This window comes from Microcaecilia unicolor, chromosome 11 (genome assembly GCF_901765095.1).
Source record: "Microcaecilia unicolor chromosome 11, aMicUni1.1, whole genome shotgun sequence".
Taxonomy (NCBI): Eukaryota; Metazoa; Chordata; class Amphibia; order Gymnophiona; family Siphonopidae; genus Microcaecilia; species Microcaecilia unicolor.
The window spans coordinates 168244940-168317028 of NC_044041.1; the positions used below are offsets into that span (position 1 = coordinate 168244940).

General features: G+C 46.9%; 1 protein-coding gene across 3 annotated transcripts; it reads left to right on the top strand.

Moving 5' to 3' along the window:
- Positions 1–5130: 5130 nt before the first annotated feature.
- On the top strand, positions 5131–49351 carry SERTAD1 (SERTA domain containing 1). 3 transcript variants are annotated; one of them, XM_030218918.1, is made up of 2 exons: positions 5131–5201; positions 46826–49351. In XM_030218918.1, exon 2 carries the CDS (start codon positions 46830–46832, stop codon positions 47616–47618), a length of 789 nt encoding a protein of 262 aa, XP_030074778.1. In that variant the 5' UTR covers positions 5131–5201; positions 46826–46829; the 3' UTR covers positions 47619–49351. The 3 variants fall into 3 exon arrangements, with proteins under 3 accessions (XP_030074778.1, XP_030074777.1, XP_030074779.1); XM_030218917.1 differs by lacking the exon at positions 5131–5201 and adding an exon at positions 30616–30714; XM_030218919.1 differs by lacking the exon at positions 5131–5201 and adding an exon at positions 30767–30840.
- The last annotated feature ends 22738 nt before the right edge of the window (positions 49352–72089 follow it).

The following is a 72089-nucleotide window of genomic DNA, read 5'->3' on the forward strand; positions in this document are numbered from 1 at the left end:
TTTCTTGACAAACTGGACCCCGACTCAGAAGAGATCCCGGCAGACCGCTCCTGGACAAACTTTACCCCCCTCAACACTAAGGAAATTTCCACAGCATTATCCAAACTTTCCAAGTCTCACTGCCACCTGGACCCATGCCCCAATTATCTAATGAAAAATGCCCCAGCTTGATTCATTACGGACCTCACCACCCACCTAAATTTCCTACTTCAACAAGGCTCCTTCCCCTCCAAACACGGCAACATTCTACTCACACCAATACCAAAAAAAACCCAAAAAACAGCAAAAGACATCACTAACTACCGACCTGTGGCCTCCATCCCTCTTCTAACCAAACTAATGGAAAATAGCGTGACCTCCCAACTCAACGAATTCATACAAAAATTCTCCATACTACATGAGTCACAATCAGGTTTTCGACCTGCACACAGCACTGAAACAGTACCACTCACCCTAATATCCAAATTCAAACAAGAAATTTCATTTGGCAACAACATACTTCTTCTGCAGTTCGACATGGTAAACCACGATATTCTTACAAAACTACTGGACAAACTAGGGATCGGCAGAAACATCATTAAATGGATAACAAGTTTCATCACCACCAGATCCTATCAAGTCAAATCAACCTCATCTGTATCATCTGTGTGGTCCTCACAATACGGAGTCCCCCAAGGATCACCTTTATCCCCGATCCTCTTCAATCTTATGATGATCCCTCTGGCTAAACCCCTATCCAAAGCTGGTCTAAATCCCTTCATCTATGCAGATGACGTCACCATATTTATCCCTTTCCAATCCAACCTTGCAGAAATATCTGAAAAAATAATCACTGGCATGAACATCTTAGCCTCCTGGGCCAATGCCTTCAAAATGAAATTGAATAAAGAAAAAACTCAATGCTTAATCCTCTCATCAAGACACTCCACTCTACTCCCAACCACCCTGATCACCCCTGACGTCACAATCCCAATATCCGACAATCTAAAAATCCTAGGAGTAACGTTAGACAACCACCTAATGCTAGAAACTCATGCAAAAGCCATGACAAAGAAGATGTTCAACATGATGTGGGTACTGAAAAGAATAAAACCATTCCTCCCCAAAAAAACTTTCTGCAATCTGGTACAATCCACAGTACTCACCCACGCTGACTACTACAACAGCATCTTCATTGGCTGTAAAGCCCAAATCCTGAAAAAACTCCAGACTGCCCAAAACACGGCAGCCAGACTCATTTTTGGTAAATCACGATTTGAAAGTGCAACACCACTCCGTAAAAACTCCACTGGCTCCCTATCAAAGAACGAATAAACTTCAAAGTCCACACATTGATCCACAAGATCCTCCACGGAGAATCTCCAAATTACATGACCAACCTAATCGACCTTCCAGCCAGGAACAGGTCCAAATTTTCTCGAACATATCTCAATCTTCATCTTCCCAATTGCAAAGGTCTCAAATACAAAACCTACTACGCATCCAACTTCTCCGTATGCATCCAACTCTGGAACGCCATACCAAGATACAAATGAACATCTACCCTTCCGAAAGCTGCTGAAAACATACCTCTTCAAACAAGCCTATCCAAACGACCCAACTTAGAGGCAGATGCACTAAACGTTTTTCATCGTTAAATGAGCCCTCGGGGAAGAATTTCCGATCCTTTCCATGCACTTAAGCCTATTTTCCGACGACAGTAGCAGCTAACGAAAACGGAATGGAGATGAGCAATTAGTGTGAAAACCCCATTGAAACGACATGCACTAACCTTTTCCGATTGCCTTTACGCAGGAAAAAGGCAGGAAAACTAACGAGAGGTCTGGACCTCTTGTTAGGACAGCTCTGTGCCAGGAAAAAGTGTTAAGTGAAAAAATAAACAAACTTTGAGCCAATCCCAGCGCATTAGCAGAGCTAAAAGCGCTGTGATTGGTCCAAAGGACCTCAGAAAACACATAAAAAAATAAAACTAAAAAAAGGATCGGGAGGGGGCAAGGGCGCTCATCAGGAGCGTCCTGTACGGACGGCCTTGCCCCCCCCCCCGCCGCTGCTCCCCACTTTCCGCCGCTCCCCCCACCCTGAAAAAGCAAAATTGTAGCAGCCCCTGCCCCCCTCCCTTCCTCACTACTCTCAGCTCCGCCTCCCGACATCCTCCGTCTGTGCCCCGCCCCCTTTGGGGGTCGTCGCCGCCATTCCCCTTCTCCATCGGGCCCCCCTCCCTCTTACCGGGCCCGTGCAGCGCCTCTCTCCTCTGTCCGAAGGCGCTGCACGGGCAAGAAGAACGCTGAATCAGCTGATGCCTGCCTTCGCGATGGCGCGTCTTTCTCCTCCTGGGCCCCTGACGTCAGACAGGGGCGGGCCCAGGAGGAGAAAGACGCTCTATCGCGAAGGCAGGCATCAGCTGATTCAGCGTTCTTCTTGCCCGTGCAGCGCCTTCGGACAGAGGAGAGAGGCGCTGCACGGGCCCGGTAAGAGGGAGGGGGGCCCGATGGAGAAGGGGAATGGCGGCGACGACCCCCCAAAGGGGGCGGGGCACAGACGGAGGATGTCGGGAGGCGGAGCTGAGAGTAGTGAGGAAGGGAGGGGGGCAGGGGCTGCTACAATTTTGCTTTTTCGGGGTGGGGGGAGCGGCGGAAAGTGGGGAGCAGCGGCGGGGGGGGGGGGGGGGGGCAAGGCCGTCCGTACAGGACGCTCCTGATGAGCGCCCTTGCCCCCTCCCGATCCTTTTTTTAGTTTTATTTTTTTATGTGTCAATTCAATTTGCCATGTGCTTGTGATTTGACTGTTTGTGGCATGCGCAGAGCAGCTAACATAACGCTTGGCTGCTCTGCGCATGATTTGGGGGCCGATTAACGATGTGTATTGTGATTCTTTGATACATTGTACGTTTCAATACCGATTCCAGCATGTGTGACTTTTTTTTTTGGTGCATTTTTCGTTATTTTAAAATCGTTAGGGACTTTAACGATTTAGATTTTTTTACGTTTGGTTGCTGCATCTGCCTCTTAATTTACAAACCTAATCCACACCACTAACATTAACCATACCTCAATCCTTCCCCCCACATCTCTTCCTCTTGTCCTTCTCTATACAATTGTGTTATCTCTGTGATACTTTGTACCCATACATTGTGTTATCTCTGTGATAATTTGTAACCACACATTGTGTTATCTCTGTGATAATTTGTAACCACACATTGTGTTATCTCTATGACGCTTTATACCCATACATTGTATTATCCCTGTGATACTTTCTACCCATACATTGTAAGCCGCACTGAACCTGCTATCGAGCGGGAAAGAGTGGGGTATAAATGCTACAAATAAAAAATAAAATAAATAAAAATAATAAATAAATAATGAACCTCATGCTTAAACCAGGATACTTGGGGTATGACATCATTCTCAGATTTACAGCCTAGCAGCAGAATATTATCTCCATTTTTTTTACTTTCAGGAGTCCACTTTGCTGGTTTTAGTCTTCTTAACCTTTTCATTAGTTTCTGTGATTTACCTCCTTCTGCCTTAAGTCTGTAAACAAGTTCACAATGGGCACCTTTTTAGTGCAGTCTGATCTGATGCAAGGGTATTAAGGACCCTAGGCATGCCTTGCATCTCCTTAACTTTTAGGCCTCTACACCCCTCCCACTTGAGAATATGATAATTAAACTGAACAATCATCAGGGGTGGACTGACCATTGGGACAATAGGGCAGTGCCCAAAGGCCCAGAGCAGTAGGCCCACCCTCCCCTAGCTTCCATCTAATTTAATCGCTTTTGATAGGTGGCTAGGGGCCCATGACCCTTATTGCCCGGGGGCCCAGACCACTGTCAGTCCACCCCTGACAATCGTGATAACTCCAACACTACCCCTCCCAGAAAAATCCTGTAGAAATGCATTATTAGATATCACCTTTTCAATATTAAACTTTGTTTTATATTTGTATACACATAATGAGGGAGATTTCAAAAAGACATTTACCTAGGTTCATGGGCTATTTGAAACGTACCCACCCTCCCTGCAGGAAGCAGTACACATGGATGGTCCTTTGAGCTTGTGTGGCCACGGGATGCAGTGTTCAATGAGAAGGCAATTTACTGCTGTGCTAACTGTCAACAAAGCAACCCAATCCACCCCCCCCCCTTCCACACACTTCTACCCCACTGAAAATTAAGCTTCCCTGGTGTATAGTGGCACCCTTCCTGCCCTCCCTGAATTAAACAAAAATGGTCACTGGTGTCTTCATCAAGACCCCCCAGACCCCTGTACCTCAAAAGAGGCAGGAGCAATACCCATTTGCTCCTGCTTCCGGGCCGGAAATCAAATATACTGGGATGCACCATGCATGAGGCAGGGCACTGCCATTTTGGAGAAAGCGCCGGAAGTTCCAGCGCTTTCTCCAAAATGGCAGTGCCCTGCCTCATGCATGGTGCATCCCAGTATATTTGTGTCTGTCATAATAAAATGAGTACAGGAAACAGAACAGAGCAGTCCCATGGCCCAGGCACAGGAGGTGCTGTGCTCACCTACCCAGAGGATCCTTGGTTTCATAGGCAGCAGAATGGCTCTTGGGACAGTGCCCAATAGAGCAGCAACCTTGGGGCAACCTCAGATTGATTTATTTGTACCCCACTGAACAGGGGCCTGCCTAGTTTAAGTGCCAGATACCGTCCACGGTCCAGAAGGTGGTTTGACTGATCTGGAAGTCAAAAGGGATCAGAATGAAACTGCTCCCTTTTCTCCACTACCTTCCCGAAAAAAATACACAACAAACCAAAAACATACACAGGAAAATTTAGGAATGAAGCTTAAACAGATAACATATCGAGAAACGAGCACGCTGACTTTGGAAGTAGTATGTTGTTTGGTGACATAGAATAGCATAATGTGTTTATTGGAACTTGCTTCCGGTAAGCGCAGTCTGTAGTTTCCTTGCTACAGTTGCCGTTCTACTTGCCTGTTTGACAGGTCAGAAGAACAAGGTGTGCTAAAGTACACTTTGGGATTGAGAGAAAGAAGAAAGTGGACAAGGGTCTTTTCCTTTCAGTTTCATTTTCTTTTGCCCTGGAGGTTGAGGGAGGGACTAGCTGCAGATCACATGCTTCTCTGTCCTTCCTTCTTCTCAGCTCTCCTTTGGGCGAAGAAATAATGAAGACTCCTCTTCCAATCGCTGATTCTGAACTGTGAGTCTTTTCTATATAGGTAAGTTCTTGCGCTCTTTAATCGGGTTTCTCCTCCTCTTCCTTTACACCTCAGCAGCTCTTTCCTCGGTGTTTCAATGTAGGGTGATCAAACGAATTGATACCCAGCCCGGAGGTATTTCTACGTTCTCCCTTCCCGAGCTCTTGATTTTGTCTCGGTTTAGTCTCTTTGTGGTCCGGGAAGACAAAACTTTTTTGTTGTTTTTCCGGCAGTTGTAAGAAACCTTATGACGTTTCTTTAAGGAACTGAGTGGGTTTTAGGAATCTTGTCGGTTTTAAATGCTCTCCTGCTGTTTTTTTTTTATTGTGTTCTGCTCCTTTCAATTGAATTCCCGGTTTGTAATCATGGGTGCCAAACACAATACAAATTACCCTTCCCTGACCACAACACAGGCTTGCTGGTTATTGGAGGTGCTCAGCACCCACGGCGGGCCCTGGCTCCTATATATTTATTTTTTTTTTAATTTCTTTACAGAAATTTGGAAATTAAATATTATTAGGTAATACATATTACCGAAAAATCTTAAAGGAAAATATTTTATAACTTTGTCCACAAATCTTTGAGTCAAGATCTAAGAAATTTAACATAGGTAACATAATTTAATATTAAACAGCGGAAGGGTGAAGCGTGTTACCACAGCCAAATATTAACAGCATTCTCTTGGTTACGGGTTTGCCTCCAGAGGCGAAACACTCCTTTCTTTTGATTCAATAAAATCTAACAACTTCGTAGAGTTAAAGAAGAGGTAATTAACCGAATTAAAGGTAATACAACACCTACAAGGAAATTTCAAAATAAAGGTTCCCCCTAACTTTAAAACTCTAGGTTTATAAATCAAAAATTCTTTTCTTTTCTTCTGAGTGGCACGAGCCATATCAGGGAAAACTTGTATCCTATGTCCCAGAAATAAATCATTTATATGTCTAAAATATGATCGCAGAATATTATTGCGATCAGGTTCAAGCACGAATGTTACCAATAATGTTGTTCTTTCAGTGATGAATTCAAGTGAGGTTTCCAGGAACTCAGTTAAGTTCAATTCAGCAGAAGGAGCTGCTTGAGATTTATCTTTAGGTAATCCAGGTCTTCCCGTGATGTACTGGGTTCTCGTTATAGGCGGATATGCCTCCTCCGGAATCCCCAGTACCTCCTTAAAATATCTTTTAAGCATATCCACTGCATTTATCAGAGGAGATTTCGGGAAATTTAAAAATCTTAAATTGTTCCTTCGTCCACAGTTTTCAAGGTATTCAAGCTTTCTGTCCTGGATATCTTATTGGTAACAGTGAGAGATAGCACATCACAAATTAAATCCGGAAAATCACATTGTGGAAAGTATATGAATTTATTTGCATTCTGCAGAGGGAAATAAGTATTTGATCCCCCACCAACCAGTAAGAGATCTGGCCCCTACAGACCAGGTAGATGCTCCAAATCAACTCGTTACCTGCATGACAGACAGCTGTCGGCAATGGTCACCTGTATGAAAGACACCTGTCCACAGACTCAGTGAATCAGTCAGACTCTAACCTCTACAAAATGGCCAAGAGCAAGGAGCTGTCTAAGGATGTCAGGGACAAGATCATACACCTGCACAAGGCTGGAATGGGCTACAAAACCATCAGTAAGACGCTGGGCGAGAAGGAGACAACTGTTGGTGCCATAGTAAGAAAATGGAAGAAGTACAAAATGACTGTCAATCGACAAAGATCTGGGGCTCCACGCAAAATCTCACCTCGTGGGGTATCCTTGATCATGAGGAAGGTTAGAAATCAGCCTACAACTACAAGGGGGGAACTTGTCAATGATCTCAAGGCAGCTGGGACCACTGTCACCACGAAACCATTGGTAACACATTACGACATAACGGATTGCAATCCTGCAGTGCCCGCAAGGTCCCCCTGCTCCGGAAGGCACATGTGACGGCCCGTCTGAAGTTTGCCAGTGAACACCTGGATGATGCCGAGAGTGATTGGGAGAAGGTGCTGTGGTCAGATGAGACAAAAATTGAGCTCTTTGGCATGAACTCAACTCGCCGTGTTTGGAGGAAGAGAAATGCTGCCTATGACCCAAAGAACACCGTCCCCACTGTCAAGCATGGAGGTGGAAATGTTATGTTTTGGGGGTGTTTCTCTGCTAAGGGCACAGGACTACTTCACCGCATCAATGGGAGAATGGATGGGGCCATGTACCGTACAATTCTGAGTGACAACCTCCTTCCCTCCGCCAGGGCCTTAAAAATGGGTCGTGGCTGGGTCTTCCAGCACGACAATGACCCAAAACATACAGCCAAGGCAACAAAGGAGTGGCTCAGGAAGAAGCACATTAGGGTCATGGAGTGGCCTAGCCAGTCACCAGACCTTAATCCCATTGAAAACTTATGGAGGGAGCTGAAGCTGCGAGTTGCCAAGCGACAGCCCAGAACTCTTAATGATTTAGAGATGATCTGCAAAGAGGAGTGGACCAAAATTCCTCCTGACATGTGTGCAAACCTCATCATCAACTACAGAAGACGTCTGACCGCTGTGCTTGCCAACAAGGGTTTTGCCACCAAGTATTAGGTCTTGTTTGCCAGAGGGATTAAATACTTATTTCCCTCTGCAGAATGCAAATAAATTCATATACTTTCCACAATGTGATTTTCCGGATTTAATTTGTGATGTGCTATCTCTCACTGTTACCAATAACCTACCCTTCAATTATGGGCTGCTCATGTCTTTGTCAGTGGGCAAACTTACAAAATCAGCAAGGGATCAAATACTTATTTCCACCACTGTATATGAATGGAATAGCTTGTTAGTACTTTTCTATCCACAAATGGTGTTCCTTTCCTTTTTCTCAGTTTTTAGTGTTTTTACTATTATTGTAAACCGCTTCAATTTGTGCGCAACGTAAGCGGTATAATTAATAAATGATAAACAAAATGATAAGAATTTCCTGTGAGGAAGAAAGACTTGGACCTGAGCGTTTGGGATTAGGAAAGTGTGTTGGATAAGTAACTTAAGATGCCTTATCGTATGTTCTGTGAACAAGGATATATATTTTATATTTGATCCAAATCTGGCACCTCCTTGCTCAATAAGAACACAAGAATAGCCATACTGGGGCAGACCGATGTGAACAGGATACTGAGTCAGATGGATCAACAATGGCCAATCCAGGTCACAAATACTTGGCAGAAACCCAAAGAGTAGAAACATTCCATGCCACCAATCCCAGGGTGAGCAGTGGCTTTCCCCACGCTCAAGGCAAACACCCTTCACTCACGGAAAATTAGTGGTACTGTGTCGGGGGCAGTTACTCCAAATGGATTAGTTTTGCACATACCATGCTCCACCAGCCGAAAACTCCTAACAACTATCCCTCCTGCATACCTTGTAAATAGTAGATCTTCGCCTGCGGCGAGCAGCAACTGATACATACTGCTCACACCGGCCCCACAGCCTTCCTTCTGATGTATTCCCAACTGTGCAGAAACAGGAAGTTGCATCAGAGGGAAGGCTGTGGTGCCAACATGAGCAGTGTGTATTAGTTGCTGCTCGCTGCAGTTGAAAGTCTGCTATTTAAAAGGTTAGGGGGATGTCTGAGAGACCATATGGCATAAAGGCGAGAGAGGGAGAGGGCAAAGCACTTGTGGGATAGGGCAGAGTTCTTCTGCCCACCCATCTTGGGCCCGGGCCCACCCAAAATTAGGTGTCTGGCTACACCCCTGAAATGAACCTCACTGCATTCCATGAGGGGCAGGTTCTGATTTGGGTCAGAAGTCCAATGGAGTAGAGTGTATACCACTTTCTACTTCCAAGAATGCAGTCCAGTAAACAGGGTGACTCATTTGTTTTGGGAGAGTGAAACAGGGCAGTGTTTTTCAAACCGTTAGTATACCCCACCCCCACCTCTATCCCAGCCAAGCTAGTTTTCAAGATACCTGCAGGAGAGAGATTTACCTGCACTGCATCCATTGTGGGTATATTTATCTCATGCATATTCATTGTAGTTATTCTTGATTGACTTGAGAAAGAGGTGTACGTATGTGTGTGTGTGTGTTTGGGGGGGGGGGGGGGTTCTGGGCCTCAGCCCCTAATTGTTTGGGATTATGTAGAAACTAGTAAAAAAGCCCCATTTCTGATGCAAATGAAACAGGGGCTAGCAAGGTTTTCTTCTGTGTGCATGTGGGAGTGTGTGTGTCCTTGCCCTCTGCCCTCTCTCCCTTCCCCTGTGCTGTCTGTCCCCTCTGCTCTCTGTCCCCTACCCTCTCGGAGTCGAATCCTTCAGTGTTAAGTTTCCTGCTGTGCTGTGTTTGTGTTACAGAGATAATGAGGGCTTCTGCCGTCTCTCCCCTCCCCTCTCTGAGTCCTTCACTGTTACAGAGAGAGCGATTTGATTTCGTGCTTTGCTGTGTTTTCCTTCACTGTTTGTGTTACAGAGAGAGTGAGGGCGGGGCAGACACTCAATGGGGAAACCGGATATCTCTCCCCCTTCACACTTCCGGCTGGAGGCTTCATTTAGAACGTTGGTGGTGCCTTTTATATATAGAGATAAGTCATCAAAACAATTTAATAGAACTGATTTGCAATCTTCAACAAAGAGCTAATAGGTTTTATTGCTATTACTATTTAGCTTATTAGGGTCTTGACATACCACCCTTCAGTAAAATCAGAACAGTGTACAATAAAAACAAAAGAAAAGAAAAGAACTAAAAAAAACCCCATAAGGCTAGGGATAGCAAAGAGTGGAAAGTAGAGATTTGTCGGTTCCAGAGCAGGCAGCTAGGCAACATCACACAGAGAGAAAGACCTGAGAAAATAGGTCATTTTTGAGAAGGGCTGGAAAACAGGAGTGAGATTGCTCACCATGAAGGCCATTAGGAAGGGCATTCCAAAAAGTGGGGGGCAGCACAGAAAAAAGCCGAGTGTCAAGTACTCTCAAGATCGAAGCAGTGAACGGGGGGGGGGGGGGGGGGGGGGGGGGAGAGACTTAAGTGAAAGGTTAGGGCTGAGTGTAGGGACCTAGATATGGTGTAAGGGGAAATAAGAGGAGACAGGTAGGATAGGTTCCCGGTATAAAGCACTTTATGATCGAAGGTAAGGATATTAAAGTGTATTAAAAAAAAAAGGGATAGGGAGCTAGTGATGGTGGACCAGAAGAGGTGAGACATGATCAGATTGGTTCTAGATCAGTTCCCACCTCCCTATTCCCACCTAGGACAATTCCCACCCTTCACAGTAATGAAGCATCACAATCTGAAATTTATCTCCTTCTCTTTCTCCTTCCAGATTGTTTGGGGGGGGGCAGTGCCCCCTTACACCCCCCCAAACATTACTTTCAGTCCCAATGTTCACTCTGCACTACTGGGGTCTAGAATACAGCTCCCCTCCCCCAAAATGTTTAGACAGACCTTCCGGCATTCTGACGGTCAGCGCCTGAAAGAGCTGCGATGCCACAGTCCAAATATTCACATTGCACTACTCCCCCCCCCCCCCCCCGGCATATTATTTTGTATTCTAGATTGTTTCCCCCCCCCATCCCAGAAAATTACCCTTGCCAACTTGATTCAACTCCGTCTGATCCGGCCTGTCAGCGTCTGAAAGAGCCAAGATGTGTCACACGCAAATACTTATAGGAGTTCAGACGTGAAAAAAAAAGCCCAATACAACATGCAAAAGGAAAAAAGAAGAAATATCGGTAACAAAAGGGTACGGAGGGTGGGAGATGACTGGGGAGAAAAGTCTTAGGAGGGAATTGTCCCAGGGGGAATTGATGGGTGGGAACTGTCTTGGTGGCAGCTCGCCGGATACCATAAGATCAAGGAGTGTGAGAAACCTCTTGAAGTCTTTTGGGGGCAACTTTAAGGAGCTCAGAATAAACTATGTTACAGTAATCGAGATGCGAAAATTCCAAAGAGTAAAGTGGCACAGAAGACCTCATCAGGTATGGCCTAAAAGAGCGCATAAGACAGAGTAATTGAAAACACGCCTTCGCCACAGAGGAAATATGCGGACTGAACGATAGTTGAGAATAAGGGACAACTAATATTTAAATTGTAAACCACTCTGGTCTTTGTGAACAGTGGTATATCAAGTGATGTAAACTATTAAACTATTTGAAAGATTGTACAAGCTGGATAGGCGTATTGTGGAGGGACAGGGTGATGGAGAGAGGGGGTGAGAGAGGGGGTGAGTGACCAGTAATCCAGAAAGTTTATCATTTCTAAAGTGCTTCTAGATGTACACAGAGTGGAGTTTACAGTCTACTCAAGACAAACATGTAGCAAACAAGATTCTCTCAGCCTCTAACTCTCACCTTCAGTCTCTGATGTCTCTGTCTATCACTTGCAGCTTTTGATCTCTCAGTCTCTCTCACCCACAGTCTCTGATCTCTCTCAGCCTCTGACTCTCACTTGCAGTCTCTGATCTCTCTCAGCCTCTGACTCTCACTTGCAGCTTCTGATCTCTCTCAGCCTCTGACTCTCACCTGCAGCCTTTGATCTCTCTCAGCCTCTGACTCTAACCCGCAGCCTCTGATCTATCTCAGCCTCTGACTGTCACCCGCAGCCTCTGATCTCTCTCAGCCCCTGACTCTCACCGGCAGTCTCTGATCTCTCTCAGCCTCTGACTCTCACCGGCAGCCTCTGATCTCTCTCAGCTTCTGACTCTCACCGGCAGTCTCTGATCTCTCTCAGCCTCTGACTCTCACCTGCAGCCTCTGACTCTCACCTGCAGCCTCTGATCTCTCTCAACCTATACAAACACAGCAATTGCCCAATGATGACTACAACCCTTAAACCTTTAACAATATTATCCCCTTACCCCATCCCTATCCTCCCTTCCATTCCACCCCTTTGCCTAAACAGCAGTACATTCTTGACAATAAAGAGAAATGGCCAATAGGAGAAAATGAGCTGCTTATACCAGGTTCTGCTATCAGCTTGCTCTATGTCTCCGCCTGTCCTCACTCCCTCCCTTAGCATCATGTAAGTAATCGTGAGACCACAACTTGAGTTCCCTATTATCAGTACTTATAATATACCTAGTGATACTCCACCGCAATCTCCTCCCCCCTCCCGTACCCCTTTAACACTACCTCCCCCCTCCATCCCCTCCATTCATTCCACAGTCATCCCAATTCATTCAACACCTGGCTTCTAACTTTAGGAGCTATAACATTTAAATATGCCTTCCATGTTTTAATAAATTGTTGCCTCCGTTTTGGTGTATATCGAGCACCTTTTGCCTCCCAAAGCATAAGCACATGCAGTTTATTCCTCCAATACCAGTATGAGGGCGGTATGTCCATCAGCCAGTGATTCAATATGCATTTTTCCCCAGAATGCAGGATTTACTTAGGAACAACTTCTCTTCCCTCGTCCTTACCACCCACACCAGTGATGAGCTAAACATTATCCGTTCAAATGTGAGCTGTATCCTATAACCCAAAATCCCCGAAACAAACCGGGCGAGACCTGTCCAGAACCTTGTTACCTTTAGATTGTAAGCTCTCTTGAGCAGGGACTGTCCTTCCCCATGTTTAAACTTGTACAGCACTGCGTAACCCTGGCAGCGCTATAGAAATGCTAAGTAGTAGTAGACACTGCCACATCCCATGTGCTAATGAGGGCATGCCCACGCCACACTTTCGGCATCTATCTGCCCCCTCCACCCCTGCATGCCATGCTTGCTTGCCCGAGAAATATGCCCTATGTATTGATGGAAAATGGCACTCCTGCAGTTCTGCACTATGCACTACCCCTGTTAGCCCTTTCTGCTATTGGATCTCTCATTCTTTGACTGTCACACACAGCCTCAGCTTCTGATGCTCTCAGATAGAACCTGCTGGGTCATTGCAGGTGACTGCCTTTGAACTGTTTTAGCTTGACACCATCTCTTGTGTGTAGCACTGCACGTGGTGATGAGTCACTGGGGAGAAAATGCAGGGGCAGTACATCCTCCTGCTCACTCAAAAGAAAAGCTAGCAGAAAAGAGAAGTCAGGAACGGGACAGTTGCTGCATCCCCTGCTGAGTCTGCATTGCCATTGGTCTGTTGGGAATTATGGACTGACTGGAGCCACCCCCCACCCCCAGGAGCCTGTCCCACTGCCTAAAGCCTGAGGTTTAATTCTTCATAGACCTATCCCAGGGGTGGGAAACTTTTATATTTAGAGGACCACACGAATGACCGTACTATCCCTAGCGGGCTGCACACAGAAAAGTAACAAATGCATCAATAAAACTCAATATGATGACTGAATGAACGTAAAATAACCAGAATGGTCTGTTACCATATACTTCTGTCTTTACAAACAGTTGCTAACACTGTCAAACAAGTCTTGTCCCGTTGTTGTATCCTTAAGTGGTTCCACTGACAACAAAACATTGGTCAGTGACGTCTGTTTAGGTCGGATTCTCTGCATACTTCAATTGGTCTGGAGGGCTACATAAAATTCAGTGGTGGGCTGCAGGTTGCCCACCCCTGGCCTAATCTCTCAGGGGAAGAACTAGGAGAGGGCAGCATTACTTAGCAAAGCCATGAAAGGGGCAGGGAAAGAAAGAGACTGATGTGGAGAGAAAAACAAAGGTTGATTGATAGAGCTGGTCTGGAGGGGGGTGGGGAGAGAAAGAAAGGCTGGTGAGGATGGGCTGTGGGGGAGAGAGAGGCTATGGGAGGGGAGAGTGGTGGGCAAAAGAGAGAGAAAGATGAGAATACCCTGGACGGGAGATGATGGGGGAAGGTAGAGACTGGTGGGGATGGGCTGTGGAGATAGTTGAGGGCAAGAGAGGGAGGGGGAGTGGTGAGCAACAGAGAGAGAGAGGTGGCCAAGAGAAAGAGATACTGGTAAAGATGGGCTGGGGCAGGAAAGAAAGAATTGTTGTGGGGGTTTCGTTTTTGGCACATTCCTCCCTCTGCTACCAATCCTGTACCTTTTATTTTAAAGAAAATTTGCCCTTATGCGGACTCTGATTTTCCTCAGATTTCTCTCTCAGACTTGTGACCCAGACTGACCGCTGTTGGAGACAGGATACTGGGCTTAATGGACCTTGGTTTGACTCAGTATAATTTAATTTACATTCTTATACTCTTATAAGGCATGTGCCCAGTCAGTAAGACAAGAAACTGGGAGCCATAGTCAGATCGGAAAAACAGCCCCTTAGGACCTAGACATACACTGTCTGCTGAGTTTAGCAGGGGCAGGCAGTTGAGTGGCCCCTATTGGCTAGTTCAGCCCCAGCACCCTCTGGCTGTGGAGTAGGAGCAATAGAAAAATATGTGGCAGCTCTCTGAAGAGGTTTCTTTTAGGGATATCACATATTAACTGCTTAAATGATTAAATGGTAAGTAAAGGCTTACTGATTATCCATTCAAATGTTGGTATCTGCCGGGCTGGCCTGCGTCAGAATCTGCTCAGGTCAGCACATAGCTGACTCTGTGTTCACCTTTCCCAGCATGCTTCATTGCTTTTCATGTTTGGGCAGGGTGGGCCACTAGTGGCCAGCTCAAGGCTCAACAAAAGCACATTGAGGTGTGGAACAGAGGGATGGTGAGCGTGTGTGGACATGATAGGAACAGCCCCCTGCCATATCATGTAAGCAGTTAACTTTTAAACAATATTTAGATCTTTAGTATTCTTCAGAAGGGTTCCCTTCTCAATTAAAAAGCCTCTGCAAATATGGAAAATCTGTCTCTTTTTTTTTTTTCTCTTGGAAGCTGAAAAATGAACTTTACACTATGGGGTTGATATTCGGCAGTGAGTGTTTTTTTTTTTTCTTAGCTGCCACCGGTGCTATTCCCGGATATTCAGTGCCGGGCTATGTCTGGGCACTGGATTGAATATCCAGGTCTATGCACCTGGCTGTCTCTTAATGCAGTTTAAATGCGATATTCAGCGTTAACCACATAAGCAACACTGCCTAAAGATAGGACTGACTTTTATACAGTCCGATTTCACCACTAAACTTAGAAGGTTGTGTTCTGAGTATCTGCATTTAACCATGTAAGTGCCAACTCTGCTCCTGGACCACCCACAAAATAGCCGGCTTTGAATTTAGCGGTTTGTGGTGATATTCAAAGGCACTAGCTGGTGAAGTGTTGCTTAATATCAGTGGATATTTATTTATTTATTTTATTGCATTTGTATCCCACATTTTCCCACCTTTTTGCAGGCTCAATGTGGTTTACAATACATCATGAATAATGGAATTATATGAGAAAAGACATTTAGTATTATAGAAGGATCTTGGTTAATATTATAATGATAAACATGATAGTAGTATAACAAGCAGATATTATAAGACAGTTCTGGATGTATGTGTAGGAGTTCACATTTGTTGATCTTTGTGGTATACCTTGTTAAAGAGATGGGTCTTCAGTAGTTTGCGGAAGTTAGTTAATTCATCAATCGTTTTTAAGTTGTGCGGCAGTGCGTTCCAGAATTGTGTGCTCAAGTAGGAGAAGGTTGACGCATGCGTTAGTTTGTATTTTAGACCTTTACAGTTGGGGAAGTGAAGATTGAGGAATGTGCGTGATGATCTTTTGGCGTTCCTGGGTGGTAAGTCTATCAGGTCTGACATGTAGGCTGGGGCATCTCCGTGAATGATTTTGTGAACTAGGGTACATATTTTGAACATGATGCGTTCTTTAAGTGGGAGCCAGTGTAGCTTTTCTCGTAGGGGTTTAGCACTTTCGTATTTTGTTTTACCGAATTTGAGTCTAGCTGCAGTGTTCTGGGCTATCTGAAGTTTCTTGATTATTTGCTCTTTGCAGCCAGCATAGAGTGTGTTGCAATATTCTAGATGGCTGAGTACCATTGATTGTACCAGGTTACGGAAGACGTTTCTTGGGAAGAAAGATCTTACTCTTTTTAATTTCCACATTGAGAGGAGCATCTTCTTGGTTGTGTTTTTTGTGTGACTCTCAAGTGTTAGGTGTCGATCAATGGTAACTCCAAGAATTCTTAGGGTGTCCGAAATTGGAAGATTCAGTTTTGGTGTGTTAATGGTGGTGAATTTGTTCGTGTTATGTTGAGAGGTGAGTATTAGGTATTGGGTTTTTCTGCATTGAGTTTTAATAACCCCAAACAAGCAATTTTATCCAGTCAGGAGCCATTTATGCTGGTTAAATCACTTTGAATATCAAGCCCTACATGTTTAATGAGAGGGGTTTCAGTGCTCATTGTTTAACTGTTACTTAAAAAAAAATACAGACATGGAAAGCAACTACTTGCCTTGGGATTTGTAGTGTGGAATGTTGCCACAATTTGGGTTTCTGCCAGTTATTTGTGACCTGGCTTGGGCACTGTTTGGGAAAACAGGATACTGGGCTAGATGGACCATTGGTCTGACCCAGTATGGCTACTCTTATGTTATGTTATGATCTAGTGTCTCAGCACAAAGTGCTGCACCTTGCTATATCAAATAACTTCCACTGCTGTGGACAGTTTTCATGGACTCTGAGTAGAGCATGACGCAGGGACAAAGTTTGTCCCCGACCCTTCAAGCTCTGTCTGATCCCATCTGCACAAGCCTCAATTTTTAAATCATTTTATTAAAGTATAAAAAGAAACAATATTCCATACAACTGTTGTTTTATAAAATGACAAACAATAAAGAACAAGGATAAAAAAAACCCCTGTCTTCTCTCCCCCTTCACAAATACCCCCTCCACTATCGGGAAACTGAACAAGCCAAATTACTACAGAATGCTACATAGAAGATTCATGCTAACAGAATACCTCAGTCACATACACGCACAGAATACAAATGCCAAATACATAATAGCTGACCAAAAATGATAAACATATATTAATACAAAACCACAAGATGCCACACCAAAGAAATAGAAAGAGATGCATTTCCTCCTATACCGTGCAAAATATAAAGATCACACATGCAAGGGATGGTGTTAGGGGAATGCAACTAGGACAACTGCCCACCCCCTGGCCAGAGAAAGCCCTAAGCCTGCTAGTAGGGGGCTTTGTAGGTCCCCTCCCAAATTTCTTCCCTGGGTCCCAGCAATGTCTAATGCCAGCTCTGGTAGGATACACATTTCAAATCTGATATATTCTAATCACAACATAGAAAATATATTGTTTTCTACCTTTTCTTGTCTGATCATTTTATTTTTCAAATCATGTTGGTCCCAGGCTCTGTTTTTTTTTTTTTTTGTTTCCCTCTGTCTTCTCTTAACTCACTTGCCAGGATCTCCTGCACATTTGACATTTTCTTCTTTCTCCGTGCTTACCATCCATGTTCCGTCTCTGTGTACCTAACTTTCCCCATGTTCTGCATCTCCCTTCTCTGTGTCCTCAATATTTCCCCATCCAGCATCTCCCTTGTGTTCATGTCCCCATATTCATCATCACCACTCTGTATCCCTATCCCCTCCCCCTGTGTTCAGCATCACTCCGATGTGTCTCTGTGCCCCCCAAGTCCAGCATCTCCCTTTGTGTACGTGCAGGACGTCAGAGACGAGTCAGACTGAGAAAGAAGAAAACAAACTAACGAAGGACGACGGCTTCGGCTGGCGGGGGTTGAGGTCCCCCACCAGCAAAGGTAGGCGATAGCAGGTTGGCGGCTGGAGGGGGGGTTGTGAGGGCCGTCGGTAGGGGGGTCCAGGGCCAAATCTACGGGGACCCTGGCCCCCGTGGCCCCATTACAGATACGCCTCTGGTCTTATCCGTCTTCAGCCGTCTCGTTTCCAAACTGAAGAGCCCTAACTTCTTTAGTGTTTCCTCATATGAGAGGAGTTCCATCCCCTTTATCATTTTGGTCACTCTTCTTTGAGCTTGGACATGGGGGAAGCCACTGCTTGCTCTGGGAATGGTAGCATGGAATGTTGCTACTATTTGGGATTCAGCCAATTACTTGACACCTGGATTGGCCACTGCTGGAAGCAGGATACTTGGCTAGGTGGACCATTGGTCTGCCCTAATATGACTATTCCTATGTTCTTATGCTGTCTTTCCTCCCCAAAACTGGCCTGGACTGAGCAGGATGTTAGGAAGAGGGATACAAAAGGGATAAAATCCCTAGATAAATGGTTTGTCTCGGGGACAATTTCTCCAAGAGGGTTAGTTTTGCCCATACGATGATAGGAATGAACCTCACTCCTAATTGTGAATGGAGGTTCATGATAGTTTTGTCCGTTCTGATTGAACAGGAAGGCCTGAAAGTGAAGGAGGAAAAACAACTTGGTTATTAAAAAGGGAAGATGATTTCCACTTTGCTTGCTAACTTTGCATTTCAGATGATTTCCTGTAACAAACATCCACTGTGAAAATGGGACCTCTGGAGTCCCTGATGTTCAGCAGCAGCTCCTCAGCTCTCTGCTCATGTTTGCTGCTGTGTATTGTTTAATATTTTATTTTTCTGTGAGGCACTCTTTTACTGCCTAACAGAAACAGTGCTCAGAGCTCACTGATGTATTCTTTCTGAACTTAAGCCAGCATCAACAGACAGGTTAACCTGAGGCTCTCAGATGGTGTTTCTTCTGACCTCAACAGTGATCATGCTGTTTTTTTTTGGTGATAAAAGCTCATGAAAAAATATCAGAAAATAAATGGAGCTTCAGTTTCACTTTGCAGTAACGAAAGTGATACTGGGCTTGAAGGACCTTTGGTCTGTTCCAGTATGCAAACGCTTATGTTCTTATGCCTGAGCACTGACAGTCCTCTCCTGCACCTTTGAACTCTGGTGCCACCAGCTTTCATTTATGCAAGTACCCCCTCCCCCCTGTTCTCTGTCCCCTCCCAGCTTACCAGTCAGTGCAGTGATGGAACACTGGTGTGTGGCCCCCAGCCCAGGACCCTCTGGACAAAGCTGGTGCAAGAGTGGTGGGTGCCCTAGGCAAACTTTCAGCCTTACATCTGCTACCCCCCACCTCCTTTCAGGACTCTAGCCTACCCTCCCCCCAAGACTGATAATTAGAAACAATCGTGGACATCACACAAACATCCTATGAAAAGCAGGCTAAAATAGGTGTTGATAGTTCTTTGAGTTTGTAAATGACCAAATGTCAATGAGGTAAATTTGAAGATTGGCAAATTAAATCCTGGTAATAGCAAAGACATGACACAGTATCACAAATATGCATATTAAAGCAGCACAGTAGAATATTTGAATAACAGAAATGATGTCAGCAGAATACAAATCAAACACCTTAATAAGCAACACGTTATGTTATGATGCTACTCACATCCCATGCCCAGTCTACTGGATTGGCAGAAATGTTGTACATAAGATACAAATTTGATTCTCAGACCCAGTTTACACTCCCCCAAGCCTGCATAATTGTGTGGCTGTCAGAAACAACTGTTTTGCTTTGACTACAACTGCTCCTTGCTGTTCCCAAAAGGCTGCTGCCCTAGGTGGTCACCTAGTCTTGCCTAGTGGTTGGGTCAGCCCTGTTTCTGGTACCCTTCATTCACAGCAGGGCCGCTGAGAGACTGGGCCAGGCCCGGGGCAAGGCTGCCCCTGGGTCGTCGCCGCCGCCGCTCCCCCCCCCCCCCCCCGAGATCGCCGCAGCCACTGCTTCCCCAAGGTCACTGCTGCTGCTCCCCCCTCCACCCCCCCTGAGGTCGTCGCCGCACCCCTCTCCGTCTGCCACCGGGCCGGGCCCCCTGCATTGACATCGCAGTCTCACCTCCGTGAAAGCAGCGCTGCAGGCAGCAGAACGCCTCCCTTCGGCCCTCCGTCCCTCCTTGTGTCCCGCCCTCGCGGACGTTACATCAGATGAGGGCGGGATTGCGGTGCCGGGCCCCCTTTGGAGGCCCGGGCCTGGGGAACTTTGTACCCCCCCCCCCCCCCCGCCCAGTGGTGTGCTGGTAAACGTTTAACAACAGGTTCTTTCCCCGGTCCATCTCTGTGCCCCCCCCCCCCCAAATTGCAGAGCTGGCTATAGCCGGGGAGTGAGCCTGGGGGGGGGGGGCAATGCATTACTCCAGGGAAAAAAAATTAAAATGATCCTAGGTTCCAATCTAATTCATGTTTAAAGTGCAATAAAATGCCATAAATAAGTAAATAAATACAAACTTTTAATGTTGAGCACCTGATTCTCAAAGTGGACATATTCCAAACACTATAATGAAAATAAAATTATTTTTTTCTACCTTTGTTGTCTGGTGACTTTGTTTTTCTGGTCATGCTGGCCCAGTATCAGATTCTGCTGCTATCTGTCCTCTGAACTCCGTTTCCAGGGCTTCCTTTCCATTTATTTCTTTATTTTCCACCTTTCTTCTTCATTTCTTGCCCTACATCCGTAAGTAAAAGCTGGGTCCTCCGCAGACTTGACTGTCCAGTGGATCCAGCTTCTGCCTCTTTTCTTCATCCATGTGCAGTTTTTTTCTCCTCTCCTCCTATTCCCTCCCCTCCATCCATGTCCAGCATTTCCTCTCTCTCCCTTCCCTCTCCTCCATCCATGTCCAGCAACCCTTCTCTCCCCCATGCCCTCCCCTCCATCCACCCACCCATGTCCAGCAACCCTCCTCTCCCCCTGCCCTCCCCTCCATCCACCCACCCATGTCCAGCAACCCTCCTCTCCTCTCCCCTCCATCCACCCATGTCCAGCAACTCTCCATGCTCCAGCCTTCCCTCGCATGGTTCTGCCCTCTTCTGATGTATTTCCTGTTTCCGCGAGGGCGGAACAATGCGAAGGAAGGCTGGAGCCAAGCCGAGCCTGCTGCTTTCAATGCCAGCGCTGCAACTCGAGGAAAAATACAATATTTAAAGGCAGGGCAGCGGCAGGAAGGAAACGAGGGCTATCGGGGAGCTGAGGGCAGACAGGAGATGATGGATGACCTGCGGAGCGGGGGAGCCTGCAGCTCGTGGGGTGGGGGGAGAGAGAGGCAAGCCGGCTCGCAACAACCGGCTCGCAAGATGCCAATAAATTTAACAACCGGCTCCAGCACACCACTGCCCCTGCCCCTCCCCTCCCCTCGTCGGCTATGATTCACAGGCCCTGAATTCAGCCATTAGATGTCATCATTGTATGTTAAGTATGACTGTCTCCTTCTCCTCAGGAGACTTAACCAAGGTATCTATGGCTCACGAGCAGGGGCTTAAACCCAGGACCCTCTTTGGGGCTAGGCATAGTACCACAAGGCTGGACCCAAAATAGTTTTTAACCGAAATAGCTACAGAGCTGTAATACAAAGCATCTTCCTATGAAATGTGTACATTGTAAAATACCATTATGACATCTCCCACCCCCTTCAAGAGGCACTCCAGTCCTATTAATTCAAAGACCACAGTTGGCTGAAATGCTTGCTCAGAGTGCACAGCATTAAAACACAGAACAAGTACACGTTACACTGAAACAGTCAAAGGTAGAGGCAAAAACCAACACACAAATGGCCAGATTCTATATATGGCACTTAAAAAACATTTCCGCTTAAGCATATTCTATAAGTGGCGCTCAGATTTAGGCGCAGTATACAGAATACACTTTGTCGATATCCTAGTGCCTAAAACTACACGTATCCATTTACACCAGACGAAACGTGGAGTAAATCCCGGAGCATAGGTTTAGGCGCAGAAGGCCATATTCTATAACAACGCGTGTTTCTACGCCCATAGCCATGCCCCTTTTTACCTGCATGCATTAAAATGTAGGCAAAGTTCATTACAGAATATGCTTAGAGAGTTGTGTACGAAAATTCTAATTATTGTCAATTGATCCTATATGGAATCTGGGAGAAAGTGCAAGCAGAATGTAGAGTTGGAGATCAATCACACGAAACAGCAGTATGGTAATGATCTCTTTAGCAAAACGTATTCACTCGATGTAAAAGGAGCCTCACACAGCCACGTTCAGCTGACGTCTGAATCGAAAGCAAATATTAATATCCACAATATAAATAAAACTATAGAACGTGAAACTCTCATGAAGTTTGTATGTAGAAAGAGGCTTTATATATGCATGTGTGCCTAAATGCCTAAAATTTCTCTTTGAAATTGAGGCATTTAGATAGTCTGAACAGGTTGAAGTAAAAGTACACATTCATATTCCTATTTTGGGCATTGGAATACAGGTATACATATGCAGTATGGTAATATATATGTTTAATTTAGAGGTATTATATTTAGAGATGCACAATTATTTATGAATTTCATGTTCTGTGGTTTTATTGTAGATATTAATGTTTGTCCCTGATACAGGCATCAGTCGAAATGTGGTCAGGTCAGGCTTCTTTTAAATCAAGTAAATACGCTTCAATAAAGAGATACCTGTAATCAGTATTCAACTGTACATTCTGTTTCCATGTTACATTGAAAGACATTTTTCCTGTGATTGTAGAACTGTTTCCATTATTTATGTTTGTGTTTAATTTAAAACTTGCTATACCATATTTTCTGAAAATACAGGTCAAGGTGGTGTGCAGTACAATCAAAACATATTTAAAAGAATGAAATCAGAACTCCATCAATGCAATAGCGTAGATTGCATTCACACAAAAGAGCAGTCACACTAGATGCTCACTTACTTACAGGGCAGCTGGTCCACGAAAGGGCAGTCTCCTACCTGTAAGAACAATGTTTTAAAAACATTTTCAAGATTGGTTCTTTATGAAGAGGTACATGCAAGGCATTCCAGCATAAAGGAGCAAGTGAGTGAGTGGAGTGGAATGGGTAGACGTGAATCACTTGTTTACTCTTAACAAAAATACTAGACTAGGGGGCACGCAATGAAGTTGCTAAGTAGTAAATTTACAACAACTGGACAAATATTTCTTCACTCAGCGTGTAATTAAACTCTGAAATTTGTTGCCAGAGAATGTGGTAAAAGCAGTTAGCTTAGCAGGGTTTTAAAAAAGGTTTGGATAATTTTCTAAACCAAAAGTCCATAAGCAATTAAGATGGACTTGGAAAAATCCACTGCTTTGTAGGATAAGTAGCATACATTCTGATTTACTGTTCTGGGATCTTGCCAGGTACTTGTGACCTGGACTCCACTGTTGGGCTTGATGAACCTTTGGTCTGTCCCAGTATGGCAACGTTTATGTCCTTAACTAAAAGAAAGCTACCTGGGTGAGAGATGGGAGGTTATGGGTTGAGGTTGGGGGGGTGGGGGTTCATTCACAGTGTTAGTTATTCTGTTTTTCGTATTTTGTTTTATTACAAAAGTCTTGAATAAAACTAAGTAAAAAAAGAAACAAAACAATAGAAACAGAAAGCTGCCTGACATGTAGATTCTAAATGCACCTGAGACAGTGGAGGAAGAATTACATGTTGTTCATGAGCAGAACATAAAGAGTAGCCTGAGACACGGGGAAAAATCAGGCCAGATAAATAAGAAGGAATGCCTTCATGGAGTGCTTGGTGAGTTAAGGTGAGTTTCTTAAATTGCCACACCTCTAGCTCGCTGTTAACAACCTGCCTGTGTATCAAGGAGCAGGAGGCTGTGGTAAGACTGCTACTCTTTTTTTTTTTTTTTTTTTCCAAGCAGTTATCAAGCTGCAATGAGTCACACCCACCCCCTACAGAACATTAAGGAATGGCAGTGGCGTTCCTGGCCTGGATGGCACCCGGGGCGGAGCGCCGATGCCCCCCCCCCCCCCCCGCTAGATGACACCTTCCCTCCCCCCCCCCGGCAAAATGATACCCCCCCCGGTGCACGGCGCTGGGGGGGGGTGCTGCGGTGCGCGCCTGCTCCTCCGCGTTCGCTAAACTTCGTTCGTTCGCTGCAGCTCCTGCCCCGGAACAGCGAACGAATGAAGTTTAGCGAACGGGGAGGAGCAGGCGCGTGCCGCGGCACCCCCCCCCCCCAGCGGCGTGCACCCGGGGCGGACCGTCCCCCCCCCCCCTTGGTATGCCACTGAGGAATGGGTCTCTGTATCTGGGATGCAATATTTTTAACAGGAGGTCTTTATTGAATAATGTGTGAAACACATACAGCATTTTTTTATTGGGATGATACATTTATGACCAGAGAAACAACAATGAATACAGACATATTTCTATGCCCCCCTTTAAACAAGATCACAACACAATAGCATATCACTAAACTGGGAAAGGCAAATGCAGACCTGTACACATTTTTAATTGTATAACTTTAAGTCCCAGGATAAACACCCAAAATGCAAGGAACACCCCCACCCAAACATAGGCTTATGGCAGCAACTCACATTCATGGACTTCTGACTGAGCAGATACAATTTTTTGTTAATTGTAATTTTGTCTTGCCATTTCCTCCTGCTTCTTTTGGGCTTCTGGGCCAGTGGGAACCAGCCTCTACTGGGCAACCCTTCATTCACAACTACTGAGGGTATTTTTGTCTTTTTATAATGGCTATAGAAAAGCCTTTGCACTGACAGTATTTGGCTGTAATCAACAAACTGATTCTCTCTGGACCAGGGGCATAGCCCGACTTCGGCGGGAGGGGGGTCTAGAGCCTGAGGTGAGGGGGCACATTTTGCCCCCCCCCCCCCGGTGCCCCTGACCCCCCCTGCCATTTTTGACCTCCCCGCTGTCACCACCACCTTTGACCCCCCCCAGCTCTTCCTGCCGCTGCCAAACCTCCCCCGCCGTTGGGTACCTTTGCTGGCAGGGGTCCCCAACCCCCGCCAGCTGAAGTCCTCTTCGATGCGGCCGTCAGACTCACAGAAACAGAAGCCTGCCCTTGCAGATCAGCAACACGACCGCGCCGGAGGACTTCGGCTGGCAGGGGTTGGGGACCCCCGCCAGCAAAGGTGCCCGACGGCGGCGGGGGAGGTTTGGAGGTGGGGGGGTCGAAGGGGTTGGCGGCTGGGGGGGCTAGGGCCAAATCTACGGGGGCCCATACCCCGTGGCCCCACGTAGCTACGCCCCTGCTCTGGACCCTAATCTCAGGTCATCATGCACCCTAGTTCCTCCTCCTCAGGACATCTGCAGGCTTGGGGAGTGAACACCAGGTCTGAGAATCAAATCTGTATCTCCTGTACAGCACCTTCCAATCCAGTAGACTGGCCTTGGGATGTGAGTAGCATAGTGCCATAAAAGTGTTGCTTATTAAGGTGTTTCATTTGTATTCTGCTGACATTTATCATATTTATGATGTTCAAATGTTTCTACTGTGCTGTTTTAATATACATATTTCTGATACTGTGTCATTACCTAGATTTAGTTTGCCGATCTCCAAGTTTACCTTACTGATTGTATTTTACATTGACATTTGGATTATTTTACTATTGCTGTACTACAGTGGTTCTCAGCCTTTTTTCTGTTGTGACACACCTGCCAACAAGGTTCATGTATGTGACATGAAGCACTAAAATTCACAGCTGAACAAACACGCCTACATATTTTATTGTTTAACTGTAAGTTTAGTATGAATTTGCCTAGCCCGTATCAAAAAGCTGTATGTAACACATCAGTCCTAGATTTCTTACTTGTCAAGAGCAGTATCTCTAATATGTCTATGGTGAAATGATAATGGCACTTTCCTTTGTGCTCCAAGTGAAAAGCCAGCGGCCAGTTCCTCTTGTACATCCTCAGTTAACGACTCCCAGGGCAAACTGGCAATATAATCTTTTAATTGGTAATAATGGAAAAGATCTGTCAATAACAAAGAATATTGTTGTTGTAAATCTGCAAAGGATTTAATGCGACCTTCCTCCATTAATGCATGCAGTATATAAATCAGCCCTTTTTGTTGCCATCTACGAAATGCTTTGTAGATGGAGCCGGGAGGAAAGGCTGGATTATCACAAATGGCAAGATATGGGGTAGTCTTTGAGGAGAAACGGTGATGACGACAGACCCATCGCCAGACTGCCTTAGTTGTGGGGAAAAATGGAGGAGACTCGCAGTGCGAAGGGCACACTCCCGCCTGCTGCATGCAACAAACAGCTGAAGTGTGTTTTCTGCGCCATAATAAGTTCCAGAAAGGTGGCTGTGAAGTCCTGTGTGCAGCGAAACCAGTCTGTAATGTGCCTCATACCACTCGCTATTGTTAAATTCCACAGGCTTAAGAGTCCTAACCCTCCATATTCCACAGGCATCTGCAAAGTGGATAGCAATAGCCTTGTCCTCCACCCCCTCCATAAAAAATCTTTGCAACAAACAGTTCAGCTTTCTTTCATCTTTATGAGTAAGGTCTAATGGTACAATTTGGAAGACATACAACCAACGTGGAACAAGCAACATGTTGTGCAATGCAATGCGACCCAAGAGTGATAATGGGTACCCCTGCCACATTTGCAATCTGGTACATGTATCAGAAAACAGTTTAGTAACATTAATGGCATACAGCTGTGATAGATCCCGTGGGATATATACCCCTAAATATTTAACAACACCCCCCGCCCATGTTAAAGGAAAGGCACCTTTCCAAAGTAAATCATCCCCTTGTATAACTGGTAGAGCTTGGGATTTCCGAAGGTTCAATTTAAAACCAAAGAAATTACCAAAATGTTATATTATTTCCAACAGCTCAGGGAGTGAACGAGCAGGGTCACCAGTCACCACCAGTAAGTCATCAGGAAATGCTAACGCTTTAACTAGTCCCCCCCCCCCCCCCACCTCCACTTCTGAAACCTCCTTCACCATCTTTAGAGCACACAGCAGGGGCTCCATAGAAAGGACAAATAACAATGGAGAACGTGGACATCCCTGACGCGCGTGCCCCTACCTGTCGGGAAAGAAGCAGCTCTCACCCCATTAAAAAATCCAATGCCTGTACAGCAGCATAAAACCAGCCATGAAATCCCATGAAGCGCAGTGTCCCGAATAAATACTCCCATCCCACTCTGTCAAAAGCTTTTTCAGCATCTAGGCTGATCACGAGGCCTGATGTTTTAGTCTGTTGACAATGTACCATAGCCACCAACAGGCGTCGAACATTAGCAACTGCTTGACAGTGTCTGATAAATCCAACCTGTTCTGCGCCTATTAATCCTGGAAGAAATCTTGCCAGCCTATCCGCTAATACCTTTGCTAGAATCTTAAGATCTACATTTAAGAAGCAAAATAGGGCGATAAGAGTCAGCTTGATCACCCTGTCTGCCCGGCTTAGGTATCAAAGAAATTAAAGCAGAATTAAAGTAAGGTGAAAATTTCCCCTCTTCTATTACTTGATCATAAAATGCGTGTAGTGGTCCCAAAAATGAGGGAGGCAACAACTTATAGAACTACCCTGTAAATCCATCTGGGCCTGGAGCGGAGTGGCAAGCTAATGATTTTATTACACCTTGTAATTCTTGTCCAGTTATAGGAGCATTCAGTTCCTGCAAATCCTGGGGGGGGGGGGGGGGGGGGAGGGGGGGTTAGTTGTGGAAGTCTCACCTGTTCCAAATAATTATTTAATGATGGTTGAATGATAGATTGAGCCGTTTCATATAACTTAGCAAAGTATTGAGTAAAAACTTGCGCTATTTCCTCACTCTTATTGCATACACACCCATGATGGTCTTTAATAGCACTTATCATTCTATGGGACCCCAGGACTTGAGTAGACGCGCTCATACAAAAATAACATCTTACACTGATGCATAATAGGGTCTAACAGTATTGTTCACTGTTTTAAACTTCATAGTTATTAAACAACCCAAGTTGCATTTATAAAGAGATGAAAAAAACACACAAAAAAGTGAGGCTGTAGGTGCAACTTAATATGTAGGCTACTATTAGAGCTACCATTCACGATTGCAGAACTAGTGCCATATTTGAGAGCTATTCCGGTGTCCTGAAGCGGAATATTATTTGAAAACCAAATCCAACCGTGTGCAGCCTCAATTCCTGAAGTGCAATGTTCCTTTAAACAAAAATCAGGGATATCAATATTTTTATGCAGCGTCACGCAATGCAAGTTGATTATCCTTCACAAAAGTTTCAGCTCCCTGCAGAATTCTAAAAACATGCCAACCATCCCTGTTATGGATTTTTCGCTGCGCTGGATATACGAGCATGAATCGCTGTTGAGAATCTGCCAAGGCCTTACAAATAGGGCCAAATAGGCGCCAGCACTCCTGAAGCGCCATTGAGTAGTCTTGAAAGATTTTAATTGGTGTGCCTTCCTAAAACAATTCATTCCGCTTTTGTCTCGAGCCCAGCAGGATTTCCATTTTATGAATAAAGTTATGTACTTTTACTATCGCAGCTCGCGGCCGATTTTCTTGACTCTGCTTACAGCCAAGCCTGTGCGCTCTCTCCAAGCACAAGGGACCCGAATTATCGGAGAGAGCAAATTCCTCTGCCAGCCAACGCTCCAGCACGATGGATAAGTTTTGTTCCAGTAGCGTTTCAGGAAGTCCTATGATCTGGAGATTGGACCCACGAGACCTGTTTTCCAAGTCATCGAGGTGCTGTGCCTGTTCTTTTACTTAAAAAGCAATTGCAGTTGGTTAGCCATGTCTCCTTCTGCGTCCTCCACCACCGACATTCGCTGTTTCAGCTCTCCCGCCTAGTGAGTTGTATCCTCTATCATTGCTTCTAAGCTAGTCATTTGCTCTCAGAGGCGTGTTAATTGCGGTTCTAGCACAGTTTTGACTGCTTTGGTTAATTGGTGCAATTGAGGTAATGTAAAGAGCGGTGGAGCCGCCGCAGGGCTGGACGCCATCTTGGAATCTCCAGCTCCTCTGATTCTGTCCGACTCTTTCTTGGAAGTATTCCCCTGCATCGCTGCATCAGTTCGCATCACAAATAGGTCCATACACTTCATATGTCCGGTTCAGCAAAATATAGTTAGTTTCAAAACTAAAATGAAGCCAGATGCGGCCGGGCAGGCAGAAAGAGAAGGAAGAGCGCCCACATGTCTGCTCTCTTCAACTCATCCCGTGATCTGCCCTGGTGATGGAGTGGAAAAAGAAGCTGCTGATGTTTTTCAGGAGCGAAGCTGTTAAGGCCAGTAGGTGGAATTTGTTTTAGACTGGGTTGTGATTTCAAGCCCCTGCCGCAGCCCTGTGAGAGGGCGAAATACAGCTGTGTCGAGCTTTTAATTGATTAATGATTATAGTGATGAATAAATATGACTTTTTATGAAAGACCGGTGGCAATTTACTTATTTTTTTTCACTCCACGATGGATTTTGTAATCACCTGCCTACATGTTTTCTTGCTACCGGTGATGATGGCTTTCTCCACTGTAGGAAAAAAAAAAGAACACTGGTCTCCTGCAATTGTTTTTCTTTGTTCTTATGTTCTTTGGGGGGCAATGTAATTCTAACCAGGGCAGCCTTTGTATCTAACATATTTTTAGTATTATTAATAAGTCCAAAGTATCAACAAGACTGAACAGATGACGCAGTCCTGCGTTTTGGCGCAGCAAGTGCCTGCCTCAGCAGAGATATTCCAGTCTAATTGACAATGGGAAATTGTTAGCCAGTGAATAACAGTACAGGGATATCAGCTCATAAGTTACACTATAACATAAAGCAGTAACACTGTCAAAATGATGAAACAACTCTTATGCTCTGATACATAAATCTCATTTCTACACGTTGTTGTTTCGAAGTTACTGTTACAGTTTTGTTGTAGTGTGACTTGGGGCCTGGTGCAATTGAACAGTTGGCATCTGGCTAGGACATTAAGCAGGTGTCCAAGCTACTTGGTCAGTTAGTTTTCTGTTATAAAGTTGAATTATCTTTCTGTTTAAATTACAGTATTTGTAATGTGTCACCTATAAAATATAGTTGCATATACAACTTCTGTGTTCTCTTTAATCTTCTTGGAGGCAAGTGTCCTGTCCTATGATATTTATTCCATCTCCTATGGGAAGCTGTGGCCTTCTTTTTAAGGTACTCTTAAACCTGCAAGCAGGGCTGCAGTGGAAGTTTTGTTAGTCCTACTGTTAGTGTGCGAACGAGCCTGGCTAAGTAGCGGTCTCTCGCAGATTGCAAAGGACAGTTTAGGTCCCTCGCGTACATAATAGGAGAAAGTATTGTGCATTCAGTTACTAGGAAATTATGTAGGCAACAGAACCGATCACATAAAATAAAAATAGTAGCCACGAAGCTCGACTCCATCTTCGGTGTATATGCAATGTCTAACTTTGCTCACGCGTCGGCAGTCATGACAACGCACGGCAGCCCTCACGGCCGGGAGGAAGAAGACCTGTCACTCTTATTTAACAGCTCCCACGCTCCTTGGCTGACGTCGATATTGAATCACCCTTCCTCCGCCCCCGTAACACCCTCTTCATTTCAATGCCTACTCAAAACTTCCGGAAAGAAACCTGAAAGAGGAGGAGCTGCCGTCCAGAACGAGGTTTGGAGCGCTGCGATTCCCTCGCTTTCCTTTTTTGCTTCACAGCGCGCTATTTTATTGGACGGTTGTACTGACGCCAGCCAATAGGAGAGACCGACGCGATGCAGTTCAATTGAGGGGCGTGGTTAACAGCGAGTGACAGAAGGAGGACAGCCGGGGCGGAGTCGCATGAGTGACGTCACAGGGGAAGTTGGTTTATATGCCCCTGACAGCTCCCCGAACAGCTGAGTAGATTGCGAGAGAGCTGGGGAGAGTGCATCTGTTAGCACCCCGTGCTCGGCGCCATGCCACGTTTTGATTGGCTGCTGGCGGCGTATGAGACCCTTCTTATTGGCCGGTGAGAGGCAGGTAAGTGGTAAGTCCTCGGGGAGACGTCACAGAAGCGCGTGGAGCCGGTTAGGTCGTGGCTGTGAAACCGGATCGGGGTTATGGCTCTTATGGTTTAATAATGGCAGCTGCCAGCGATCTCTTATGGTATAATAGCGCTTAGTAGTAGCCGGGTATCCTAGGAATAGTTAAGCGATGCTACTCTTGATAGATATATCTTTATGGTATAATAATGATACAGCTATCGGATCGTATGCTGGAAGTTGCTAACAGAGGCTGACTAATACCTCTTGGGATGTAATCTTGAGATTTAGCACCAGAAGCACCAGATAATGTAACACTTTGAACCAAGTAGATTACTTGATATCGGCGAGATGATTTCTCAAGAAGAAGATACTGTCGGAGAGAAGCCTGACTTTAGTGAGAGGACTAAAATAGTGGATCAGGGCCCTTGAGGGAAGTACAATAGATCGCCTGACAGAATGCTTTATTATGGCTCTTAATATTGCTCCTTACAGACTAGTAAAGAAGGTGGGTGGTACTGAAGTAGAACAAAGTTGTAACTAGATGATCTGAATGGCAGGATGCAGAAAATGATAGTAAATGACGACAAAATGACCAGTATCCAGGGCTGGCTTTAAGATAGGATGGACAGAGGTTGTCTCTGGGAGCCCTAGGTGCATGTGTGCTTAACTTGCTGTAGAGGCTCCCGTATCTAACCTGCCTTGAGCATGTGTGGCTTCCTGCCAGCCCAACTTGCCCAAGTGCACATGTAGTGGTGTGGCTCCTTCCTCCCCACCCAGATTCAACTTGTTGTTTTTTTTGGGGGGGTGGGTGGAGAGGAGGAGTCACAGTTGATACCTTACTCCTTATGGGGGTACTATCAATATGCCTCTGGGGGGGGGGGGGTGCAACTTACCCCAGAACTGGCCCCTGCCAGTAGTAGATGCTCAGAATATCCAGGTATAGGAAATGAAACCCAAACTGTGACAATTTAAGTATGTTTAAGACACAGTGTTATGAGAAGAGCAGATAGAGATACCAAGTAGAAGACAAAATGGAGATGGTGTGATGGTTTGCTTAGTTTTGTAGAACTTTAGAGGGCAAAAGATGGATAAATGTAAGCTACTGCACAGTATGGTGCTGAATCTGGGGGTGCTGTAGGTGCTTGGGCACACCCAGTATTTAGAAAATACCTTGTATGTATCCAGGGAAGGTTATTTCCACTGGGCTTAGCACCCCCAATAATTTTGAAAAGTTGGCTCCTATGGCAATATCGGTTAATCAAGCAGGTTGTGTGAAGTGGCCATGTTTACAACTTTGAGTGCAGCAGGCTCACAAAGGATAGCCTACATGGATCAGACATGATCCTAATGAGATTTTGTGGCTGTGGCCTGATTCCGAAGAGGAATATGGCAATGTCTAGGATAGCTACTGAGGGAGGCCATGGAAGTTGGCATTAAAGTGGGACTTCAGATGTACTTGGAACAAACAGAGGACATTTGGTAGGACTAGAAAATTGTGAAAAGATGGCAGGGAGTTAGTGTTGGGTTAATATGGGACTCTGTGCTTATCTACCTAGAGAGAAAGACTGGGCAGACTGATCAAGTGATCCTTATTTCCTTGTCATCAGCAGCAGATGAATCCATTACAAATGGGTTGTGTCCACCTACCAGCAGGGGGAGATAGAGAACACTGAAAACCATCGTGCCTCTAGGACAGCTAGCTCCATCTGCCTCTCAGTATTCCTCTGTCTTCCAGCAGGGTAGCACGCAGCTTGTTCAGCTCCTTGAAAATTTCTGCCTGGGGAGGCTCCTGTGCTTGGCCAGTTGAGCTGGGGTGTTGTGGCTGGTGGTGCCCACTTTAAAGGCACATAGGTTCGCCCTTTCCCTGCCTTTCCCACTTCCCCCTTTTGGATGTAGGCTTATAGGTTCGCCCTTTCCCTGCCTTTTCCCACCCTATACTGCCTCCGGAGTACCTCTGTAGCTGTTTGCCTCCAACTTTCCTCACAGCGTAAAAAACAAAAACGCGCTTTTTATGCACTGCTATTCTGAGGCTTTTATTGATGCAGCTTGACCGGAGCTCGGTGGACTCGGTCCTTTGAGGTAAGAGCAGTACTCAGCTCCTCCTGGGAGGGCCCGCTGACGGTGTTCCGATCGGGGTGATTTTGGCGCGAAGCCGCCATTTTGTATTTTATTCCGCCGTTTTTCGGCGATGGCTGTTAAGCGCTGTTCCTGTTGTGGCAAGCGCAGATCAGCAGCGGGGCTCTGTAAAACGTGCTGTATAGACAGTAGAGCCAGTACGAGAATGGCGAGCGATGAGTCTTCCCGCTCAATGGAGCTGGCAGCGGGCGCCATCTTGGAAGCTCCGCATGGCTCGACCCCCGCAGTTGCGGAGGAGTCTGTGAGCAGAGGGGCGCCTCGGGCCGAGGCTACCAGAGGAGCTCAGTTCCCTGTAGCTCCTAATTCGGAGACGGGAGGTCAGGCTGAGTTTTTCCTCCCCTGAGTTTGTGCTTATTTTACATAAAGCCTTCATGCTGAAAAGAGCTCAGCCGCAGGTGTCTGACACTGCGTTGCTACCTGGTCTCCCTCCGACTGATGATGGCCCAGGGTAGATGTCAGAAGTGGATGCTCCTGAGCGTTGGATGCACGCTAAACATAGACGGGTAAATTCCCCGTCGGAGAGTGGCGCACCTCCCTTTTCCCCCCCGTGGTCGGGCTGTGGGGACTCTGAGGGATCTGGCAGGCCTTCGTGGTCTGAGGAGCCAGAGGAAGGTGCCGGTTTGCCACTGGATCTGGATGATCCCACTGCGGTTCGGATTTTCCACAGCGATGAGCTGCCAGCGCTTATCTCTGATGCCTTACAGGCCCTCTCTATTGATGATCCTGTTCAAGGCGAGGTCTCCTCTGGTAATCCGAGGATGGCGAGTACTAAGAAGCCTGCTCGAGCCTTTCCTTTGCATGACTCCATCCAAGAGCTTATTTCTTCTCAATGGGCTGACCCAGAGGGGCCCTTGAAAGTGGCCAGGGCGATGGGGCATCTTTACCCTCTGAGTGAGGAGCACTTGGCCCGTTTTGGGATGCCTTAGTCACGGCTGTGGCAGAAAAGACCACCTTCCCAGTAGAGGGAGGGGTCGCCCTGAAGGACACTCAGGACCGGCGCCTGGAATCAGGGCTAAAACGGTCCTTTGAGATTTGGGGCCTAGCCTTAAGGGCGTCTGTTTGCAGTTCTTATGCTGCTCGAGCCTGCCTTTCTTGGTTACAACAGGCAGTGGAACAGCCCGTGGATGGTGCGGAGTCCCTCGCTGAGGTTGCACCGCGCATGGAGTCGGCCTTGTCATTTTTAGCTGACACCCTCTATGATCTGGTCAGAGCTTCGGCTAAACAGATGTCTGTGGTGGTGTCCGCCCGCCGCCTTCTATGGCTACGGCATTGGGCGGCTGACATGGCCTCTAAGCAAAGGCTGGTGAAGTTGCCCTTTCAGGGACTTCTGTTATTTGGAGAGGAGTTGGAGAGGATTGTTAAAGACCTGGGGAATGCTAAACCCCAGTGGTTACCTGAGGATAGGCCGCAGCCTTCTTCCAAGGGTCAGGTGGTTCCCTCCTCCTCTAGACCTCGCTTCCGTGAAGCTAGAAGGTATCGCCCGGGGCACTCTGCTGGGTTTACTCAACGTGCCCGTTTTCAGCAGAGGAACTCCTTTCGCTCGGACAAGCGATCCGCAGCGGCCGGTGCTAGGCCTGGAGTTCAAGGGCGAACCTCTCAATGATGGTGTGCCGGTACACTCCTCCTTTACAGCTGTAGGAGGATGCCTTTCCCTCTTTCTAGAGGAGTGGACCAAGATTACCTCAGATCAGTGGGTCGTGGACCTGATCAGAGAAGGTTACCGATTGGAATTCAATGCCCCGGTGAGAGACGTGTTTTTGGAGTCCCGATGCAGTACTGCCGTCAAACGGGCGGCGGTAGAGGAGACCCTACAAGTCTTGTAGCACCTTGGGGCGGTGATCCCTGTGCCTCCCGCCAAACACGGCTGCGGACGTTACTCCATTTACTTTGTGGTGCCGCGAAAAGGCGGGTCTTTTCGGCCCATTCTCGACTTGAAGGAAGTCAACAAGTCTCTGAGAGTGCAGCATTTTCACATGGAAACCCTGCGCTCTGTCATTGCGGTGGTACAGCCAGGAGAGTTCCTCACGTCTCTGGACCTAAAAGAAGCTTACTTGCACATACCTATTTGGCCCCCGCACCAACTCCGATTTGTAGTGTTGGGAAGACATTTCCAGTTTCGGGCCTTGCCTTTTGGCCTCGCCACAGCTCTCCAAACCTTTTAAAAGGTAATGGTGTGTCGCGTGCCCGCCCATGCGGGACGCGCTCTCGAGGTCCTTTGCATACCTTCAGGCTTCTTCCCCGGGAGCGCGGGGTTTGTGAGTCCTTTAAGGCAAAATCACCCTCCAGGTAGAGAGGAGACAAAACTGGACCGGAACTCCGGACTGGAGTTCTACACCGAACACTCGGAACTGGAACGCACCGGACAGGTGCGCACTGGAGTGGGGCCCGCTGGACTGGACACACTGGAGTGGCCCCACTGGACAGGAACATACAGGAGTGAAACCCGCTGGACTGGAACACACTGGAACGGAACTGGAACATCCTGGACCTAGACTTCACCTACACTTGACTGCCTCCCCCTCGGGTTGAGCCCTCAGGTTCTGGCAGCCGGTAGGACTTACAGGAACAACAGGAAGGAAGGTCCAGGGGTGCCCCCTGGCACCTAGGCGAAGGCAAGGCAGAGAAAGTCCGTGTTCCGGCAGCAGGCAGAACAAGCAATGGTCAGGACAAGGAACAAGACTACGGCTGGAGCCTCAGTATCAAGGAGAACTGGCAACAGGTAGAACAAGGGCAGAAGCTCCAGAAGCAAAAGAAACACACACGGAAACCCAGCAGGCTAAACACAAGAAGACATAGTCAACTGTACAAGCTAGTAGGAAAGCTATACCCAGGCAACCAGACATACACAGGAACATACACAGAGCAAAAACTCAGGAGACTTAGAAAAGCTATACACCAGCTAACAATAAAGCTGTGCCCAAGCTAACAAGTCAAACACTGGAAACAGACACAGAGCAAACTCAGAAGACTTCGTAAAGCTACACACCAGCTAACAACAAAGCTGTGCCCAAGCTAACAAGTCATGCCCTGGAAACATACACAGAACAAACTCAGGAGACTTAGTAAAGCTATACACCAGCTAACAACAAAGCTGTGCCCAAGCTAACAAGTCATACACTGGAGACATACACAGAGCAAACTCAGAAGACTTAGTAAAGCTATACACCAGCTAACAACAAAGCTGTGCCCAAGCTAACAAGTCATACACAGGAAACCAACACAGAGAACTAGCAGAGCTAGACACAGAAGGGTAGGAAACCCAAAGAGCAATAAACACAGAAGGGCAGAAACCCTGCAGAGCTATAAACACAGAAGGGCTGGAAACCCACAAGCGATAAACACAGAAGGGCTGAAAACCCACAGAAGGGTAGGAGACCCACAGAGCAAATAACACAGAAGGGCTGGAAGCCCACAGAACAATAGACAAGGAAAGCAAACGGTGCTAACAGCACACTAACCTCGGGACCTAAGGCACTGCAGAGGAAATGGCAATGCAAAGGCCAGGACTGTAGTCTTCAGGTGACTAATAAAGCCCATCAACACCAGAGCCACAGGTGCAGCAATCACCTTGCAACCAAACAGAGGCTTGACACTCAGAGCAGGCATCCCATAGAAAGTAACAGCGGGAGCCATCTTGGATACTGGCAGAGACGAAGAGGCGGCAGCCATCTTGGAAGAGGCATAGCCCACACAGGTGAGGTTCAGTAGGGCAATCAGCACACAGAGCCAGAGAGAAACTAAGACAGAGACAGAGACAAGCAGAAGCCAGCACAGCCACTGACTCCCTGAAACAGGGTAAGTATGAGGGTAGTCACGGCCATAGTCGTGACAGTACCTCCCCCTCAAGACCCCCCCTCCCGGTCCCCACAGGGGATTCAGGTGTCCAAGGGTAAGTGTGGTGAAACCTCCTGATGGGCTTCAACACACCAACATGAATCACTGGACTGGCAGTAGCAAGCACAACTGGAACTTGAAAAGAGGAGTGGCCCTTGAAACCAGGAAGTCTTTTTGGGCAACTACTATGCCGGCTTAGAGTCTGTGATGCAGCATCTTGGCTGGAACTGGAACTCGGAGCAGGCTCCGCATCTTGGCTGGAACTGGAACTTGGAGCAGGCTCAGCATCTTGGCTGGAACTGGAACTTGGAGCAGGTGTAGCATCTTGGCTGGAACTGGAACTCGGAGCAGGCTCAGCATCTTGGCTGGAACTGGAACTCGGAGCAGGCTCAGCATCTTGGCTGGAACTGGAACTCGGAGCAGGCTCAGCATCTTGGCTGGAACTGGAACTCGGAGCAGGCTCAGCATCTTGGCTGGAACTGGAACTTGGAGCAGGTGCAGCATCTTGGCTGGAACTGGAACTCGGAGCAGGCTCAGCATCTTGGCTGGAACCGGAACTTGGAGCAGGTGCAGCATCTTGGCTGGAACTGGAACTCGGAGCAGGCTCAGCACCTTGGCTGGAACTGGAACTCGGAGGAGATTCAGCTGCAAGGCTGGGCGCCCCCCTCTGGCCGGACTGGGGCGTCTCTCTAACATTAGCTTCAGGCAGCGTCTGCCGAGCAGGGTTCAAGAGGAGACGGCCCTGGGATCCCCAGAGCATGCTAGCAGGCTGAAATGCAGAAAATGGGTTTCTCCGGGCCCCAAGCCGTTGAACACATCTTCTCTCAGCTATTGCTTCGGACTGAACAGGAGCTGAACCGGGACTGGGACCCGGACTTGAATCAGAGTCTTGACTGGAGCGGGAACTCTGGACAGGAGCTGAACCGGGACCGGGACCCGGACTGGTATCAGAGGCTTGACTGGCACAGGAACTCGAGGTGCCCTCTGCCTCCTGGCAGGGATGGAACTTTAACTGAGGCTTGGCAGAAAACACCCTTTGGACAGGGATCGGAGGCTCGATCTGAAGCGCCACTCGAACTGGCCTTCGGAGCGTGATTGGAGGTGCCCTCTGGACTGGAAGCGGAGGTGCCACCTGAACCACCCTGTGGACTGGCACCGGAGGCTTGATTAGAAGCCCCCCTCGCACTGGACTCAGTGGCTGGACTGGACGGGTCACTTGGACAAGAACTGGAGACTTGACCCGGAGTGCCACTTGCATAGGCCTTGGAGACTCCATCGAAGGCTTCCCTCGGACTGGACTCGGAGACTTCAAAGGGCGTGCCACTTGAACGAGGACGGGAGGCTCGACCTGGAGCGCCACTTGCATAGGAATCTGAGGCTCCGTCAGAAGCATCCCTCGGACTGGACTCAGGGGTTTCAAAGGGCTTGCCACTTGAAGGAGGACAGGAGGCTCGGTCAGCTGTGCCACTCGAACAGGAATCGGAGGTTCAATTTGCAGCGTCCCTCGGACTGGACTCAGAGGCTTGACTGGGAGCGCTACCTGAACTGGAATCGGAGGCTCAGTATGAAGCACCCCCTGGACTGGATTCAGGGACCTAGGTGTCGGCCCTTCTTGGACTGGAATCAGAGGCTTGGTACGCCGTCTCACTTGGCCGGACCTCATGGACCTGCATAGAACCGTCCCTCGGGCTGAACTCAGAAACTTAGCTGGCGGCTTCACTCGAACAGGGTTCGAAGGCTCTGCTTGAAACCCTCCTCGGACTGGACTCAGCGCTGGAGGACTGTAATCCTGAATAGGAACTAACCCGCTATGGTACCGCAGGCTGCTCTGCTGAGGAGGCCTGAGCGGAGGAATTCCCCGGCGTCTTCTTTCGGCCTCAGCTTCCGGAGTATCCCGCAGAGCTGGCTCCTCCAGAAGTCTGAGGCGGTAATCCCAGAGCGAGATAGCAGGATTCATGTCAGAAACTGGGCTATGGCGGACCAGACGCCACCAGAGACGCTTTCTTTCAGCTGCTGCTTCAGGAGTATCCTTCAGGGCAGGATCAGACAAAAGTATTTCCCGGTAATCATGGAGCGTCAAAACAGGGTTCAGAGAAAAAATTGGGTTGTAGAAATCCACACCATAATCAGGAACTGCACTGGTGCTGGACCCTGGATTGTCCATAGGAAACGAAGCTGTGGACAGGTAGCCAACCTGGACGGCTGATCTTGCCGGACTCATGGCCTTTGCATTCTGTCGCGTGCCCGCCCATGCGGGACGCGCTCTCGAGGTCCTTTGCATACCTTCAGGCTTCTTCCCCGGGAGCGCGGGGTTTGTGAGTCCTTTAAGGCAAAATCACCCTCCAGGTAGAGAGGAGACAAAACTGGACCGGAACTCCGGACTGGAGTTCTACACCGGAACACTCGGAACTGGAACGCACCGGACAGGTGCGCACTGGAGTGGGGCCCGCTGGACTGGACACACTGGAGTGGCCCCACTGGACAGGAACATACAGGAGTGAAACCCGCTGGACTGGAACACACTGGAACGGAACTGGAACATCCTGGACCTAGACTTCACCTACACTTGACTGCCTCCCCCTCGGGTTGAGCCCTCAGGTTCTGGCAGCCGGTAGGACTTACAGGAACAACAGGAAGGAAGGTCCAGGGGTGCCCCCTGGCACCTAGGCGAAGGCAAGGCAGAGAAAGTCCGTGTTCCGGCAGCAGGCAGAACAAGCAATGGTCAGGACAAGGAACAAGACTACGGCTGGAGCCTCAGTATCAAGGAGAACTGGCAACAGGTAGAACAAGGGCAGAAGCTCCAGAAGCAAAAGAAACACACACGGAAACCCAGCAGGCTAAACACAAGAAGACATAGTCAACTGTACAAGCTAGTAGGAAAGCTATACCCAGGCAACCAGACATACACAGGAACATACACAGAGCAAAAACTCAGGAGACTTAGAAAAGCTATACACCAGCTAACAATAAAGCTGTGCCCAAGCTAACAAGTCAAACACTGGAAACAGACACAGAGCAAACTCAGAAGACTTCGTAAAGCTACACACCAGCTAACAACAAAGCTGTGCCCAAGCTAACAAGTCATGCCCTGGAAACATACACAGAACAAACTCAGGAGACTTAGTAAAGCTATACACCAGCTAACAACAAAGCTGTGCCCAAGCTAACAAGTCATACACTGGAGACATACACAGAGCAAACTCAGAAGACTTAGTAAAGCTATACACCAGCTAACAACAAAGCTGTGCCCAAGCTAACAAGTCATACACAGGAAACCAACACAGAGAACTAGCAGAGCTAGACACAGAAGGGTAGGAAACCCAAAGAGCAATAAACACAGAAGGGCAGAAACCCTGCAGAGCTATAAACACAGAAGGGCTGGAAACCCACAAGCGATAAACACAGAAGGGCTGAAAACCCACAGAAGGGTAGGAGACCCACAGAGCAAATAACACAGAAGGGCTGGAAGCCCACAGAACAATAGACAAGGAAAGCAAACGGTGCTAACAGCACACTAACCTCGGGACCTAAGGCACTGCAGAGGAAATGGCAATGCAAAGGCCAGGACTGTAGTCTTCAGGTGACTAATAAAGCCCATCAACACCAGAGCCACAGGTGCAGCAATCACCTTGCAACCAAACAGAGGCTTGACACTCAGAGCAGGCATCCCATAGAAAGTAACAGCGGGAGCCATCTTGGATACTGGCAGAGACGAAGAGGCGGCAGCCATCTTGGAAGAGGCATAGCCCACACAGGTGAGGTTCAGTAGGGCAATCAGCACACAGAGCCAGAGAGAAACTAAGACAGAGACAGAGACAGAGACAAGCAGAAGCCAGCACAGCCACTGACTCCCTGAAACAGGGTAAGTATGAGGGTAGTCACGGCCATAGTCGTGACATGGTGGTAGTAGCTGCCTTTCTCAGGCGAGAGGGTATCCAGGTTCACCCGTACCTAGACGACTGGCTCATCAGAGCGGACTCGGCAAAAGAGAGTCATCATGTCACAGCCAGCGTGGTCTCAGTACTGCAATCTCTGGGCTGGGTCATCAATGTACCCAAAAGTCACCTGACCCCCTCTCAATGTCTAGACTATTTGGGGGTCCGGTTCGACATGGCCCTGGGGTTTGTTTATCTACCCGACCAAAGGCGGTGCAAGCTTCAGAATCAGGTCCGTCTGCTCTTGAGGATGCCTCGCCCGCAAGCTTGGGACGTTGTCCAGCTGTTGGGGTCGATGACGGCCACATTAGAAGTGGTGCCATGGGCGAGAGCGCATATGAGACCTCTGCAGATTGCCCTGCTTCAACGATGGTCTCCGATGTCCCAGGATTATCAACGCAGATTCACGTGGCTCCCTGCGGCCCGACTCAGTATTGAGTGGTGGCTCTCAGACAGCATGCTGCAGTGAGGCATGCCGCTAGCGCTTCCCGATGGTGCCTGGTGGTAACAGATGCCAGCCTGAAGGGCTGGGGAGCACATTGCCAGGGAAGCTATGCCCAGGGTCTATGGACACCCGAGGAAACGGGGTGATCCATCAATCGCTTAGAACTGAAAGCGATATTTCAGGCGCTTCTGGCCTTTCACAAAACCCTGGAGGGACTGGCTGTCAGAGTTCTGTCGGACAACACAACAGCAGTGGCCTACATAAATCGACAAAGCGGCACTAAGTGCAGAGCACTGGCCGCGGAGGCTGCTCTAATTTGCCACTGGGCCGAGCTTCATCTGCAGCTTCTGTCAGCAGCTCACATAGCAGGTCAGAGCTACGTGCAAGCCGATTTTCTAAGCAGGCATCAAATCGACCCAGTGGAGTGGGAACTGGCAGACGAAGTGTTCCTTTAGATCTGTGCCAAATGGGGAAAGCCCGTAATGGATCTTATGGCGTCAAGCACAAATGCCAAAGTCCCGTCCTTTTTCAGCAGACAGAGAGATCCTCGCTCGGCGGGGTTGGATGCCTTGGCTCAACCCTGGCCTCCGGGCCTCCTGTATGTGTTCCCTCCTTGGTCCTTAATAGGGCGGCGGCTCCTGCAAATTCGGCTACATCAAGGAGTGGTGATCCTCATTGCTCCGGATTGGCCCAGGCGGCCGTGCTATTTGGATCTCCGGGGGATGGTGGTGGAGGCTCCCCTTCCTTTGCCTCTGGTTCCGAACCTGTTGACACAGGGCCCGGTGACCATGGAGGATCCATGCCGCTTTGGTCTTATGGCATAGCTATTGAGAGGGCGCAATTGAGAGACAAAGGTTATTCTAACAAGGTCATCTCCACTCTCTTGCAGGCCCGCAAGCGTTCCACTTCCGTTGCCTATGCTCGGACCTGGCACCAGTTTGAGGCTTGGTGTGCTTCTAAAGCGATCACATCCATGCGGGCTTCTGTCTCGCCGACACTTGACTTTCTGCAGGATGGTTTACAAAAAGGCTTGGCCTATAATTCCCTGCATGTTCAAGTGGCAGCATTGTCATGCTTTCAGGGGAAGGTCGCTGGCCTCTCCCTGGCTTCACATCCGGACATTGCACAGTTTCTGAGAGGGGTGCTTCGGCTCTGGCCTCCCGTGCGGGCCCCTTGCCTGGCCTGGAACCTGGGGCTAGTATTAAGGCTCTTCAGTGTTCGCCCTTCGAGCTGCTGAAGCAAGCTTCGGAGAAGGATGTGACTCTAAAGACGGGCTTTTTGGTGGCCATTGCATCGGCGAGACGGGTATCTGAGCTCCAGGCGCTGTCCTGTCGAGACCCTTTTCTGCAATTAGAGTCCGGAGTAACGGTACGTACTGTGCCTTCCTTCATGCCTAAGGTGGTTTCAGCGTTTCACCTAAACCAGCCTATCTATTTGCCCTCCTTTACTAGGGAGGAGTTTCCAGAATCCTTTGGGCAGTTGCACCTCCTGGATGTGCGCCGGGCTCTGTTGCAGTATCTGCAGATGTCAAATGCTTTCAGGACCTCTGATCACCTTTTTGTATTGTTGTCAGGTCCTCGCAGAGGGTCTCCAGTGTCTAAAGCCACTATAGCCCGTTGGCTTAAGGAAGCCATTTTTTCTGCATATCTGCTGTCTGGCTGGCCTCCGCCTGACGCCTTTAAGGCTCATTCCACAAGAACGATTTCCTCCTCTTGGGCTGAAACTGGAGCGCTCTCTCTTCAAGAGATATGTAGTGCAGCAACTTGGGCTTCTAAGCTTTCTTTTGCCTGACATTACAGGCTGGATGTGGCTGCCAGGAGGGACGCGCTTTTTGGAGCACAAGTGCTTGTGCGTGGTGTGGCTTGTTCCCGCCCTATCTAGGGATTGCTTTGATACATCCCATTCATAATAGATTCATCTGCTGCTGATGACAAGGAAGGGAAAATTAGGTTCTTACCTTGGTAATTTTCTTTCCTTTAGTCACAGCAGATGAATCAATGATCCCTCTCTGATTGACTCTGTTTTGTGTTCAGTTTTTCCTGCAGACATGTTCCCTCATTGGGAGAAGTTGGACAACAGTCTTCAGGATTTCTGTTCTACTACAAGAGGTTGAGTTCGTCCCTCCTTTGTGTTATTGCTCCTGTTCTGGGGCGTTCGTTCGCTGTGAGGAAAGTTCATGTTATGCTACTTTGCGGTTTAACACTGCTTTGGAAGCTTCAAAATACTGAGAGGCAGATGGAGCTAGCTGTCCTAGAGGCACTATGGTTTTCAGTGTTCTTTATCTCCCCCTGCTGGTAGGTGGATACAACCCATTCGTAATGGATTCATCTGCTATGACTAAAGGAAAGGAAATTACCAAGGTAAGAACCTAATTTTCCCATCCTAGCATCTGTAGTGTTTTATGTAGCTTACCTCAGCTGGGGTATCCTGCTAGTAGAAACAAGAGGCTGGTAGTGATGTCCCTTATGATATATAACAGGGCTTACTAGTGATGTGGCTGTCTCATGGGATGTATGAGATGGGATGGGTAACAGGTTATTCACATACATAACCAAGGCATTGCTGAACTTTTGATTTTGATTTAATTTAATTTGTTACTTTTCCAAAATTGAGTACTAGGCAAGTTACATACTCGGGTACTGTAGATATTTCCTTTTTGTCTGAAAACTTAATTTTAGGGAGCAGTTTACTAAAAGTGTTCAACACTTTTATGTCTGTGGAGGAAATGTTTTCCTAAATAGGGCTCTTAGAATGTACGTGAGGCAGTGATGGGTGATGTGACCTCCAAGTTTACAAGAAGCATCAGAGAAAAAGCTTTTGGTTTATTTCATTCTGTTAAGTGATTTACTTGTGGTGCAGGTAACAGTGTATTGAAGAGGTAGTGTGAAGATTTAGGGGTTCAGCACTGATATGCTGGACTCCGTGAGTGCATCTGACAGTAACATAAGGGGCAAGGAGGAGGATCTGGGAAGGGTGGATATGTTTAAGAAAGCCTGGTGATGAGGTGACCCTAGTCTTTCACAAATGTGAGTGTATTTTATCTTACGTTTTTTTGTTGCAAAATAAATTTGTGGTTTGTAGTGTATTTAAACTAATTTTATGTATGTTTGACATGATTGTAAGTAACTTGGATCAGTGGCACATGAGAGCTGAGAAAACACAGTGGGAATGACTAAACGGATGAGCCATGATAGTCAGTTGAAGACAGGCAACAGGACTCAACAAAAACCGTGTTTCAGCATAAAGCCTTCATCAGGAGCCCTAGTTGGATTGTCTTATGTTGATAAAATCGTGACTCAAATTTTTCCAGTGAGTTATTTCCAAAGAAGCATAATCTGAACAGTCATTAGCACAGGAACACTTCTGTTCAGAGCAAGGTCACTTGAGAACGTGTGTTACCGTTGCCTGTCTTCAGTGGATTATCCTGAACACTCCTTTTGACTTCCTGGTTCACCTGTTTAATCATTCCCGCTTTGCTTTTTCTGCATTCTGGCATGTGTGGGTTTACCTTTAAAACATATGTAAGATTTACACTGGAGGAGGCATGACTGCTAATGTCTCTCTCTCTCTGCTCTGTAAAAGGCCTGAATGCAAATCATGCCCCTTGTTTTGCTCAATATATATGCGGGAGATTAGGATTATTTAAATGTTTTATATAAATCCATAAAGTTTAGAATCAATTTAAATACTGAAATCCTTTCTGATGTACATGTATTCTAAGTGAATGAATGTGTATCTATTTCCTGACTGCCCATTTTCATCAGCTACTTCCCAGCTTGATGCTTAATTCACAATTTCCTGTTCAACTTAAAGAAATAGTTGTGTGGTTGAACAGGATCCAGTGAGCTAAGATCTTTTGTTCCACCTTGAGGATAAGGCCTTGGAGGTTTCACAAGCTTTTGTATAAAATAACATCAAGACTCGCATCAACCAGGTTTTTAAATTTATTTCATTCTTAGAGAAGGGTAACATTGATATTAACCAACTACAGAAGAGAGTTTAACTTTTTTTTGCTATTCCAGAGTCAAAATACAGCCAGCAAAATGCAGCGCACAAAAGTAGATCTTCAGAGAGAATATAGCAGTTATTGTGCTGACAACACAATGTAGCCTAGTGGTTGGTGTGCAGAGATGGTAGACACAGGATTATAACCCAGGTCCCTATATTCCCCCCCACCAGCTCCCACTGACTATGTGCAAGTCCCACGCAGACATTCTGTACTCCAGTCAGAGGAGAAGGTACTTTAAGCTCAAAATGAATCGGAACATCACACAAACGGCAATTATAAAAACCCAAATCAGGCTGACTGGTGGTAACATGCAGAGGAATCTGGGTTTAGTTTCTGGGTCAGCTTTTCCATTCTTGGGTCTGGTGGAGTGAGCCATCACTATGCAGTGGCTGGATTTTAAGGCCTCTGATCGCAGGTGTCCAGCGGGAGATCTGGTGAATGCTGCCGGTTTTTAACCCTGATGCTGACTGCGCTGGAAACCCAAAGCAACAGGACGAAGCTACTTGGTCAAGGAGTCCCAGAACTTGCAAATTTTAAGAGACTCTCCAGTATTGAAAAACTGGGCAGTAGTCCTGAGTCAAAAGGCACATCACAGGCCTCTAGCAAGAGCTGCAGAGATTCTTCGGTCCCTCCCCCTGTTCTAGGGGCTAGAAGGAGACCAGAGAATTTTTTGACCTTCCCCCTTCTCCATGTTCTTGAGGCTTAACTATGTATCATCATTTGTACTGATCCTCCATTCCTGTAAAACTCAAACCAGTTGACCAGAATGACAGGTGTCCTGTGCAAATAAGCTTTCATGTTCGAAGTATATCCATTTAGAAGGCAACATCGAAAAGAATCGGCTGGCTATTGATGCACATTGTTCCTTTCTCATTTAGTGGAGAGCAACCAGGGTGTCTATTTATAGCAATCCAGCAGGCCTGTTCTGTTTCTTGTCCCTAGAGGGAGAACACTGGTTTAGTGTAGTTTGGAGAAGCAAAGGGAAATATATACCATAAGTTACCCCTTGTTCTTTCAAACAAATCTAAAAATTTTGCTTGTTAATTTTACTTGAAAATGAATTACAAACTGGAGCCTTACATTCATAAAAGCAGGCTCACTGGCCACAGGTAATGGGGCAGAATGCCACCGCAAGCACCATGACGGTGAAAGTAGGAGAGCAATAATGTTAGATCAGTCAGGCGCTGCTGAGGAAACTGTCTCTGTGCTGGAGAAAATCTGTGAATTCCTACTGCGATTCCCAAACCTATCCCGAGGGGAACCACAGCCAGTCAGGTTTTCAGGATATCCACAATGAATATGCATTTGAGTGACTTTTGCATACACTACCTCCTTGGTATGCAAATCAAGCTCGTGCATATTCATCTTAGATATCCTGAAAATCGACTGGCTGGGAGCCTCCCCCCCCCCCCCCCCCCCCCCCGATAGGTTTGGAAGCTCCTGTCCTTCTGTAGTAAAAGCTTTGGATGCAGTTGGAATCAGTAAGGCCTTTGTAAGAACATATTTGAACTCACTTTGAATAAAATAGCTTGGTTCTTGCTATATGGTCTGGTCTTTGACCCCCCCCCCCCCCCCCCCCCCCTCTTTTCTGCTGTCCTATCTATATTTCTAGGTCTTTTCCTTAAGCCTCTCCTAATATTGATATTGTGCACTGCTATGATGTTGGCTTACCTTAGTGGTATAACAAATAAATGCAACCTGAACAAAAATTAATTTTATTTCTTTATTTTATTTTTTTCTTTTTTAGATTCATGTTGGCCAAAGGCATTAAACGAAAGTACAGCGAGATGAGTGGCAGAACGGATTTTCCTCCAGATGCAGTGGGAGGTTGCAGGGACCCAGTGACAACTGTGCCTTCACCCTCTCTGCTAAACCTCTCCCTGCTGAAGTTGCATCGGAGCTTAGGCCACGTGGAGCCCAATTTACGACATCTGGTTCTTGTGGCAAACACCTTGCGTCGTCTGCAAGGTGATGTTAGAGTAGAGCCGAGCCACCAGGCAAACACCTGGAGAGCAGCCAGCAGCCCCGCACCACTGATGACTTCATCCAGGGAAGACTTGGATATCTGTAGGCGACAGATCCAGGGGGATGATCTTCTCCTCTCCAACTGTGATACCTCTTGGTATGCCTCTGTTTCTACCATGCTGGAAGACTTAAACCAAGTGGAGGGGCCGAGTAGTAATTCTCACCCCTTACCCCTACCGGACGATCCCATTGACTCTCTGAAGGTCAGCGGAGGGAGCCTGGAAGGAGCAAAAGTGGAGCCTGTTCAGTCTGCTCCTGCCTCACCTGCACCTTTAGAAATTCTCAGCTCCGGCAGCTACTTGCTAGAGGATAATTTCCAGGACATCTTTGAGGACATCGATACTTCCATGTATGACTGTGAGCCATGGTCTCCCTCTAGCCTAGTGAATTTTAAAGCATTTGCCAACACAGAGGACACTGAAGTAAAGCCTTTGACCAGTGGACAGAACGGGAAACTGGAGCTGACAGAATTGGATTATTTAATGGATGTACTTGTAGGGACCCAAGCCTGCTGATGAGATGGCAGAACTGGGCAACTGAACAGTATTAAAATCAGCTTCCTACATCATGGGTGTGTTTTAGATGGTTGTAAATAAGCAGAGCGGGGGACCCTACTACCCCAAAGCTTCCTTACTCTAATTTATTTGTACTGGAAGGGTTGATAAAATTAATTAAAATCAGAAACAGTTGGGACTGCACTGATGTCACAGGAAGAGTCTGTAATCCTCAAAGTGCACCCTGCATATTTTATTATCCAAGTCTGGGTAATACTGATTCCACTGGAATCTCAAGAACAAAACCTGGTAGCCAGACCTCTGCGTGTTCAAATACAATACCACTTTGAGGCAGAAGTGTACAAACTGTTCTCTTGGGTGTGGCTCGCCAAATGTAACAAGTGGTTGTTATGCGTTTACGGTAAAGAAATTAGCAAAGAAAAGTTATTACAAGCAAGTAATTCCTTAGATGGAGGTATATTATGAAGTGCTCTATTTTTAATATTTAACTTATTTAAAGCTGTGTAGATCAGACTGCTTTAATCACGAGGTGGAGAGAGCTGTGCATGTTCTCTGAATATAGCAATGCTTCCCCAGCCAGTCAGGTTTTCAGGATATTCAAAATGAATATTCATGGGAGAGATTTACATGGACTGCCTCCATTGTATGCACATCTCTCCCATGAAGAGCTATTGTGGATATCCTGAAAATGTGACTGGCTCTGAAGTCCCTCAGGACTTTGTAATCCAGTGGTTCCCAGCATCTCATGAAAAACAGCCAGTGCTAAGCTGGGGTCAATTTTATTTCTTTTGCGGTAGGAAAGGATTTATTGCAAAAATCAATGTTGTTGGAGGGTTGTGCTTCTAATGTCTGTCTGCATGACCTGTAGCTTCCTGCCATTGCTCCCTAGATGGTTAGTTCTTAAATTCTTATTAATGTCATAAATATCTAGGATCAATTAGGCTTTTGCACTGTCAATGTACAAAATATGGTGAACAGGATCCCTTTTGACTCCATAAATAGTCTGGGGGTAAGGTTGACCATGTTGGTTAAAAGACGCTATAGAGTACCGCAGTTGGCCAATCTTTAATTCATTATACTAAAGTGAAGTTACACATGTGATCTCAGATGCTGAATTCCTTTAGCACTAATACTGGTATTCTTGTGTATTCCTGTGTTTGATATCATGCTTCACCTAGGGGTGAGTTGCACATTTAAAGAAAACAACCCTTAGAGTCCGTATCAAGTTAGCCCTTCCTGCTGAAAAAACTTTGGGTCATGTGACTACTCGTGCAAACCCCACATTTCCCCCTATGGTTCAGAGGGCAGGTCTGGGGTAAAAAATGGGATTCTTTTAGCTGAACTCTTAACTAGGTGTGTAAGACCCAATTACCAATTTGCACTCAGAGCAAGAGCTGGCTTTTGTGTCTTGAGGCGCTCTGTAGCAGCTATGAGAGTGCAGGTTAGTATAAAAGAAGAATTTGCTTTATCTTATCTGCCATTTGATCTGTATTCTCTTGCCCTCTGCCACTTGGGACTCTTTTATTTCTCTGTCCCATGTTTGCTTGCAACTGTTTTGCCCCTGTAACCTGTACTGGAAGTCTGTTATAATGTTTACTACTCTCTTACTCTAATTGTCTCGCATTCTGCTTCACATATGGCCTTGTGTGCAAGCTTATTCTTCTTTCTAGTATTTCTTAATGTTTGTTTTTGTTTTGATTCTTGGTATACTGTGTACAGCTCCAGCCAGTCACCGCTTTCCTCAAGGTGAGAGTTTTCCAGAGCGCTGCAGTGATGTGTGGGCTGAAGCCAGTAGGTGGAACTTGGCATCTGGATTACATTTTGGGGTGTACCAAGATGGCAGCTGTACTGGGAGAATTAAAACCACCGTGGGTGGAGATGGGCTTCAGTCTTGTGACGTGACATGCCGTCTCCTGTTATCAACATCCTGGGGCGGAATAATGGCAAAGACTTTTACTAAAACCCAGTCAGGCTACGTTGACTGCACCCTCTCCTACCCCATTTTCTCTACTGAAACTGAAGAAACCCATTTTGTAGTAGTTTCATGGCGGAATGGGTCCTGTAACATTTAATACAGACTATGGGGAAGTTGTGAAGCCTGCAAGGGAACTATTCTAATGGTCTTCTAGCATGGTTGTGGGGTGATGGGTCTCTAAGCTCAATGCCTATGCAGTTTTGGCTACCTACTACCTATTTTCACATTTAAGCCCCAGCTATTCCTATTCTTTGTGTTCACTTTGTCAGAACTGCAGTATTCCTTTACCTTTGTGGCTGGGGCTGCCAAAGCCCTGCCAGCCAAATAAATAGTGTTTCTGTTCCCCTCCTTCTCGCCTGCTTCTTTCCTGAAGACATCAGTGGCGTGCCTTCAGGCGCTGACAGTAAGACTCTCATGCATGCTCTGAGCATGTGTGAAAAGTTCCAATGGAAGCTGCTGAGAAAGAGGGGAGCAGAGGCACCCTATTGCTTTGGCTTGGCTGTCCCCGCCAGCAAAGGTAAGGCTGTCATGGGGGGGGGGGGGAGAGAGGAATATGTTGCCCCTTCTCCTCTCCCCAGTCCACAGGTGCACACCCCCAAAATTGGAGGGTTGGCTATGCCCCTGGTTTTAACAAATTGTTGTCTTGGAGTTTTGGCCCTTTTTTTCTTCTGAGCAGAGTTCTGTAACCTTCTTTTAGTAATAGATTACATTGGTGTTGGTGGTGACACCCTTCCCTGGTCCAGTCTGATTAAGAAGTACTCTCCTAACATGCTGTGATGTTCTGCATATAAAGAAAAAATACTTTTTTTCCTTCCCTTTCCTCTGGTTGGTACCTATAGACCTTCCCTACCATATGCCTTTAGTTTGGGTTCTATCCAAACTAGAAAATGACACAGGGACAGAGTTTGTTCCTATTGCTGTAGGCTCTGTCCTCATCTGCACAAGCCTCAAACACTTAAGATTTTATATTTAAATCTTTTCTTTAAAGTATAAAAAGCAACAATATGCTGTACAACTGCCCCTCCCCCCCCTTGCCACCCTCTACCACCCTAACCCTAACGGTATTGGACTTCTACTACCCCAAGAAACCCTAAACCACCCTGTTAAAATGGCCAGGGGGACAAAATAAAACCCGCTCTGTATGTGTTGGGGGGTGGGGATGAAGAAATATGCTCTATGGAGCACTGTTAAAATTTTTTAATCTGTGGATGAATAACAAGTCATCAACAATCTCAGGATTCAGTCTAGCTCTCCTGTCTTCCACAGTCCTTCTCGCAATAGAAAATGTCCTGGTATTAGGAATACACAGGATCTGCTGTGCAAGTTTTGCCAGTTGTGGCCAGCACTTTTGCTTGTTTTTCCAAAAATTCAAAACATCATCGTCTTCATCACTTGAACATAAATAACCATCCAATTCATTAACAATAGTCTTCAAAGGAGGCATTGTTCTAGAAATGTTGCTCGGAAAACTGCTACCATCCATTTTTCTTCTTTTGGGGGGGGGGGGGGGCTCGTCTCCAGATGCAACGCTTTCTGGGAATGTCAATTATAGAGGATCCTGAGATGTTGATGGATTTGAGCCTTCCATTTTGATCTGGTTTTGGTACAGCCTTCTCAAAGATTCGGTTGCCTGTGTTTTTACATCATCTGGGATTGTCTTTCAGATGTAGGTGTTGGAAATGCTCCTTGAGGATGGCAATAATGGATGAATCTGTTGCAGTAACAGTGAGATGCTTGAGCAATTGGGCCTGTGATGGCAGAACGTTGCAGATGGTAGGAGTCTGATCAGCAGATAAGATTTTTGTTGCCTCATCAAAGGCAGACAAGACACAAATAATGTCATTTAACGGTGCTTCATTTAAATCCAAAAGCAGCTTCTGCAGTTTTTTTTAATCTTTGAATTCAGTTGTCTAAGATGTGTCAATATATTGATACTAACGCTTTACAGATGCTGTTCCATCTAGTTGGAACAGCCTGTTTTAAGGTTAGGCTCAAGCTTTTAGAGAACGATACGGAGACAGTGTTTGGCCTTGGCCCCATCCCCTTGTCATTCTGTAATCCAAACAGCAGTTTATTAAATCTACTTTTCATTACTTTCCAAATTATAGGTATGACTTGAGGTACAAGGCTGCAGTTTTATGGGGATAGAAGAGCATAAGTAGGCATTGAAGTGTTGTATGTTAGACACTTGAAGCAATTATTGAGGTGGTGTGTGGATGAGAATGAAAGAAATGCTATGGAGAGATAGAAGTGAGGTTTGCTGGGATATGTTCAGCCTGCTTGCATGCTGCCATTGTCTCTTTCTAGGGCCTATCTGAACTTTCCATATTTGCTCATGTGTCCAGTGCTGACATCAGTTCCTAATTTAGCAGGATTGCTTGCTTTGATGGTCTGATTCCTGCAGCAGCTTCTAAGCCGATGTCAACTGCTGTAAGACGTCACAAAGCTGAATCTGGATTGCTATTTCTGTAAGGAGAAGCTACACAGAGATGATAACGGTCTCGGCCCACAGTTCAGCAGAGGAGCTCTTTTCAAAGGAGCTATATACTGTTAGCTTTTCTCCCCATTTTTCCTGCTGGGCAAGCGCTAGGCTGCACTAAGAAATACAGAGGCCCCTTGGGCAGAACTTCAGATGTAGAAATCAGCTACTGGGACCATCTTGCTACTTTTATTTAATTAGATCAGATGCAGTTGGTGTAACGAGGACCAATGGGCAGTGCATGGCATTCTGAGTCTGGGACAAATTAATTGAATGATTTTTTTTTCAATTTAAAAAGAGACAGACACTTTTCAAGGACAAGTCTCCTAGGGCTGCTGCATCCCACATTGTGTCCTTCAAGGTCACACATGCATCTGCCCAAGAGGACTCTTGCACACACCAGGCCATGTCTCAGTAGTTCAGACTCAAACGTGTTGCCATCTTCGGTCATTTTTGATAACAACTTCAAGAGGGTTAGCCATAAGCTAACAAATTACTGAGCAGTGATGGCAGGGCCTCAGAAAACTGATGAGTGTACAGCTTTCCATTCAGCGCTTCACGCTGCAGTACAGTTTTTTTTTTTTTTTTTTGCAGCATAAAAATGTGCTATTCTTCAAATGATTTAAAAAAAAATATATATATATGTGGTTAGCACTTTTGCTTGGACTGGAAGAATTTGGTTTGACTCCAGGAAACCAACAACGCATTCCAGCTGAAACAGGAATGCTGATATTTTCACACAAAATGAATTATGATGGCCCTGTAGTCTGATTTTTAAAAGTGAAGGTAACACATGCTTGGTGCTTACCAGCTGAAGAACATTTTTCTTGGCTGGACAGCTGGTCGTTAAGTGTCACCTAGTGCTTTTTGGGACTGAAGCAAAAGCCATTTTACTTGCATTTAGAAATAAAATTGTAAGGATGATGCTGGACTTTAATCCTCCATTTCTCTCTTCCCTCCCCACCCCATTCCATTTTATATTCATGGTGAGCTGCCGTTGTTGGTTATTTCAGTACTCACGTCTACAGGTCAACACCAAGGGGGCAATGCTCTATAGGTTGCCTAAAGATAGGTGCATAACCGCTAATCATCTATAATACGTGCATGTAAGTGCTGGGTACCCCCCTCCCCTTTGCAGTTGCACTGTGGAATTTGCACACGCGGGACTAGATTCAGTAAATTGAGCTGAAAAATCGGCATGGAAAAATTATGGGTGGAGTGCTATGCTATAACGGTTAGCCACACTCTATAGAATGGCGCCTAAGCGGCTAATCTGGGTCTAACTTAAGTTGCCTGCTGAAACAAGGTGTAAAGACCGGATCGGGTATATTGTAATGTGTGTAATTCTTAGGAACGCTCTCCCCCCCCTTTGAAATTGCGTGTTACAGGAGCTACGCACCCATTGTTATGGAATATGACATGTGCTTAACTCCAAATTAAGTTCAATTAGCGCCAGTAATTGGTTAGCCAATTAGTGCTGATTGGCTTAATTAAGTTGTGCGTGCAAATCAGCTAGGCGCACTGATTTTTGCGTGCAACTTTAGTCACCATATATAGAATCTATAAGGGTCAATATTTAGAATCATGACTAAGGACAGTTATGTGTGTTAACTTCTAATTAGCACCAATAATTACTTCTTAAATTTAATTACCAACTAATTGCCCCCAAGCAGCGGTACATTCCTATATTCCCCCGGATTCTATATAGTGCGCCTAGAGGTCCATGCTGAAATCCAGGCGTATTCTGTAATAGTGCGCGTAACTTAATTGGCTTAAGCTAAAAAGCGTTGATAACGGCACATAACAAGCAGTAGTGAGCACTAATTGGCATTATTTAGAATGTATGCGCACCAACTTGTTAAGCGTATTCTGTAATGAACTGTGCCTAAGTTATAAAGCACGCAGTTCAAACGGAGCGTGGCTATGGGCATTTTGTGGGTGTTCCAAAATTTACGTACGCAGTTATAGAATATGGCCCAGTGCAGGGATGTAGGCCATGTTTTCATTGGCCAAAATGGTACACGCATAGTTTTAGGCGCCAGGATTTCCGCCTAAGCGTATTTTATATACTGCGCCTAAATCTAGGCGCCGCTTATAGAATACGCTTACTCGGAAATCTTTACCACGTGGATTTTTTTTAGGTGCCATTATATAGAATCTGGCCCATTATGCACCGTTGTGTATATTTTTTTTAAATGCATGTTTAAATTGCAGCCCTGTACTCTGCCTACACTAAAGTCGTATACAAAGACATGTTCTTCTCGTGCTGACTTGTTCACATGGGGTAATTTTTATAGGAGAAATTTTAAGCATTTATAATACCCCCATTTAAAAAAAAAAAAAGCCGCGCTAGCAGCTGCTGGTGCGGTAATGTCGATGCAACCCATTCAAAGTGTCAGCATTGCCTTTGTAAAGGGGGGGCTAGTTAGCCAGCTAGTGCTAAATTGGCAATAAATATCAATAATGGGAGTAAGGAACACAAATTAGCAAGTTGCAGACATAACTGCTATTACTTACGAACTTTAATGCAATACCACTTTGTATTTCTCATTCCGGAACTGGCGATCGCCATTACGGAACAATGTAAGCCACATTGAGCCTGCAAATAGGTGGGAAAATGTGGGATACAAATGCAACAAATAAAATAAACTGACTTAGACCCCTATTCAATATACCGAGCATTTCATTTCTATAGCACAGCTGCAAAGGGATGTTAATGTGGGAGGGGCATTCAGACGCTGCCTGTGCGCAATTTATAGAATGTAAACATTGATGGGAGTGGTCGCGCATAAGTGCAGGACGTATTCTGTCACAGGTTTGGTGTGCAACTCTGCCATTACAGACCGTCAGTGTAGCACCCAGTTTTTTTGACCCCTAACTTTTTTTTTTTTTTTAATTTAAAGATTTTTATTGTACAGTCTAAGTAACAAACACAGAGAGACTTATAGGCATATTTTCAAAGCACTTTGGGAGGCTAAGTTCCATAAGTTTCTATGGAACTTTGGGAGGCTAAGTGCTTTGAAAATACGCCTGACTGTCTTTTGAACATTTTCAAATCCTCAACAAACATACTATGTCAACATCCATTTTTTTATCCATTTTCCCCCCGCCCTCCCTTCCCTTACCCCCACTCTTCCACAGCCCCATTGACCCCTAACTTTTAGGGTCATTTATAGAATTGCTGCCCATCACGTTCACACTTAGGGGATTCCACAGTCCATATTTCCTTCTCTTGTCTCGGTGTTTGTATGTCCTTCAGTGCACTTTTTCCGTTTAAATGTTTGTGTGATGTATGTTCAGTGTCTAAGGGGTATGTTTACTAAAGTGCATTAACATTTCTAACGTGCCTTTAAAGTTAAGGCTTGTTAAACGCTAACACGCCTATACATTTCTATAAGCACGTTAGCGTGTAACGCACATAAACCATTTACACATGTTAAAAATGCTAACGCACCTATAGCACACCTTAGTAAACATAGGCATAGGTTTGGGTTTGTTTAAATTATGTACATCAAGCTGTACCATTTTTAGATTGTATTCTGTATTTTTGATTTTTTTTTTTTAAGTGATCAAGGCATATTATTCTTTATGATTATTTATAATAAAATAAATTTGTGGAACACAACTTGGAATGAAATTTGTATTACTGAAGACTTGTTTTGTTTTTGCGTTCTGGATTTTATCCCGTTTGTAGAAGGAAATGATCCCTGCCCGTTAGTGCAGTGGGCTGAGAACCTAGGGAATGTTTGATTTCCTTTGCTGCTCCTTGTGACACTGGGCAAGTCACTTAACCCTCCTTTGCTCCAGGTACAAAGATAAATACTAACTGCGGTAAAAGTGGCCTTTGCACGTCCTTGTGCAGGTTTTCTAATTTTTTCTATTAATGGCCATGTGGTAATGTTTCATCACTGTGTCTGCACTTGCTGCCACCCCATTGTGTATTCAATACAAAAATAGTAGATTACCCAAATGAGCCTCAAATGTCTTCAATCAACTGACCTATAGCACTGTGGTGCTTTATGGTCACCGGGGTAGTTTAATCCTCCAATGAAGGTAAACCCCTATCTTGTGACAGTTGTAATCATCGACTGACCCCCTTCCTACCTATGTTGGTAAGTTTTATGTTGTTCACCTTTTTTTTTTATATAGAGTTTTTAGTTTTAATTAATTAACTTCTATATTTCGAATGTCATATAATTGCCTCGTGGTTTCTGTTGCTCATCCGAACCATCGATAGACTCGCTTATATATATAATCCTGTGCCAGACGGCTTCTACCAAACCATGGCTGTGCTTGGTATTTTGTTAGGCAGTAAGGGCTCATGTGATATTCCTGCCCTAACCCATTAACGCATGTTAATGTAGCTGTTTTAACTAATTAGTGCTCAGTGGTGTGACCTCATCTTGAGGTCGCACCATGGAGTGGAGGATTGGCCTAATGGTTAGTGCAGCAGATTGTGGACCTGGGGGAACCAGGTTCGATTCCCACTGCTGCCTAATGGTCGGCAGTGGGTTGAGATCCTGAGGAACCAGGTTCAATTCCCGCTGTAGCTCCATATGACTCTGGGTAAATCACTTAACCCTCCATTGCCCAAGGTACTACTTAGATTAAAAAAATGTAAACCACTTAGGTGTAGCTGGTATATAAATGCTTAAATAAATATTGCATTCAGTCCTGGTCACCGTATCTTACAAAAGATATAGCAGAATTAGAAAAAGTTCAAAGAACTCTGACCAAACTGATAAAGGGGTTGGAACTCCTCACAAATGAGGAAAGGCTAAAGCGGTTAGGGCTCTTCAGCTTGGAAAAGAGGGGAGATATGATTTGAGGTCTACAAAATCCTGAGTGGTGTAGAACGAATAGAAGTGAATCGATTTCTTACTCTTTCAAATAGTACAAAGACCAGGGAACACTCAAACTAAATGGAAATACTTTTAAAACAAATAGGAGGAAATATTTTTTTACTCAACGAATAGTTAAGCTCTGGAACTTCCCTAGAGGATGTAGTAACAGTGGTTAGCGTCTCTGGGTTTAAAAAAGGTTTGGACAAGTTCCTGGAGGCAAAGTCCAAAATCTGCTATTTTGAGATAGACATGGAGGGACATAATCGAATGGTGCCGGACAAATAGATGGCCGGCGCCGCAAAAAGCAGCCCCGAACCGTATTATCGAAAAAGATGGCTGGCCATCTTTTGTTTCGATAATACGGTTGGGGCCGGCCAAATGTCAGAGATGGCCGGGTTTGAGATGGCCGACATCGGTTTTTGACGATAATGAAAACTAATACCGGCGATCTCAAACCCGGCCAAATCCAAGGCATTTGGTCATGGGAGGAGAAAGCATTTGTAGTGCACTGGTCCCCCTGACATGCCAGGACACCAACCAGGCACCCTAGGGGGCACTGCAGTGGACTTCAAAAATAGCTCCCAGGTGCATAGCTCCCTTACCTTGGGTGCTGAGCCCCCCAAATCCCCCCAAAACCCACTCCCCACAACTGTACACCATTACCATAGCCCTTAGGGATGAAGGGGGGCACCTACATGTGGGTACAGTGGGTTTTGGCTTAACATTTACCACCACAAGTGTAACAGGTGGGGGGGGGGGGATGCGCCTGGGTCCACCTGCCTGAAGTGCACTGCACCCACTAAATACTGTTCCAGGGACCTGCATACTGCTGTCAGGGAGCTGGGTATGACATTTGAGGCTGGCAAAAAATATATATTTTTTTTTTGGGTGGGAGGGAGTTGGTGAAGACTGGAGGAGTAAGGGGAGGTAGTCCCCGATTCCCTCCGGTGGTCAGTTGGGGCACCTTTTAGAAGCTTGGTCCTGAAAAAAAAGGGACCAAGTGAAGCCGGCGAAATGCTCATCAGGGCCGGCTTTCTTTTTTCCATTATCGGGCAAAGCCGGCCATCTCGTGACCATGCCCCATCCTGCCTTCGCTACCCTACCGACACGCCCCCTTGAAGTTTGGCTGGCTCCGCAATGGAAAGCAGTTGGCGCTGGCCAAAATCGGCTTTCGATTATACCGCGATTATACCGATTTGGCTGGGTTCAGGAGATTGCCGGCCATCGCCCGATTTGTGTCTGAAGATGGCTGGCGATCTCCTTCAAAAATAAGCTGGATAGTAACATAGTAGATGACGGCAGAAAAAGACCACGGTCCATCCAGTCTGCCCAATAAGATAAACTCATATGTTACTTTTTGTGTATACCTTACCTTGATTTGTATTTGCCATTTTCAGGGCACAGACCGCAGAAGTCTGCCCAGCACTAGCCCCGCCTCCAAACCACCAGCCCCACCTCCCACCAACGGTTCTGCCACCCAATCTCGGCTAAGCTTCTGAAGATCCATTCCTTCTGAACAGGATTCCTTTATGTTTATCCCACGCATGTTTGAATTCCATTACCGTTTTCATCTCCACCACTTCCCGCGGGAGGGCATTCCAAGTATCCACCACTCTCTCCGTGAAAAAATACTTCCAGACATTTTTCTTGAGTCTGCCCCCCCTTCAATCTCATTTCATGTCCTCTAGTTCTACCGCCTTCCCATCTCTGGAAAAGGTTCGTCTGTATCATATCACCCCTGTTTCTCCTTTCCTCCAGGGTATACATGTTCAGGTCCGCAAGTCTCTCCTCATACGCCTTGTAATGCAAATCCCATACCATTCTTGTAGCTTTTCTTTGCACTGCTTCAATTCTTTTTACATCCTTAGCAAGATACGGCCTCCAAAACTGAGCACAATACTCCAGGTGGGGCCTCACCAACGACTTATACAGGGGCATTAAAACCTACATCACCGTGGCTAAGGTAAAATTAGGTCTTGCCAAAGCAGTAGACAGAAAACCCAGACATTACGAAGTGCACTCTCCTGCCTCTCCCACCGTACCAAAATGCACGGCACGGGAATTTGTCACTGCAACCGCAGTGCTCCACAGCTAACCAGCTGCCACTGACGAACTGTCTTGCTTCTCTTCATGGGGAAGCCACTGCTTGCCATGGGATTGATAGCATGGAATCTTCTTACTCTTTGTGGTTCCAGAATCTTGCTACTCCTTGGGGTTCCGGAATCTTGCTACTGCTTATGATTCTGGAATCTTGCTACACTTTGGGATTCTGGAATCTTGATACTCTTTGGGGTTCTGGAATCTTGCTACTATTTGGGATTCTGACAGGTACTTGTGACCTAGATTGGCCACTGTTAGAAGCAGGATACTGGGCTAGATGGACCATTGGTTTGACCCGGTATGGCTATTCTTACCTTCTTATGTTGAACACCCATTCTCCACCCTGAGACATGCCCTCTCAAAAAAAAAATTACAAATGCATGACCTGCAGTACACCATTTTAAGCTGCACTGGTTGTACATTAGTGCCTAATGCAGCTTAGTGAAAGGGCCCCTTAGTTTGTGAGCCCACTAAGGACAGAGAAAGTACCTGCTTATACTATTTGTAAACCGCTTTAGTTGCACCACAGAAAAGTGTATGTCAAATCCATGGCTTATTTACCCTGTTTTGGGGAGACTAAGTACGTGGTGAAATTAAGAACTTGAGGCCTGAAGCTCTGTTCTCCATTCACTTGACAGGTGTAGCATGCCTATAGGCAAAAAGGCTGGTGGCTGCCCAGTGCCAAAGCACGCTTAGACTTTGGGTACTACACACAGCTTTCATGGAGGATACCGTGGGCGGCAGTGCTGTGGAGCCTTGACAAGGAGGAGGAAACAGCTGCCAGAGGGAGAGCATAAACCTAACTGGAAAACATGATTTTAAAATGTGGTTGGAGTGTTTCCGCACATGGCTCTTCTGCTTTTTAAAGCTGGTATTGTGTAAGAAATGTCTTTGCTGCCAGGAAGTTGGAGCTCTCCTTTTATGGCAAAAGGATTAGTTTAACAGTCAAGGCGGAGGTAAGTGTGTGTAGGTTGCTGGGTGTTTTTTTTTATTCTTCCTCCTAAGAGTCATGCTTTTGGCACAAGACCCCAGTGTGCCTGGAATGTTTGCAGGAATGTCATTAGCCCTTAGGTTGCCACACCCTGTGTAGCTGGGCTCTCTGCTGTGTTCTAGATAACCTGCAAATCAGTGGCCTTAGGAGCTGAACCCATCCAGGCCAGGTTAGGCTGACAAGGCAGGCAATTCCTCTGCTAATCAGTTCTTTAATTTTACCTACCACACTGTCCTTGGGGGCTTAGGACATTTTTTTAAAACCCTGAAAATAGCCCTATTGTTCCTCACCCGCACCATAGCCATCACCCAATTGGAATGCAGAAGGTTGACACACAGCAATTTTCTTTAATTGTCCTGTGAATAAGGCTGCATTCTGATTGGCAGCAGAGCCATGCTAGACAATAATTATCTTCACACAAGAGTAACTCATCTGAGACAAGTTATTGTGAGTTATAGGATAATTCATTCATGGGTTTCTGCCCTTGCAGCAACGAATTTGGGTGACCAACCTGGATTGATTTCTTTTTCCTGTGTTATAGATGAAACTGGACTGAAGAGTTTTGTAGTGAAGATGAGGGGTGGTTTGGGGGGGGGGGGGGGGGGAAATCTATTAATGTTGTTTATGTAAATAGAGATTTGTAATGCGACTTCACCTTGAATACTGTGTGCAATTCTGGTCACCGTATCTCAAAAAAAGATGTAGTGGAATTAGAAACGGTACAGAGAGGGGTGACAAATTATAAAAGGGATGGAATGACTTCCCAATGAGGAAAGACTGAAGCAGCTAGGGATCTTCATAAGTACATAAGTATTGCCATACTGGGAAAGACCATATGTCCATCAAGCCCAGCATCCAGTTTCCAACAGTGGCCAGTCCAGGTCACAAATACCTGGCAAGATCCCCAAAAAGTACAAAACATTTTATACTGCTTATCCCAGAAATAGTGGATTTTCCCAAGTCCATTTAATAATAGTCTATGGACTTTTCCTTTAAAAAGCCATCCAAACCTTTTTTAAACTCCGCTAAGCTAACTGCCTTTACCACATTCTCTGGCAACGAATTCCAGAGTTTGATTACACGTTGAGTAAAGAAAAAGTTTCTCCGATTTGTTTTAAATTTACTAGATTGTAGCTTCATCGCATGCCCCCTAGTCCTAGTATTTTTGGAAAGCGTAAACAGATGCTTCACATCTACCTGTTCAACTCCACTCATTATTTTATGGACCTCTATCATATCTCCCCTCAGCCGCTTTTTCTCCAAGCTGAAGAGCCCTAGCCGCTTTAGCCTTTCCTCATAGGGAAGTCGGCCCATCCCCTTTATCATTTTCGTTGCCCTTCTCTGCACCTTTTCTAATTCCACTATATCTTTTTTGAGATGCGGCGACCAGAATTGAACACAATATTCGAGGTGCGGTAGCACCATGGAGTGATACAAAGGCATTATAACATCCTCATTTTTGTTTTCCATTCCTTTCCTAATAATACCTAGCATTCTATTTGCTTTCTTAGCCGCAGCAGCACACTGAGCAGAAGGTTTCAACGTATCATCAATGATGACACCTAGATCCCTTTCTTGGTCCGTGACTCCTAATGTGAAACCTTGCATGACGTACCTATAATTTGGGTTCCTCTTTCCCACATGCATCACTTTACACTTGCTCATATTAAATGTCATCTGCCATTTAGTCTCCCAGTCTCGTAAGGTCCTCTTGTAACTTTTCACAATTCTCCTGCGATTTAACGACTTTGAATAACTTTGTGTCATCAGCAAATTTAATTACCTCACTAGTTACTCCCATCTCTAGGTCATTTATAAATATGTTAAAAAGCAGCGGTCCCAGCACAGAGCCCTGGGAAACCCCACTAACTACCCTTCTCCATTGACAATACAGCGAATGCTACATACCTGTAGAAGGTATTCTCCGAGGACAGCAGGCTGATTGTTCTCACTGATGGGTGACGTCCACGGCAGCCCCTCCAATCGGAAACTTCACTAGCAAAGTCCTTTGCTAGCCCTCGCGCGCCCGCGCGCACCGCGCATGCGCGGCCATCTTCCCGCCCGAAACCGGCTCGAGCCGGCCAGTCCAGTATGTAGCAAGACAATACACTTCAAGGGAAGACACAACTCCAAAGGGGAGGCGGGCGGGTTTGTGAGAACAATCAGCCTGCTGTCCTCGGAGAATACCTTCTACAGGTATGTAGCATTCGCTTTCTCCGAGGACAAGCAGGCTGCTTGTTCTCACTGATGGGGTATCCCTAGCCCCCAGGCTCACTCAAAACAACAACATTGGTCAATTGGGCCTCGCAACGGCGAGGACATAACTGAGATTGACCTAAAAAATTTACCAACTAACTGAGAGTGTAGCCTGGAACAGAACAAACAGGGCCCTCGGGGGGTGGAGTTGGATCCTAAAGCCCAAACAGGTTCTGAAGAACTGACTGCCCGAACCGACTGTCACGTCGGGTATCCTGCTGCAGGCAGTAATGAGATGTGAATGTGTGGACAGATGACCACGTCGCAGCTTTGCAAATTTCCTCCATGGTGGCTGACTTCAAGTGGGCTACCGACGCTGCCATGGCTCTAACATTATGAGCCGTGACATGACCCTCAAGAGCCAGCCCAGCCTGGGCGTAAGTGAAGGAAATGCAATCTGCTAGCCAATTGGATATGGTGCGTTTCCCTACAGCCACTCCCCTCTTGTTGGGATCAAAAGAAACAAACAATTGGGCGGACTGTCTGTGGGGCTGTGTCCGCTCCAGATAGAAGGCCAATGCTCTCTTGCAGTCCAATGTGTGCAGCTGACGTTCAGCAGGGCAGGAATGAGGACGGGGAAAGAATGTTGGCAAGACAATTGACTGGTTCAGATGGAACTCCGACACAACCTTGGCAGAAACTTAGGGTGAGTGCGGAGGACTACTCTGTTGTGATGAAATTTGGTGTAAGGGGCCTGGGCTACCAGGGCCTGAAGCTCACTGACTCTACGAGCCGAGGTAACTGCCACCAAGAAAATGACCTTCCAGGTCAAGTACTTCGGATGGCAGGAATTCAGTGGCTCGAAAGGAGGTTTCATCAGCTGGGTGAGAACGACATTGAGATCCCATGACACTGTAGGAGGCTTGACAGGGGGCTTTGACAAAAGCAAACCTCTCATGAAGCGAACAACTAAAGGCTGTCCTGAGATCGGCTTACCTTCCACTTGGTAATGGTATGCACTGATTGCACTAAGGTGAACCCTTACGGAGTTGGTCTTCAGACCAGACTCAGACAAGTGGAGAAGGTATTCAAGCAGGGTCTGTGTAGGACAAGAGCGAGGATCTAGGGCCTTGCTGTCACACCAGACGGCAAACCTCCTCCAATGAAAGAAGTAACTTCTCTTAGTGGAGTCTTTCCTGGAAGCAAGCAAGATGCGGGAGACACCCTCTGGCAGACCCAAAGAGGCAAAGTCTACGCCCTCAACATCCAGGCCGTGAGAGCCAGGGACTGGAGGTTGGGATGCAGAAGAGCCCCTTCGTCCTGCGTGATGAGGGTCGGAAAACACTCCAATCTCCACGGTTCTTCGGAGGATAACTCCAGAAGAAGAGGGAACCAGATCTGACGCGGCCAAAAGGGAGCAATCAGAATCATGGTGCCTCGGTCTTGCTTGAGTTTCAACAAAGTCTTCCCCACCAGAGGAATGGGAGGATAAGCATACAGCAGACCTTCCCCCCAATCCAGGAGGAAGGCATCCGACGCCAGTCTGCCGTGGGCCTGAAGCCTGGAACAGAACTGAGGGACCTTGTGGTTCACTTGAGATGCGAAGAGATCCACCAGGGGGGTGCCCCACGCCTGGAAGATCTGTCGCACCACACGGGAATTGAGCGACCACTCGTGAGGTTGCATAATCCTGCTCAACCTGTCGGCCAGACTGTTGTTTACGCCTGCCAGATATGTGGCTTGGAGCACCATGCCTTGACGGCGAGCCCAGAGCCACATGCTGACGGCTTCCTGACACAGGGGGCGAGATCCGGTGCCCCCCTGCTTGTTGACATAGTACATGGCAACCTGATTGTCTGTCTGAATTTGGATAATTTGATGGGACAGCCGATCTCTGAAAGCCTTCAGAGCGTTCCAGATCGCTCGCAACTCCAGAAGATTGATCTGTAGATCGCTTTCTTGGAGGGACCACCTTCCTTGGGTGTGAAGCCCATCGACATGAGCTCCCCATCCCAGGAGAGACGCATCCGTGGTCAGCACTTTTTGAGGCTGAGGAATTTGGAAGGGACGTCCCAGAGTCAAATTGGAGCAAATCGTCCACCAATACAGGGATTCGAGAAAACTCGTGGACAGGTGGATCACGTCCTCTAGACCCCCGGCGGCCTGATACCACTGGGAGGCTAGGGTCCATTGAGCAGATCTCATGTGAAGGCGGGCCATGGGAGTCACATGAACTGTGGAAGCCATGTGGCCCAGCAATCTCAACATCTGCCGAGCTGTGATCTGCTGGGACGCTCGCACCCGCGAGACGAGGGACAACAAGTTGTTGGCCCTCGCCTCTGGGAGATAGGCGCGAGCCGTCCGAGAATCCAGCAGGGCTCCGATGAATTCGAGTTTCTGCACTGGGAGAAGATGGGACTTTGGGTAATTTATCACAAACCCCAGTAGCTCCAGGAGGCGAATAGTCATCTGCATGGACTGCAGGGCTCCTGCCTCGGATGTGTTCTTCACCAGCCAATCGTCGAGATATGGGAACACGTGCACTCCCAGCCTGCGAAGCGCCGCTGCTACCACAGCTAGGCACTTTGTGAACACCCTGGGCGCAGAGGCGAGCCCAAAGGGTAGCACACAGTACTGGAAGTGGCGTGCGCCCAGCTGAAATCGCAGATACTGTCTGTGAGCTGGCAGTATCGGGATGTGTGTGTAGGCATCCTTCAAGTCCAGAGAGCATAGCCAATCGTTTTGCTGAATCATGGGGAGAAGGGTGCCCAGGGAAAGCATCCTGAACTTTTCTTTTACGAGATATTTGTTCAGGGCCCTTAGGTCTAGGATGGGACGCATCCCCCCTGTTTTCTTTTCCACAAGGAAGTACCTGGAATAGAACCCCAGCCCTTCTTGCCCGGATGGCACGGGCTCGACCGCATTGGCGCTGAGAAGGGCGGAGAGTTCCTCTGCAAGTACCTGCTTGTGCTGGAAGCTGTAGGACTGAGCTCCCGGTGGACAATTTGGAGGTTGAGAGGCCAAATTGAGGGTGTATCCTTGCCGGACTATTTGGAGAACCCACTGATCGGAGGTTATGAGAGGCCACCTTTGGTGAAAAGCTTTCAACCTCCCTCCGACAGGCAGGTCGCCCGGCACTGACACTTGGATGTCGGCTATGCTCTGCTGGAGCCAGTCAAAAGCTCGCCCCTTGCTTTTGCTGGGGAGCCGCGGGGCCTTGCTGATTCGCACGCTGCTGACGAGAGCGAGCGCGCTGGGGCTTAGCCTGGGCCGCAGGCTGTCGGGAAGGAGGATTGTACCTACGCTTTCCAGAAGTATAGGGAACAGTCTTCCTTCCCCCGAAAAATCGTCTACCTGTAGAGGTAGAAGCTGAAGGCTGCCGGCGGGCGAACTTGTCGAATGCGGTGTCCCGCTGGTGGAGCGACTCTACCACCTGCTCGACTTTTTCGCCAAAAATGTTATCCGCACGGCAAGGCAAGTCCGTAATCCGCTGCTGGATTCTATTCTCCAGGTCGGCGGCACGCAGCCATGAGAGCCTGCGCATCACCACACCTTGAGCAGCGGCCCTGGACGCAACATCAAAAGTGTCATAAACTCCTCTGGCCAGGAATTTTCTGCACGCCTTCAGCTGCCTGACCACCTCCTGAAAAGGCTTGGCTTGCTCAGGGGGAAGAGCATCAACCAAGCCCGCCAACTGCCGCACATTATTCCGCATGTGTATGCTCGTGTAGAGCTGGTAAGACTGGATCTTGGACACGAGCATAGAGGAATGGTAGGCCTTCCTCCCAAAGGAGTCTAAGGTTCTAGCGTCCTTGCCCGGGGGCGCCGAAGCATGTTCCCTAGAACTCTTAGCCTTCTTTAGGGCCAAATCCACAACTCCAGAGTCATGAGGCAACTGAGTGCGCATCAGCTCTGGGTCCCCATGGATCCGGTACTGGGACTCGATCTTCTTGGGAATGTGGGGATTAGTTAATGGCTTGGTCCAGTTCGCAAGCAATGTCTTCTTCAGGACATGGTGCAAGGGAACAGTGGACGCTTCCTTAGGTGGAGAAGGATAGTCCAGGAGCTCAAACATTTCAGCCCTGGGCTCGTCCTCCACAACCACCGGGAAGGGGATGGCCGTAGACATCTCCCGGACAAAGGAGGCAAAAGACAGACTCTCGGGAGGAGAAAGCTGTCTCTCAGGAGAGGGAGTGGGATCAGACGGAAGACCCTCAGACTCCTCGTCAGAGAAATATCTGGGATCTTCCTCTTCCTCCCACGAGGCCTCACCCTCGGTGTCAGACACAAGTTCACGGACCTGTGTCTGCAACCTCGCCCTGCTCGACTCCGTGGAACCCCGTCCACGATGGGGGCGTCGAGAGGTAGACTCCCTCGCCCGCATCGGCGAAGCTCCCTCCGCCGACGTAGTCGGGGAGCCTTCCTGGGAGGTGGCCGCGGTCGGTACCGCACGCGGTACCGACGTCGGGGACCTCAACCTGGGCGATGGGCCAGCCGGCGCCACGCTCGACGGTACCGGTGGCGCAAGCACCGCCGGTACCGGAGGGGTAGGGCGCAACAGCTCTCCCAGAATCTCTGGGAGAACGGCCCGGAGGCTCTCGTTTAGAGCGGCTGCAGAGAAAGGCTGAGAGGTCGATGCAGGCGTCGACGTCAGTACCTGTTCCGGGCGTGGAGGCTGTTCCGGGCTGTCCAGAGCGGAGCGCATCGACACCTCCTGAACAGAGGGTGAGCGGTCCTCTCGGTGCCGATGCCTGCTGGGTGCCGAATCCCTCGGCGACCCAGAGCTCTCGGTGCCGACACGGGGAGGAGACCGGTGTCGATGCTTCTTCGATTTCTTCCGAAGCATGTCACCGGAGCTCCCCGGCACCGACGAGGAGGACGTCGAATCCATCCGTCGCTTCCTCGGGGCCGAGACTGAAGAAGGTCGATCTCGGGGGGGCTGTACCGCAGGAGCCCTCAGGGTAGGCGGAGACCCACCCGAGGGCTCACCGCCACCAGCAGGGGAATGGACAGCCCTCACCTGCACTCCACCCGATGCACCACCGTCCGACGACATCAGCAGACGAGGTCCTGGTACCACCGACGTCGATGCAGCTATCCGATGTCTCGGCGCCGATGCAGAGGCCCGATGCCTCGATGCACTCGATGCAGGGGCGGCCGAGGAAGATGGTCTGGACGCTGACGACGTCGATGCACTCGAAGATCCCGGTGCCGATGCCGACGAAGAGCCCGAGAACAACACGTTTCACTGGGCTAGTCTCGCTACCTGAGTCCGCCTTTGAAGCAGGGAACACAGACTGCAGTTCTGAGGGCGGTGCTCGGCCCCCAGACACTGAAGACACGACGAGTGTCGATCAGTGAGCGAGATAACCCGGGCGCACTGGGTGCACTTCTTGAAGCCGCTGGAAGGCTTCGATGTCATGGGCGGAAAAATCACGCCGGCGAAATCAAAAGCCGAAATGGCGAAATTTGAAGCACCAAATTTAGAGGGAGAAAAAATCTCGACCGAGGCCGAAAAGAGGCCTACCCCGACGACGAAAGAAAACTTACCGGGGCAAAAAAGCTGGAAGTACGGGGAGGATTTACACGAAACCCGGCGGGGGGTTTCCGGAGCACTTCCCGACTAGGACAAAGCTTTCCCGAAGGAAAAAAACACGTTCAAAACAAATTGGACGCGCGAGGTCGACTTTCCGGGGCTCGACACGGCGAAAACACGACCGTACCGAGTGCGGACAAAAGAAGACTGGCCGGCTCGAGCCGGTTTCGGGCGGGAAGACGGCCGCGCATGCGCGGTGCGCGCGGGCGCGCGAGGGCTAGCAAAGGACTTTGCTAGTGAAGTTTCCGATTGGAGGGGCTGCCGTGGACGTCACCCATCAGTGAGAACAAGCAGCCTGCTTGTCCTCGGAGAATGACCATTTAACCCTACTCTCTGTTTTCTTTTAACCAGTTTTTAATCCACAATAGAACACTACTTCCTATCCCATGACTCTCCAATTTCCTCTGGAGTCTTTCATGAATCTTTTCCTTTGCACTGTTTTGAAGGTATTCCTTTTTGGGAGGAACAGTGCCATGCGCTTGGAACTTTTGAGTACCATCTCAGCTACTACTGCTTGGTGTGGAAGCTGCGGATATTCATGACCTAGAGTGGTATGAACCTGGAGCTTGAGGTCTAAGCATGTGGAAGTAGTCTTTGTGGACCTGAGGGCCCGTGAGGACTATCAGTTTTCTAGTGGCTTTCTTTGATTGCAAGTCATATCTATTTTTGGGAATCCCGGAAGAAGTCAAAGTAAAGGATTTGGATAAATTCTGAAGGAATCTGGACAACAGTCTTCAGCCTACACCTCCTGTTCTGGCTCCAAAGGCAATGGCACCTGAATGCTCTGAGGGAGGAGTAGTCTAATGGTTAATGCAGTGGGCTTTGATCCTGGTGATAGTGGGTTCAATTCCCACTATAGCTCCTTGTGACCTTGGGCAAGTCACTTAACCTTCCACTGCCCTAGGTATAACAACCCCCACCCCCCCAAAAAAATAAAATGTAGATTGTAAGTCCTCTAGGGACAGAGAAAGTCCCTGCATATAATGTGTACAGTGCTGCATGTCTACTAGTGCTATAGAAATGATTATTATTAGCAGTAGGGCTGCACCTGCCCTGTGGAATACCTGGGTTTGATTATCAATCAAGTTTTCCATTCCCCAGGTTGACTGTGGATATTGTAGAGCCAGTGTTCATAGCCTCTAAAGGGAGGGACTCCCGGTCATCATGCAGTGCAACACCTCATGACAGAACTTAGGGCCCATACTTACAAGGTTTAAGGAGCGCTCTGGTACACAACTACTGGCTAAGGATTGTTTCTGCATTAGTTGAGCTGGGAGAGGGGGAAAGAAACATAGAGGATATCTACAAAACAGGACTCTTTGGTTCATTCAGTCCACCTACTTGTGCTGCCACATATTTTTTACTTCTCTCCTCCTGCATCTGTCCCATCCATGTTTGAATTCTGCCATCATTTTTGTTTTTATCGTTTTGTTTGGAAATCTGTTCCTGGTGACCAACAACCTTTCAGTAAAAAAATAAATCTTAAATTATTTTGTGCTTTTCTCCCTTCACCTCTCTAACTTTGGATTTTTCACTCTATGGAAAATAATAATCCTTATCATTGTGTTAGTATTATGAGTGTATTACTGTACAACTGTGATAGGTATTCAGATACGAGTCCATCCCCAAGGTGTTTACAATTTAGATGGATACCTGGGACAATAGGAAATAGGGTGGCTTTGTTGCAGTCCTGAGGGGTTTTGTGGGAAAGGTGAAATTTGGGAGCTTAGCCGAGTTTAGGTGGCAGAGCCGGTGGTGGGAGGCGGGGGATAGTGCTGGGCAGACTTATACGGTCTATGCCAGAGCTGGTGGTGGGAGGCGGGGCTGGTGGTTGGGAGGCGGAGATATTGCTGGGCAGACTTATACGGTCTGTGCCCTGAAGAGAACAGGTACAAATAAAAAAATAGCACATATGAATTTATCTTGTTGGGCAGACTGGATGGCCCGTGCAGCTCTTTTTCTGCCGTCATCTACTATGTTACTATGTTGAGCTTCTTAGCCGGTTGTGCTAACCATTAGACTATTACCATTCCCCATTCCTCTAAATCAGGGGTGCGTAACCTCAGTCCTTGAGCGCCATAACCCAGTCGGGTTTTCAGGATTTCCCCAATGAATATGCATGAGAGCTATTTGCATGTGCTGCCTCCATTGTACACAAATAGATCTAATGCATGTTCATTGAGGAAATTGTGAAAACCCGACTGGGTTGCGGCCCTCAAGAACCGAAGTTACTCACCCATGCTCTAAATACTATGTCTGATAGTTTATTGAAGCTCGCTAAATATTTGAATGTTTGTATATCTACTCTATCTTTCTTTCTTTTAGAGAGTACATCTTTAACAGTCTCTTAGTGAATGGCTTATAGTATAGGCTATCCACCATTTTGGTGGTCCTCCTCTGTACTGCATCCACCTGGTCAATGTCCTTTTGTAGATGTGGTCTCTAGAAATGATCACAGTACTCGTGGTGGGGTCTTATCAGAGACCTGAGGAGAGGAAATATTACTTCTTTCCACTGCATGCACTGCTGAGACACAGCCCAGGACAGGTACAGATTCTTTTGATAATGAGGAAAGTATCATAACCCAGACTGGAGAATTTAACAATAAGAAAGGTAAGCTCAAACATTCAATATCTTTAATGTTAATGATACAGTGCTAAAGGTGAATGCCAGTGTTAAAAAGCAGTTACACCAGGATTAGCTAAAGTATCCCTGATAATAGCTGGAATATGAAAGTGTTCTCTCTGGTAATAAGATAATCCTTTTTTTTCTACTGATACTTTAGCTTATGACCAGGAGTACTCAACCCACCAATTCAGGTTTTCAGGATATCCACAATAAATATGAATGAGGTAAATTTGCATGCACTACCTTTATTGCTGGCAAATTAGGGAAACAGTTTAATAAAGGGTGATTTCAATTACCCCAATATTGACTGGATAAATGTTACAGCAGGAAGCACCAGGGGGAGATAACATTTCTAGATGTAATAAATGACTGCTTTTTGGAGCAACTGGTCCAGGAACCGACAAGAGCAGGAGTCATTTTAGATCTAGTCCTTGGTGGAATGCAGGGCATAGTACGAGAGGTAATGGTGTTGGGTCCCCTGGCAAACAGTGATTATAACATGATCAAGTTTACTATCTGGAATGAAACCACAAGCAAAATCTACTGTAGCGGCATGTAGTTTTTGAAAGGGGTGACCATAATAAAATGAGGGAAATGGTTACAAAGTAGTTAAAAGGATCAGCTGCAAAGGTTAGGACACTAAGAGGGGCATTTTCGAAAGGGACGTCTACATTTTGATTTGGATATCCTTGCAAAATGTCCTGATCCAGGGGCAGGGAAACCCGTATTTTCGAAACAAGATGGAAGTCCATCTTTCATTTCGAAAATACCATCAGGGACGTCCAAATCCTTAAATTTGGTCATCCTTAGAGATGGACATCCCTAGACACGGATGTTTCTGATTTTCAGCGATTTTCGAAACCAAGGACGTCCATCTCAGAAACGACCAAATGCAAGCCATTTGGTCATGGGAGAAGCCAGCATTAGTAGTGCACTGATCCCCCTGACATGCCAGGACACCAATCGGGCACCCTAGGTGGCACTGAAGTGGACTTCATAAAATGCTCCCAGGAACATAGCTCCCTTACCTTGTGTGCTGAGTCCCCTACATAAGTGCATAAGTACATAAGTAATGCCATACTGGGAAAAGACCAAGGGTCCATCGAGCCCAGCATCTTGTCCACGACAGCGGCCAATCCAGGCCAAGGGCACCTGGCAAGCTTCCCAAACGTACAAACATTCTATACATGTTATTCCTGGGATTTTGGATTTTTCCAAGTCCGTTTAGTAGCGGTTTATGGACTTGTCCTTTAGGAAACCGTCCAACCCTTTTTTAAACTCTGCTAAGCTAACCGCCTTCACCACATTTTCCGGCAATGAATTCCAGAGTTTAATTACACGTTGGGTGAAGAAAAATTTTATCTGATTTGTTTTAAATTTACTACACTGTAGTTTAATCGCATGCCCCCTAGTCCTAGTATTTTTGGAAAGCGTGAACAGACGCTTCACATCCACCTGTTCCACTCCACTCATTATTTTATATACCTCTATCATGTCTCCCCTCAGCCGTCTCTTCTCCAAGCTGAATAGCCCTAGCCTCCTTAGTCTTTCTTCATAGGGAAGTCGTCCCATCCCCGCTATCATTTTAGTCGCCCTTCGCTGCACCTTTTCCAATTCTACTATATCTTTCTTGAGATGCGGCGACCAGAATTGAACACAATA

Coding starts and splice junctions, on each gene's coding strand:
- SERTAD1 (XM_030218918.1), top strand. CDS start 46,830: ATGTTGGCCAAAGGCATTAAACGAAAGTACAGCGAGATGAGTGGCAGA.